The 72,089-nt window shown below is 32.1% G+C and overlaps 1 protein-coding gene across 1 annotated transcript; it reads left to right on the top strand.

Moving 5' to 3' along the window:
* The first annotated feature begins 14,210 nt into the window (after positions 1 to 14,210).
* On the top strand, positions 14,211 to 64,391 carry LOC133323603 (homeotic protein caudal). The gene is made up of 2 exons (XM_061532519.1): positions 14,211 to 14,961; positions 63,923 to 64,391. Exons 1-2 carry the CDS (start codon positions 14,214 to 14,216, stop codon positions 64,384 to 64,386), a joined length of 1,212 nt encoding a protein of 403 aa, XP_061388503.1. The 5' UTR covers positions 14,211 to 14,213; the 3' UTR covers positions 64,387 to 64,391.
* The last annotated feature ends 7,698 nt before the right edge of the window (positions 64,392 to 72,089 follow it).

The following is a 72,089-nucleotide window of genomic DNA, read 5'->3' as shown; positions in this document are numbered from 1 at the left end:
AAATTGTCTGCCAATTGGCCGAACTTTGGGTCTTTGGTGCACCCATTATTTTAAATCGGACGAATATATATATATGGGAGCTATATATAAATCTGAACCGATTCCCAAGAAAATATCTAAATCTGAACCTATTTCAACGAGACTTAGACTTGGTGCACAATTTACTTGATATCGGACGAAAAAGTATATAGGAAACTATATTAAAATCTGAACCGATTTAAACGAAACTTGACACACTTTATACTATAGTTACTTCAGAACGCTGTGCAAAATGTTGTCCCAATCGCCCTTACTTTTAATCTTTGATGCACCATTTACTTAAAATCGAACGAAACTATATATGGAAGCTATATCTAAATCTGAACCGATTTTTCCTAATTTCAATAGGGCCAAATAAATGAGCTTTGTCACTTTACTTTTTTTACCCGACGGTCATGCATAAAAGGACTCAGAAAGTGATTCAATGCATATTCGCAAAATTACAAATATATGCACAAAAACCAGTGAGCGGAGCAGTATAGTCGGACGGGGCCGACCATACGATACCCTACACAACTACCACGGAACTCAAATTTTCTGCGGATGTTTATTCCGAGCCTGGACAATATTTCGTGATATTTGCACCCTCTTGCCCGATTAGAGGTAAACAGCGCCTCTTCCTCAAACTGACATATTTTCCGAATATTACGAGTATTCAATACAGCTATTGTCCAGATTCCCTTCACCGTGGGTTGCATTGTGATGTTCGGCTTTCATTTGTGGTCTATAGATCGACTCGAAAATAACACAAAAAATTAAGTTTTCGGTCCACTTCATTCCAAAATTATTATCAGATCATCACCTTCATTGGGCAAAACCCATCCTACATGCAAAATTTCGTGAAGATTGGTCCATATCGTGTTTATCGGCTTGTATCGTGTTTACAAATTATAATGGATAGACGGACAGACGGACGGACACACATGTCTAGATAGACTCAGCTAGTCAAGATATGACGATCGGTATACTTAAAGGTGGGTCTAGGACCAATATTTCGCGGCGTTACAAACTCTTGGGGCTGCACAAAGCTGTATTATCCTGACAACATAGTTGTGTAGGGTATAAATACTTCGTATATTATATGAATAGTGTTCAGAAAGTGTTGCCAATGTCGGGATTTCGGCATTGTCGGGATTTCTGAACGATCTAAAACCAGTAAGGAAACATTAAAAGTCGAACGGGGCCGACTATATGATACCCTTCACCACTTAGGAAACATACAAGAGATGCTAATATATACAATATCCTGTAGATAGAACAGACATATAATATTTAGAGGACCATTGAATCGGGCGAAACTAAATTTGTGATCTACATAGATGTATGAACCAATAAAAAAAACCCATACACATATCATTATGAAATCTATGAGAATTGCATGAAATAGAGGCAAAATAATGCACGGCGTATAACATTTGATATGCTGCAGCACGGTGCGCGGTCCACAATTTTATCTCGTGTATATAGAACAGACATAGGCTTCTCGGTGTACCATTTACATAAAATCAGACAAAAATATATATGGGAGATATACTTAAATCTAAATCGATAAACGTAGGCTCTTCGGTGCACCTTTAACATAAAATCAGACGAAAACATATATGGGAGCTATATCTAAATCTGATCCAATTTCCTTGGGAGTTTGGTGCATCATTTAGATCGGACGAAGCTATATCTAAATCTGAACTGATTTCAACAAAACTTCACATATATCGAATCGGACTTAATTAAGTACGCTGTGCAAAATTGCGTCTCAATCGGAAGAATATATGGGGTTTGGTGCACCATTCCCATAAAATCGGGTAAAACTATATATGGGAGCTATATCTAATTCTGAACCGATTTCCACAAAACTTCGTATACATCAGTATGCCCTATTTCAGTACGCTGCGTAAATTTTTGTTTGAATCGAACAAAGAGTGGGTGAAAATATATCTAAATCTCAAGCGATTTCCACAAAACTTCAAACCCATCAAACTGGACCTAATTCAGTACGCTGTGCAAAATTTTGTATCGATTGGACAAATATTGGAAGTTTGGTGCTAAATTTACCAAAAATCCGACGAAACTATATATGGGAGCTATATCTAAATCTGAACTGATTTCGTATACATCGTTATGGTCCTATTTCAATACGCTGTGCAAAATTTTTTACCAATCGGACAATCCTTAGGAGTTTGGTGCACCATTGACATAAAATCGGGCGAGACTGTATATGGGAGCTATATCTAACTCTGAACCGATTTCAAAAGCACTTCACGGACATTAAACTGGACTTAAATCAGTACGCTGTGCAAAATTTAAGTTGAATCCGACCGTTGTGTGGCGGCTATTATTATCTTCTGAGATTCACTTTTTTAATTTTGAGAATTTGTTAGTTAGTCCGGTAGTCCTTATCTTCGTATTTAATGAAGGCTTGGTTAGAATATTATTATGTGCATAGCTTGGTTCAAATTCAAAATGTTTAAAATTTATCGAGGAGCTATCTGAAGCGACGGATCGCCAATTTTCAGACTTGAGCCAAGTTTTGTAAAAATATTATTTAAAATGTTTCAAAGTGTTGAAGAGAGTTACTGAAAAGTGTGGACCGGTATGGTCGATCTTTCGGTATGATATGAGCTTTAATAGAAGCTTATTTTTATAAAATTTTAACCCATTTTGTGTGGTTGGATTGGGCCGATATTCTCTATTATCGATACTTATTTAAGTTGGGATCAAATCGGTTACACGATGAGGCAGATGTTTGTCGCATCAAGAAAAAGTTATATATGAGAGTATAACATGTCTATATATTTCGAATTTATAAATACTTTCAGTAAACATTTGGTTTGAACAGTTGAGGTAAGGTCTTAAGAATACCTAAATTGAGTGGACCTATATATGGGTCATACGTCAAAATAAGAGTTATGTGACTATAAGTACTAACATTGTAAATCGGTTAGTTAAAACCTCCATATTTACGAACTCCATATTACAAACTCTTTGGTGCTGAAATGTCACACCCTCAATCTTAGAGCACAGAAGAACAATTTCCATTTATCAATTGTCCACCAATTTTGACTCCTCCCCTTTTACAATACTGAAACCACTCCCTTATAGTATACAAACTATCCTCCCCAGTTAATTTACAACCCCGTTAGAAACAAAATTCAATTTAAATAATTAATGAACAAAAAACGCAAACCCACTTGGTAAACGAATCAATATCGTATACAACATTCAGAAACTAAATAAACATAACCTAAAAACAAAAACTACAAAAAAACGAAACCTAAAAAACTTTCATTAATAAACTGCATAACACGCAAGTCCCTTGTGAAAATGGGGAAAATAACATGTTTGGGAAAACCACTAATTCCATTTAATTCCTTCATTAAACAAGAAAAATATAAACAATTCAAGATAATCTCGAATTTGTTTGGAATATGAAATTCAAATATTTTTTTTTTTTCGAACAAAAAAAGAGAGTCTCTTTCGTATTGTAGTCAATAAAATTCAAATGTCAATTATGAACTTATATACATATTTGGTTCCGTTAATTAGTATTATTTGGAGGGGTATTGTAATTTTAGTTTGTGTCAAATAATGATGACGCCATACCAGAGGCATAACTGACATCCAGTAAGCGTATAGCCTTTGGGGAAATTTCGATTCATTTTTAAGTGTTGCTAAATTGTTATCTTTTAATGAATTAAAAATCCACACTTATTGGGATTCTGGTTCTTCAAAAAATATTTTTTAAAAATTCACGCTTATTGGGATTCTGGTTCTTCAAAAAATATTTTTTAAAAATTCACGCTTATTGGGATTCTGGTTCTTCAAAAAATATTTTTTTTAAAATTCACGCTTATTGGGATTCTGGTTCTTCAAAAAATATTTTTTAAAAATTCACGCTTATTGGGATTCTGGTTCTTCAAAAAATATTTTTTAAAAATTCACGCTCATTGGGATTCTGGTTCTTCAAAAAATATTCTTTAAAAATCCACGCTTGTTGGCCTTAAGATCTATAGAAAAATATTCTTTAAAAATCCACGCTTGTTGGCCTTAAGATCTTGAAAAATATTCTTTAAAAATCCACGCTTGTTGGCCTGAGGATCTTGAAAAAATATTCTTTAAAAATCCACGCTTGTTGGTAGGACTTTGAAAAAATATTCCTTTAAAAATCCACGCTTGTTGCTGAAATATCTATAGAAAAATATTCTTTAAAAATCCACGCTTGTTGGCCTTAAGATCTATAGAAAAATATTCTTTAAAAATCCACGCTTGTTGGCCTTAAGATCTATAGAAAAATATTCTTTAAAAATCCACGCTTGTTGGCCTTAAGATCTATAGAAAAATATTCTTTAAAAATCCACGCTTGTTGGCCTTAAGATCTATAGAAAAATATTCTTTAAAAATCCACGCTTGTTGGCCTTAAGATCTATAGAAAAATATTCTTTAAAAATACACGCTTGTTGGCCTTAAGATCTATAGAAAAATATTCTTTAAAAATCCACGCTTATTGGTCTTCAGGTCCTTAGAAAAATATTCTTTAAAAATCCACGCTTATTGGTCTTCAGGTCCTTAGAAAAATATTCTTTAAAAATCCACGCTTATTGATCTTCAGGTCCTTAGAAAAATATTCTTTAAAAATCCACGCTTATTGGTCTTCAGGTCCTTAGAAAAATATTCTTTAAAAATCCACGCTTATTGGTCTTCAGGTCCTTAGAAAAATATTCTTTAAAAATCCACGCTTATTGGTCTTCAGGTCCTTAGAAAAATATTCTTTAAAAATCCACGCTTATTGGTCTTCAGGTCCTTAGAAAAATATTCTTTAAAAATCCACGCTTATTGGTCTTCAGGTCCTTAGAAAAATATTCTTTAAAAATCCACGCCTTATTGGTCTTCAGGTCCTTAGAAAAATATTCTTTAAAAATCCACGCTTATTGGTCTTCAGGTCCTTAGAAAAATATTCTTTAAAAATCCACGCTTATTGGTCTTCAGGTCCTTAGAAAAATATTCTTTAAAAATCCACGCTTATTGGTCTTCAGGTCCTTAGAAAAATATTCTTTAAAAATCCACGCTTATTGGTCTTCAGGTCCTTAGAAAAATATTCTTTAAAAATCCACGCTTATTGGTCTTCAGGTCCTTAGAAAAATATTCTTTAAAAATCCACGCTTATTGGTCTTCAGGTCCTTAGAAAAATATTCTTTAAAAATCCACGCTTATTGGTCTTCAGGTCCTTAGAAAAATATTCTTTAAAAATCCACGCTTATTGGTCTTCAGGTCCTTAGAAAAATATTCTTTAAAAATCCACGCTTATTGGTCTTCAGGTCCTTAGAAAAATATTCTTTAAAAATCCACGCTTATTGGTCTTCAGGTCCTTAGAAAAATATTCTTTAAAAATCCACGCTTATTGGTCTTCAGGTCCTTAGAAAAATATTCTTTAAAAATCCACGCTTATTGGTCTTCAGGTCCTTAGAAAAATATTCTTTAAAAATCCACGCTTATTGGTCTTCAGGTCCTTAGAAAAATATTCTTTAAAAATCCACGCTTATTGGTCTTCAGGTCCTTAGAAAAATATTCTTTAAAAATCCACGCTTATTGGTCTTCAGGTCCTTAGAAAAATATTCTTTAAAAATCCACGCTTATTGGTCTTCAGGTCCTTAGAAAAATATTCTTTAAAAATCCACGCTTATTGGTCTTCAGGTCCTTAGAAAAATATTCTTTAAAAATCCACGCTTATTGGTCTTCAGGTCCTTAGAAAAATATTCTTTAAAAATCCACGCTTATTGGTCTTCAGGTCCTTAGAAAAATATTCTTTAAAAATCCACGCTTATTGGTCTTCAGGTCCTTAGTAAAATATTCTGCAAAAATCCACGCTTAATGGCCTGCAGGTCCCCTAGTAAAATATTCTCTAAAAATCCACGCTTAATGGCCTGCAGGTCCCCAAGAAAATATTCTTTAAAAATCCACGCTTAATGGCCTTCAATTCCTTAGAAAAATATTTTTAAAAAATCCACGCTTATTGGCCTTCAGGTCCTTAGAAATATATTCTTTAAAAATCCACGCTTAATGGCTTTCAGGTCCTTCAAAAAATATTCTTTAAAAATCCACGCTTATTGGCCTTCAGGTCCTTAGAAAAATATTCTTTAAAAATCCACGCTTATTGGCCTTCAGGTCCTTCAAAAACTATTCTTTAAAAATCCACGCTTATTGGCCTTCAGGTCCTTCAAAAACTATTATTTAAAAATCCACACTTATTTGCCTTCATGTCCTTCAAAAGCTATTCTTTAAAAATTCACTCTTATTGGCCTTCAGGTCCTTAAAAAAATATTCTTTAAAAATACACTCTTATAGGCCTTTAGATCCTTAGAAAATTATTCTTTAAATATCGACGCTTATTGGCCTTCACCTTATTGATCTGCTAGTCCTATAGGGTATTTTATAACCAATTTTTTATTTTATTATTTTTGTTGTTAGTTTCTTTATCTCCAAATAACATTAGAAACCCATTAATAACCAACAACAAATTATAATTATTTTTTTCTTCTTTAAATATGTAAGCAACAATGAAAAAAATGAACACAACAATCAAATCCCATTATGGCATGTTTGACATCGGAAAGCATGAAAATAATGCGCTGTCATGCACACTTTTATGACCTTTAATTACATAATGCTGCAAAATAATTGCCGAGCAGCGACGGCGGCAACAACAACAACGATTGTAATAAAAGAATCGAAAAAACAACGGCACGCCATGGTAAAGTGCCTACAACAATTTAAACTAATAAAAGTTAATAATTGACAACGACAAGGAAACAACAGAAGAGAAAAAAATAACAAAAGTAGGAAAAGAACTTAAAAAATGAAGAAGAATAAACGAAAAATGCTGAAAAGTTCGGCAGAATTGAATTCGGCATACACTCCACTAAGCATTAAAAAAGTTGGGATCACTAAAATCCCAAAAAATTATAAAACCTTTTTGCAGGCAAAATGTTTTTTACGCTATATCTATATCTCAAATATATGTAGGAGTTATATCCATATTTAAAGCAAATTTAACACACGTTATTTCGGTACGCTGTGCAATCGAACAAATGTTGGGTATTAGTTGCATTATTTAATGAAATTGGAATAAAGAATAATGAATTTAAATGAAATGCAGTACAAGGCACTATAGAATCACTAAGCTATCCTGTGCAAAATGTCATTGCTATTGGACAATTTTTGGTTACATGGGACACCATTTAGAAGAAATCGAATGACAATGTTTATGGGGTCTCTATTATAATCTGAACCGATTTCAACCAAACGTTTAGGCACAATTCAATATACAATTCAGGGTAAATCGAAAAATATAGGCTCTTTGGTACACCAAACTAGATCGGACAAAGATTTAAATAAAATCGGACGAAAATATATTTGGGGTTATGTCTAAATCTGACCCGATTTGAAAAAAACTTCACAAATATCAAACTGGACTTAATTCAGTACGCTGTGCAAAATTGTGTCCCAATCGGACTATCATTGGGAGTTTGGAATACCATATACAAAATAAAACTTCACAGACACTCAACCTAATTTAGTACGCTGTGCAACATGTTGTCTGGATCGGACAAAAATCCGGTGTTTGGTGCACCATTTTCCTAAAATCGGACGAAAATATATATGGACGCTATAGCTAACTTGTACCAAATTTCATCCAAATCGGATCATAAATGCGACCTGTAGATGTTCACGAGAAATCAGAAATTGATTCTATGCATATTCTCAAAAGAAATCATGTCTCGTTTCCTTTGTCTGTTACAAACATATGTTTAACAAGTGAAAAAGCGTTAAGTTCGGCCGGGCCGAACTTTGGATACCCTTCACCATAGTTATACTGACAGATACATGCAATGAAAATATAGGGAACATACCAAAAAGTGGGCATATATCGATAATTGTACAAACCGATTTATGTAAACCATTATGTACGCCAAATACAAATTTCAGCAAGTTTAATGGGGATTTTTCCTAAAATCTCTAAGCTCCAAAAAGTGGACAGATACTGATAACGAATGGTAGAGTATAAAATCCTCAAACTACTGCAATTTAGATTACAAAGTTATATGAGGCTATGCCTAAAGGGGGACCAATTAATGCCTAATTAATGGCCGGTATATGCTTATTTTGAACACAAAATTTTAATAGATTACCTCAATTCTTTTCTTCAGGAGGTATCACAATATTTTGATGAGATGCCTAAATGTCTGCCTATATATTTCATTATTGTCATGTTTGAGTTTTTTTTATCACAATACCTTTAGAAGGCGGAATGCTTACAACAGATGCCTAAAACGTCTTTGTAGGGTAGAAATTGACTATTTCACGTAACGACTACCCAATCACAACACACGGAACAAATCAAATAACTGTTTTAATATAAAACCAGTAAGGAAAGTAGTAAAGTCGGACTGTGCCGACTATATGATACCCTTCACCACTTTGGGTATATTCTACAAAGTCACCTAAAAGACTTTTCGGAAGAGCATTGACATGGAGTTGAACGAAAGATATATAAGAACTTTGATGCACCATTTGCCTTAAATCGGACGAAAATATATATGGGAGCTATATCTAAATCTGAACCGATTTTAACGAAACTTCGCACACATCACTATAGACTCAATTTAGTACGCTATGCCAAATGTCGTACAAATCGAAAGATATTTAGGGACTTTGGTGCATCATTTACCTTAAATCGGGCGAAAATATATATGGGAGCTATATCTAAATCTGAACCGATTTTCACGAAACTTAGCACACATTATTATAGACTCCATTTAGTACGCTTTGCCAAATTTCGTGCAAATCGAAAGATATTTAGGGCCTTTGGGGAACCATTTACCTTAAATCGGACGAAAATATATATAGGATCTATACCTAAATCTGAACCGATGTTCACGAAACTTAGCACATATTATTATAGACTCAATTTAGTACGCTATGCAAAATTTCGGGCAAATCGAAAGATATTTAGGGACTTTGGCGCCCATTTTACCCCTAATCGGACGAAAATATATATGGGAGCTATATCTAAATCTGAACCGATTTTTCCCAATTTCAATAGGGTTCGTCCTTGGGCCAAATAAGTGACTTGTGCCAAATTTCATCGAAATTGGATGATAAATGCGACCTGTACTTTGTTTACAATTTAACATCAACAGACGGACGGACATACATAAATCGACTCAGAAAGTGATTCTATGCATATTCTCAAAAGGAACTATGTGTCTATCACGTTTCCTTTTGCCTGTTACAAATATATGCACAAAGACATAATACCCTGTACCACAGTGTGGTGAAGGGTATAAAAAGGGGGTTATATGGGGACTACCCATAAAAAGGGGTGAATATTAATAATTTTTGGTGGGGAGATTTGTTACCATATACGACTACAAAATACCAAATTTCAGCGAATTCGGTTGAAAAACGCGCTCAAGAACCTCAAAATATCGAAAATAGAGGGTACCCTTATATGGGGTCTATCCGAAAAAATTGACCTATATTTATATTTTTTTGTGGAGAGATTTGCTACCCAATAAGAGCTCAAATTACTAAATTACAGCCAATTCGGTGGAAAAAATTGGGCCCACCTTTTTGGAAAAAATGGGAATCTAAAAAATGTGTGGGAATTCAAAAACTCTCGGAACATGTCACATGGGCTATAAACCGAACTTTATGCTAATTCGTAACTCTGAAATCCTGATATCAGATCATGGTTATGACATAGCCCCCATATAAAGATTCCGCATCAATTTTCGATATTTTGAATTTTTGTGTCGGCATTTGTTAACCGAAGTTTTTTAATGGTGAAAATTGGTATTACTGAACATTTAACTTCAATCGAGTTTTCCAACCTGAGTGTCTGTGCGTATTTCATTTTCACAAATAAAAATAAATTAAATTAACGAGCATCGTATTGAAGACGTATAACTTTTCAAATATGTATGTATTTGATAAGGTGTCCATAGGTCCTCTTTTTTAGAGGACAATCATATATTTCATCGGGCTGTCCGCAATAAAATGTGTGTCCTCTATCTGCCACATATTTCAATAATCGTCATATATTGCACATTTTTTAATTTTGATCAAAATATTTTTTAAAACTTGATCAACATTTTTTTCAGTAAATTTAAACATAAAATAATTTTGTCAAATCGTATAAAGAATGTCTTGAAAAATGTTTGAGTAGGGGAGACTGAGGTAGTGTAGAGCCCTATAACTCAGAACTTACTCAACAGATATACACATTTTATGGCTGTTTATTCTCCTCTGATACTTAATTAAAAAATTAGTACTAAAAATATATAATAAATTAGTGTTAGTTAAAAATATTTACAGTTTAGTAAAAAAGTCAAATTCGGCGAATGTGTCCCTACCCGGCGTTGCTTCGACATTTGATGGGGCACATCCGACACCATAGTCATAGCCTGGTAATTATCACCGCTATCAGCCTGGTTGGAATTCAGATCGTCTAAAAGTTCTATTTTGTTTTAATATGCGACTCAGTGTTTAACTTTAAAGTGGGCCACACACCTCAAACATGTGCGTTCGATCGGTGTGAAGCTCCTAACCCACACACGTCAAACGGATCCATTAAACTTCATTTCATATTTATTTTTGAAGCGTGAAGATGGACCGCGATAGTGATGACGGAAAAAAGACGTAATATTTTTATTTAATATAAATGTATTAAATACTTTTATTTTATTCCGGGAAAAGCATTTTTATTTGCCACACAGTAGAATATGTGTAAAAACATCAAAAAATCATCCAAATACATATGTATTGCATTTATCCGCTGATCCGCACTCCACGAAATTTCTCAACAAATGAGAAAATATCCACACACCAGGCCACAGACGTCAAACATGTGCGCGTCGCACAACGAAAAATTAAAAATTTTTAATTTCTTTCGATCGGTGTGCGCACCGGCAAATCGGTGTGAACACCGTACCACACACGTCAAACATTGCTTCGATTCACACCGATCGAACGCACATGTTTGACGTGTGTGGGCCACTTAAGGCTATATTTTCTAGCGGCGGACGTTGACGTCCCAAGGCCACACGTGCCATCAGAAATAGCTTTTTTCTATCGCATTTTCGTTAATACAAGCAGGTTTGGTCTTATATTCGAACCATATTAAAGGATTATTTTTAAAGACAAACTCAAAAACATTTTAAGGAAATAGTATTGCACTGTTTGTATATGGCCGAATGTGCCCCACTTCAAAATGTAGAAACTGACCCGAAGGTACTTTTTAGAGTTTTTATAATTTTTTTCTAACAATCTTCTAAAAACATTATATTTTTAATTATTTTTATAAGAATGCACATTGTAATTAACTACTTTTTAATAATACTGCCTTAAAAATTGAAACATTTTATAAACGAAATACTTACGAAGTGGAATAGAAATATAACAAAAACATCTGTGAAAATACAAAAAACCGTGTAAATAAATAAATTTATTAGCTAGAGATTTCAAAGTTATTTATTTTTATATTCCATATCTATTTATCGAAGCTAGTGGTGTACAGTGAGAGCATCATATCGAAAAAGCGATTGACGAATGTGCCCCGATGCCCCGAGATTTTTGGAAATATCCTTATTTTCGACCACCAAGCAGGTTAAAAACTAAGGAATATCTTGACCGATAGCATTTAGTGGACCAATGGGTGCCTTCAACTTGATCTAGGCCTAGTAAAGGTAATAGGTTGTGCAAAGTTTGGTTCAAATCGGATAGACCATTCTATTATAAAATTAAATTTCCCCAAAATTTTGACCAATTTATGGGGGAGGTACCCATAACCTTAATGTAAGTTTGAAATAAACATTAAATGCGCAACGTTTGGATGAACTTGGTTATTCCATACGAGAATTATCGTTCGCACCAGTGCACATCGACTCCAAATTGTCTGAAACGGGTTTGGTCCTACGAGAAATTAATTGTCTCAGCATAATAGTTAGGGTCAAAATCATCCATGCAACTTATTGTCATTTCGGATTCACTTTTCTTCTTCATTTTTAGTGAAAATTTAATTTGTTTAAACTCTAAATTGAATGCAGATAACCAGAATTTTAATGTCATATTGAAATTGACTTATTCTGAATTGTGTACAACATATTGTTAGAATTCGAAACATCTTATTTATTTCATCCGGAGAAATCGTTCGAATGCAGCCTACAGCCTTAGACATACAAACGGTATGATTAACCTACTATATCGTCTACGTCGTATAACTAATGACGTCTAAAAAGTCAAAAGCCAACGGTTTGCTATTCCTCATTTCGGATAAATATTATTTCCAAAAAGAGGGCGGAAGGGAAATAAACGCCTCTATACATAGCTAATTTTTTGCTGCAGCTAAATTCTATTAACAAACGCCATGACGGCTAATAAGTCAAAAAAAAAAGGTAAGGTGGCTAACACAAAGGCTTACACTTCAAAAACCAACAAAAAAATATTCCCCTCTCCTCTAAAATGGGGGAGGAGTTTTATTTGTTTTTTAAGAATAGGAGTGAAAGTGATAAAAATAAGTAAGTGTAAGAAAGAGATAGAACAACGCCCCAAACTTAACAAAGGCCATCTTGATTTTTTTGTTGTTCACAAAGTCAGCGGAGGCGTGTTCAGGCAATAGCTCCCCACAACACAAATGACTGTGTATGTGTGCGAGGGAGAGAGAATGTGAGTTTGATTATTTTGTGTGGAGTAAAAGAGATGACGTTTTACCTGTCATTTGCTTGGTGGTTGAAAGCAACAAAACACGCTTTGTTTTCAAGAGCATTACTGTGTTGTTGCCACCGAGCTGCCATGGTTTACGACGAGTTTTTATCATCATCACCACCACACCACCATATCATCGTCATCATCAGTAAATGAAACGACGTAAAGGAACGAACAAACGACGACGACTACCACCATTGTTACTCTGTATGTGCGTGTGTGCGCGATTTTGTCTGTTAGTCTCTGTTTTGAACGTCAAAGGCAAGCAAGTTCGGCAGTTGTATGCTATTGCTTATCGTGCGTGTTATGTTTTGTTGTTGTTTGTTTGTTCTGTTGCCACCATATCACACAATCGAAACGAATGAGCAAGCGAGCGAGCTCTCTGTGATATTAACGTAGCCACAGTCTAGTTCGTGTGCTGCCACAAGCAATTCAGTATTTTATGATACGCAAACAAGTGAAGAGGCATACGACCGATACAAGAAGAACGACAACGACGACGGCAAAAAGTAGAAAGTTTTATTTCTTTAAAACCCAACACAGCTCATCAACGGCAACCAATTTTACGGCGGTTAAATTATAAAAAATATAAAACAATATTTAATAATACAATTAACCAAAAGAAAAAAGAGAAACTACAACAACTAAGTAGAAGATTTACAATATAATTAGCAATAAATTATTTGCAATTATTAATAAAAAAACCAACAACAATATCAAAACAAAACAATTTGAAAAAAATATCAGTTAAATAAAAAAATAATAATTGGATTATTAAAAGTGGATTATCTCATATATGGCAATATTTGCATAAATCAATCAATCAATTAATTACTCCCACATACCTATAAATCTCTCTCAAGCATAATTGTAGTGCTCATTAAGAGAAATCGTGTAACAAAGGAAAAGAGTAACTTCAAAGAGCTTAAAGCATATTAAACAAAAATTTAGTGAATTGTCATTGTTGTGACAGGTGACAAAACAGCAAAATAATAACAACAAATAATTGACACATAACGGACTTTCGTTTTGAATCCCCCCACCAAAGAGGATCATCCAAAAATAACAATAATAATAAGAAGAAGCATAGAAGAAGAAAAGAAAAAACATTTTGGATTAAACGAAACCAAGACAACAACGCGTGCAAGACAAGAAAAAAAAAGAAATGAACAACAATTGAGTGTTAAATGGAATAGAAAAAATTGAAAAAAAAATAAATGTATAAAAAAATGTAAAACGTTTGTAAATATATTAACAAAATAAATAAATACAACAACAACTACACGAAAAGCAAAAACACCAAGTGTCCCTTTGCCAACCAAGAAACAAATCAACCCAGTGACAAACTATTCCTAACCTCAATTTTGTTAATATTTGCAAAGGCCGCGTGAGCAATCCCCCAAAAAACAACCATCATGGTTTCCTCCTTCAACACCTTTCACTATCCCCAAAAACACAGCGCCAATTTAACCTATTCCGCCGGACAACCCTGGCAATGGGCCGCAAATTACCATCACACTCCACCCAATCATCAATATCTCAGCGATATGGATACAACACATGCCGCTGCTGTCCACCATCAAATGTATTATAATCCCCATGCCATGTATCATCAGGCCACAAATGCTGCAGCTGCTGCTGCCTCCGAGTGGCATTCCCCATCCTCAGCGGAAAATTTCACACAAAATCAACAATTGCTGGCCCATCAGCATCAACAGTTGCTTAACGGCACCATTGGTGCGGGCGGCGCAACACCATCATCATCGTCGGCTATTGCCAGTAGTACAACATCGGCAGGTCCAGCCTCTGGCAGTACGACACAATTAAATGAGACTGTTAGCAGTATTGGCGATTCGCAGCAACATCAACAACAGCAGCAGCAACAGCAGTCACAGCAACAGGCTCAACATCACATAACCGAGGGATTGCCATCGCCACCGATCACAGTGAGTGGCAGTGAAATATCGAGCCCCGGAGCTCCAGCCTCTTCATCATCGCCACATCATTTGATAATTAACAATAACAATAGTCCATCGACGGCTAATAATAACAACAATAATAATACAATAAATCACAACAACAACAATCGTTCATCGCCCATTAAATCACATCAATATTATGATTGGATGAAGAAGCCGACATATCCATCGCAGCCAGCACCTGGTAAGTGAAAAACAACCAATTTTGATTTATTTTGTTTTAATTTTCATTTAAAAATATTTAAGTTTTGGAAAAAAGTTTGAAGTAATTTCTTTAATTTTTAAGTAGAACAGATTTTGTTCCCCTATAGAGATATCCTCAATTTAAGAGAGACTTAAAGAGAAACACACATCAAACAATTGTTTTCTCTGCACTTAAAATAATCTCTAGGGATGAAAAATACGGCCAAACCTTAACTAGGCTAGTCCATTTTTTTTATTAGTTGTCCTCATTTGCGTTTTTCTAACTTCATTACTTTTTATTTTGGGATCGAATAATTTTTTTGCAATTTAAGAGGGACTTAAAAGAGCAACATATTGATATAACGTTGAAATTCAAAGGACCAAGAAAAGTTCTGCTCTGTTTTATACTATTGCTTATAATTTCCAAATCCCGGGTTCTTGTAATCGAATATTTTATAGGGTGTCCCTATTTTGTTGTCTTAGTTCACTTTCTTCGCCCGCAAAAGTGAGAACCGAATTGACAGCTGTTTTTTCTCAAATATGTAGACATTGTTTTCATTTTCACAATGGAAGTCAATTCAAAATAATGGATTTTGACAGCAAAATTGAGAGATATCCAGCTGGTCTGCCTGGATGACTTTATTAAAAGGTCTTGGACAGAATAATTATCTTCTATATCTTAGAGTTCATTTTTTGGGAAAAAGGAACTAGTTCCTTCGTTCCATATGCTTCCGACTTCGAGATAGTTCATTTGAATCTCTCTTAAGTCGATCCTTTTATTTTCGTTCACATAGTTCAGTGTTATCCTTTTCTCGAACTCTCAAGAAATGCGGAAGAATTTGTTCTAACGGAAACCTTGTTAGTTCTATGGCATTTGATCTGTCAAAAACATTTTTGGTCCATTTTATGCCTTAAATATGACATAATATGGACTACACCTGTAATTCGAATAAAATCGGATACAATTTAAAATATTTCATTTTTATGTGAGTATTGAAATTCTTATTATTTATATTACCCCAGTAATTCGAATAATATCGATCGAATGCAATTCGAAAGATTTAATTTTATTTGATAAACAAAATTCGTATTCCATAAATAATTTAAAGTTTTGCATTTAAAATACGAATTATTCGAAATAATTTTCTGATAAAATTAGAAAAAAAATTGAGATTTCCAATTCCAAATTACCTATTTTGAATTTCAGAATATTTAAATTTTGTGTGTTTTTGCATTTGAAACTAAAATTATTTCATTTGGTATTTGAATTATATTTAAATGACATTTGAAATGTTTTATTTGTAATTCGAAACATTTCATTTATAATTCAAACATTTCAATACAAATTTCCGCCATCTACACCATTTTAATAATATCCGATACAATTCGAAATACATCGCAGAAAATTTGTAAAACTTATTTTGAATTTCGAATTATTTCATTTATAATATATCAATTTGAAAATACCATTATTTGAAATTCGAATTTTGTTTAATACGAAATTCGAATAACTAGAGTACATATTCCAATTATATTAATTTGATTTTTTTGCAAATTAAATTACTCGAATTTCGAATTTTGAAATTTTCGGATTTTTTTTCATTTGAAATTCGAATTATTCCATTTGTGTATCGTATTTCAAATATTATACATTTTTATAATAAATGTATAGGAATTATTTTGTCAACAATGTTGAATGTTCAAATGATTTTTTATGATTCGAAATTTGAGAATATCAACTAAATATAGAAAAATGTCCATATATATATATTGATATTAATTTGATTTTTGCATTTGAAATCGGAATTTTTCTGTTTGAAATTCGATGTATTCCTTTTGGTATCCTTTCAATATGAAAATTGAGAATATCAATTGAAAATCTAAATACTCCATTTATTATTCGAATCATATTAATTTAAATGTTTGCATTTGTATTTATTTCATTTGAAATTCGAATTATTCCATTTGTGAATCGAATTTCAAATATTTTGAATTTGATTAAATAACTCTATTATCAATTTTAATTATAACTACAGATGTTGGAATTATTTGATCAACAATCTGAATTTTTATATTTGAAATTCGAATTATTCTATTTGATGTTCAAATGATGTTTTATGATTCGAAATAGTAGAGAATATCAACTGAATATCGAAATATTACGTTCATTATTCGAATAAAATTAAAAATAATCAAATTTAAAATGGTTTCAATTCGTAATACAAATAGAATATTTTGAGTTGCTAATCTGTGTTATTTTAAGTTAGAAAAAGTGAAAATTGGAAAATTATTCCACTTGTAATTTAAATTTCAAATTTTTTGAATTACAAATTGTATAATTCGATTATCAATTGTAATAAATCGAGTTTTTAATTAAAAAATTATAAATTACAAATGGACAAATTTGAAATTAAAAATGAAATAAATATAGAATTTTTAATTGCTATATCCCGAATGTTGTTCGAATTATAAATTTGAGAAAAATTCGAATTTGTACTGCAATTTTCAAATTCTAAGTGAAACATTTCGAATTTTAAATTTAAATTCAAATGAGTTTATTTGAATAAGAAAAAGTTTGAGTTATTAGAAAATACAGAAACTCGTCATGAGATGTTTGATGTTTTACGAAGAGGAATCGATACCCATTTGACCAACTAAATATAGTTCCAATAAACATACGAATTCTTACTCAAAACCTTTCCTTCGGTACATTCGATTTTATTCGTATTTCCAAATTAAATAAAAATACAAAACAGAAATAGAAATAGAAATTATTTCAATACATTTCGAACTGAGTCATTACGAAAGGAACTTGTGCAGAGGGACTAATCAGCAAAAGGAACGATCGGTAATAGGTCCGGCACTTTTGTCTATAAAGAAACTCCTCCCGTTCGCTAATAGTTCCATTTGTTCCAACTGTTCAATTATAAATAAATTCATTGGCCAATTTCTATGTCCTTTACCAATGAACAACTGAATTAAAACAAAATATGGAACTCAATGAATGACCTAGTTCCTTTAGTGGAGTGACCGGAAAAATATCAAACAGAAAAACACCAAACAAAATTTTTGACATTGTTTATGAAGGGATGTAGATAGTTCTTTCACCAAAGATTTAAATTAGTTTTCAATTAGAAGAAACTGTTCCGGAAAACGATCGATCTGTACTAGTTCTTGTTCTTTCATTGATCTAGTTCCTTTGCTCCAGATGTTCAATTTTACTCTCGTTCACCTAGTTTCTTTTGATGCAATCGTTCATCTAAAGCTGCTCGTTCATTGATTGACCTATATGACGTATACCAATGAACGATTGAACCAAAAAGGAATCATGAGCTCAATGAATGACCTAGTTCCTTTAGTCGAGTTAACTGAAGAATATTATAATATCAAACCGTCATCTGTATACTCGGACTATTTAGTTTATAAACGAAATCAAGCCTACGAGAGATATTTTAGAAATATTTGAACTAGTTCGTTCGTTGCGGAATTTCAATATTTTTGTCATTCATTTAAATATGTAAACACACAAATTGTCCTCTTAAATTAACCATGAACTAAATCATAAATTCTAGGATATTTATTGTTTATTTAGATTCTGTGCTGTGATTTATTCCCGTCTTGCTTGCACATTCTTTCATTCATTATATGAACAAATAATATTGACCACTTGGATTAAACATAATGCCAGGGCAATAAATGTTAATTGCAATCCCAAAGATTTTATGGACTTAATGGAATAACCACATAACAAACATTAACAAAAACACAAGGCACACATAAACATACGCACACACAGCAGAACATATATGTGTGTATGTTTGACAAACCAGGTAGATCGGTTGAGGTGACTAAGTTTACATTAAAAAAAAAATCGAACGAAAAAGGGGATCATAAATTGAAGTAACAATAGAGACAACTATAAACAACAACAAACAAATTTTTTGAAGATAAAAAAATACCAAAACAATAACAACAACCTCAATATAAACATTGACACAAGAAGAATACAAGAGAAGACATTTAGTGAACTGAATGGACAGAAATCTTAAGAAAAAAGGTGCCAAAAGATTCTCAAAAAAAAAATCATCAATTTGAAGTTTGATTTGCTGCAGAACCAAATTTGTCCGCTATTGACATTGTTGGTTAGCTGCTCCATTTCCCCTCCTTTTTTTTCCACCCAGGGACACCATAAATGATTTATTTATTATTCTCATTCCTCCGTTTCCAAAACCCCAAAAAAATTAGTGTTCTTTAATTTTTATAACACCAACAACAGTATTTTTTTCACGGAGTATTGATTTTGATTAAGTTTATGATCGTTAGATGAAGGGGGGATTTCATTGAGAAATCCACCAAAGAAACGTCCACAAAAAAAAAAAAAAAAAAAAAAATCAACTCAAACTGTTCATTTTTTTATAAATGTTTTGTATCATAAATCATTTTGAGTTATCACCAAAATTCATAGATATGACAAAATACCTTCGAACATAAATGTTTTGTGGTGGGCACACACACACACACAGCTCACATAAATCCCAAAAGGAAACGATTTTCGTAAAGCTTAAAGTGCGTTTAGGCACGAGTAAAAATCATTAAATTTTTACTGGTATATAAATAATCAAAGATTATGTGCCGTGATATTGGATTGATGGTTTGGTGGGATATAAATTATCCTTAGAAACATTTTAAGGATTCTTAGAAATAATGTTTGGGGGACATTTAATGTGAATTGTTTGAAAAATATTTGAGATTCTTGACTGGTTTTTTAGATTCGAATGACTAAAGTAAATAATTTATTTTAATAAAGGTAAGGAACATATCTGATTTGGATCATAGATCCCCGTGACTCTTACAACTTCTATTTCATAATTTATTTAACAAAAATTAGAATTGTGTCGATCCGCAACGAATCAGTTCAAAGAAACAATTCTGAAAGGAATGATCGGTACTAGATGCAGCATTTTCGTTAATTTAGTTACTTTTGCCCCATTTGAACTGTTCCTACTCGCTTAACTAGTTCCTTTTGTGGTTTGGATGTCACCACTTATTCTCATGTGTTCCACAAGGTAGTAGTTCGAAAAAAATATTCCGCAAAAGGAACGATAGGAACTATACCCAGTTTTTTCGTTCATCTAGTTAATTTTGCCCCATTCGAACTGTCTCATCCAGTTCAAGTAGTTAAATTTGTTTCAACCGTTCGTTTACATCATCTTGCTCCTTTAGATCCAGCTCTTTTAAAGGTGATAGCTTTTCAAATCTATAAAGGGCAAATTGAAAAAAAAGCGATTAATTGAATATATTTTCAGGTTCTGTTTTTAAATTATAAAATCTGTTATTAAATGGAATGTTGGTTTTACCTATACACAAATGCGTTTGGTCGCCGGAACCGGTACTGCTTGAATATTATTTTCAATATTTAATATATAAAAAATGTTTTCCTCTTAGTTTTTAATGAATTTGAAAGGAAAGTGCGAATGAACGAATGAAAGCTGCGTTCCAATAAACGATTGAACTTGAAGCAACTATTGAACTAAATAAATGACATAGTTCCATTTGCGATGCGAACCGAAAAGCATCGAAAATCTTCAGGAACTAAATTGCCCAACCCAATCTTTCGTTATTTTAAAATATTTAGGCTTATTTTTTCTTAAATTTTCTATCGACAAAATCATGAAATTTAGTTTATCAAGGGATAAAGATAGCTCTTTTCGATTTCACCACAATTTTAATCAGTTCCCTTAATTCTTTATTAGAAGGAACTATTCCGCAAAAGGAACGATCTGCACTAGTTCTGGTTCTTTTATTCATCTAGTTCCCTTTGCTTCGGTTGTTCAATTTTGATCTCGTCCAACTAGTTTCTTTTGACGCAATAGTTCGTCCGATAAAAGATTGAACAAAAAGTAACTATGGAACTCAATGAATGGCCTAGTTCCTTTAGCGGAGCGAGTGAAAAATATCAAACAAGGATTTCATTTGGATTTCACCACAGATTTAAATCAATTTTCTTAGTTTTTTATTATAAAAGGAACTATTCTGCAAAGGGAACGACCTGTACTAGTTCTAGTTCTTTCATTCATCTAGTTCCCTTTGCTCCATTTGTTAAATTTTGCTCTGGTTTCCTAATTTCTTTTGATGCTATCGTTCATCTAAATCTGCTCATTCATTGGCCGACCTCTATGACGTGTTCCAATTAACAATTGAATTAAAACGAAATATGAAACTCAATGAATGACCTAGTTCCTTTAGTGAAGTGAACGGAAAAAATCAAACAGAAAAACATCGAAATGCTGCAGGAACTAGATTACCCAACTCAGTCTTTCGTTAATTCTAAATTGTTAGGCATATTTTTTTAAATATTTTAGTTACAAAATTATGGTATTCTTTATCAACGGATAAAGATGTTCAATTTTCTTTCCTCCACCTAGTTTTACTTTGATGCAATCGTTCATCTCGTCCATTGACCGACCTCTATGACGTGTATCAATGAACGATTGAACAAAAAGGACTATGGAACTCAATGAATGTCCTTCCTTTAGAGGAGCGACGGGAAAACCCGAAAGGCTTAAGGAACAATATTGCCTTAGTCTAGTCACCTGTATATTCGGACTAATTAGTTTATAAACGAAACTAAGCCTCCACAAAAAGGTATAGTCTACAAGTATTTGTAAATCAGAATTGGTTAGTTAACGTTTAAAAATCGATGTCAGCTTCAATTATATTTAAATTTATGAAATTTTCTTCGGCTATGTTTTTGTTAAGCGCGCATAATTTTGTTAAAATATGTTTTAATGCTCATTGGCTTTTGATATCTATAATGATCCGTTGAAGATAACCTCTTTATAAATTGATGTTCGGGCTAATTATCATTTCGCAAAAGTTGCGATGTTCCTTTTAGTTCCATTGATCATTCGAACACGTCAGTTAATTCGGTCAATGATAGGAATGATTCAGATGAACTATGTGAATGAAAGAAAAAAGGGAAAAACAAGAGCAAAAGGAACTAAATATGCGAAGAAACTTGACCTAGTACCGATCGTTCCTTTTGCAGAATAATTCCTATGAACATTATATTCTTAAATACTAGATTCTCAAGTTCATTTTTTAATCTGCTATTAAGCTTCGCAATATACGAAAAGCCGTAAACAACGAATTTTTCTGAATTTCTTATAGTTCGACAATCTCGTTTCTGAAGTTTCGATTCACTCAGTAGAGCCAAATGAACTAGATTAAGGAAAGAACTCAGAATTCGACAATGTCGTTTCTGAAGTGGCCCGTTATTTTTCAATTCGCTCAGTAACTAGGTGAACAAGAGCCAAAAGAACTAGATTAACGAAAGAACTTAGAATTGGGCAATTTAATTTCTGAAATGGCTCGTTCTTTTTCGATTCGCTCTGTAACTAAGTGAACTAGAGCCAAAAGAACTAGATGAACAAAATAACCCAGACATTGTACCAACCGTTCCTTTTATAGAATAATTTCGTTGAAATAGTTCGTTTAGGAACAACCCAACTTTAGAGAATTGGATACTATCTACCTTGACATTCATGACATTCATTAAATTAAAACTTTCTTATGAAATTCCAATTTCGAACGATACCATCTCCTTTTTTTGATAATTTTTCCAGCCTACAAAATTTAGTGACCATCCCTCTCCCTTCTTAAATAAACTCCAAAAAGTAAAAATAATAATTAATAACCCATAATTGATGAAAAGATTTTCGGTTTATAACCCATTCTTCAACTCTCAAAACTGTATTTGTTTCATTGCAACCCACTCCCCACCTCCCCTCTCTCGATATAACCCATTAAATGGCGATTGGGGGATTGAAATCAATTGAAGCGACACAACCAGACCAGGCGCAAAAGTGAACGAATGTCGCTAGTTTAGCTTTTATTGGATGAACAAAATAAATTGGAAATTTTATTGGCCAATAAACAAAGTACTTGAAAAAATGTTCTGTATCAAAAAATTGAAAAAAACAGAGTATCAAAAAGTATGTAGACGTTTTTATCATTGATATGAACGTTTTTTTTTTTTTTTTTTTGGAACGAACGAATCATTGTGGAGCGTAGATAACACCATCACCACCATCAACCCTGTCAAATAATCGATATTTCCTTTTTTGTGTGGACAAAGTCAGTCAGTGGAACGTAGTACTATGTGTTTCAAGATATCAAATGGGGTTTTTGTTGTTAGAATTTCTTTCTTATACGTTTCATTATTTTTGATGATATGACTTAGCTGTTGGTGTTATTGGTTTCAAGTTCTCCATAATCTAATCGCTAGCGCGCAAAAAAAAGAATGAAAATAAAATGTTTTATGATCTCATCTATGGTTAATCGGATTGTTATCGAAAGTAAATTGAAAAAAAACAGACTGAAACCAATAACATATGAAGTACTTCTATTCAGAAAGAACTTCCCACCATTTTGAAAATTTCAATTAGGGGACTTTGGAGTTTCAGTTTGAATAAAAGGGGCGTGAGCCTTCAAAATCATTATTCGATCAAGAGAAACGTTTTGTGGAGGCACAAATCGAATAGCAAAGTTAATATCAAAGAGCTGTCAATTTTATAAACGAGTCTTTTGAATGTTAGGTTCTAAATAAAAACCCATATGCATTTTATAGATTTGAGAAATCTTGTTCCTGAAGCGGTTCGATATGTTTTCGCTCAGCAAAAGGAACTAGGGCATTCAGTTAGTTCAATCATTCATTTGCAAATGCCATTTTATTCGGTCAATGAACTAGAAGATCTAGATGAACGATAGAATCAAAAAGATCTGGTGGAAGGAGAGCAAAATTAAGCGACTGGAACAAACATTGGAACAGGATGAACGAAAGAACCGGACCTAGTTCCGATGGTTCCTTTCGCAGAATACTTGCTTTGAACTTGTTTGACCGGGAACGACACAACTCTAGTATTTAGTAGTTCCATCTATTTGTCAGTTTGGAAACCTTTCATTCGTCCTGCTAGTTTTCTGTGACAAAGAAATTCTTTATTCCGTTCATATTTAATATTTGGAAAATTCTTTCGTTAGGGGTCTTGTAGTGTAAATATGTATGTTTGTATGTATTTTATTGTTGTTGTTATTATTATATAGCACCCAAATAACCTGTTTATCTAACCTTTTCGTTTAACACCATTTTACAATACACAAATAATAAATATTATTAAATAATTAACCTGCAATATCTACAGAGCTTAACAGTTATCTAGCAGCATAGCTAGGCTGCTGGCCAGAAAGCAGTTAGCTAGCTCGAAAGTAAGCACAGCATTCTCACCTGACTTTTTCTACTAATTCACCTTCCCTATCTCCACCATCATCATCATCATCATCATAACTATACAAACAATGTATTTTGCGGTCGAACGATAAGCTACGAACTATAACAACAACAACTTGGATATTTAGAATGTCCGTTTTTTAAGGTACACATGTATATCTGTAGCACTTTATTTTAAAGTAAGCCACCAGAAAAAAAAATAGAAAACACCTACACGCATTTCTTTGGTATACAATGCGAGAATATTTTACACCTTTTTTACGATGGCATAAATTGTTCATGAAACGTTCTGTATCTGTATGATGATAAAGTGTGTAGAGTTTATCTTTTAGGTTAAACGCATTATCCATAAAAAATTTAAACAACAAAATCTGAAACTGTTAGAAAACAAATTTTTATATGACCACTTTTATTTTATGATTACTTATTGTCATTTTTCATCATACAGACTTGTCGAGAAACGACCTTAACAAAAATTATCAGCCAAAAAAAGGGGATTTTTAAAAACACTCACAATTACAATAATTACCCAAAAGAAAATGCCGGGAAATATTGATAAGAAATTTATTTCATATTTGAGAAAGAGATGACCGTATCATTTTGTAAACGATTATATTTTTAATACCGTACGCGCCTGTTGTTCCGAAACGAACTAGTTCAAAGGAACAATTCATCAAAAGGAACGATCGGTACCATGGCACAATTACAGAAGGTAGTGTCATTTGAGAATTTTATGACGACAACCCTTTTTAATTTGGAACTCATCTATCAATTTTACATAATATGAAAAAATAAATTCCATAAAATGTTATGTATGTCGATTGGCATATTTTCAATAAATTAAACAATATATATTTTTTAAAACTGAACATTGCTCTCAAGATTTAACCATGGCTGTTACATCTTATACTTATATGTTTTAGAGGCATCGAACTTCAAAATATTTATAACATATATTTATTTAATTTTGCCACTGAACACATGATATGCCTACATTTCGATGGAAGATATTTTCATTTAAATTTTGAAGGCTGAATACTGTCAAAGACTAATTTATAAAAAAAAGTGGGAAACATATGACTGCATGAGGCTACCTTGTATAATTTTGCCAGAAAATGTCGTTCTTATAAACTTCTGCCGTTCTGGAATGAACGACATAGTTTAAAGGAACTATTCCGCAAAAGGTACCAGGGATAATGGAACAAACTAGTTAATTGAAACTATTCAGGAAAAGGAACGATCGGTACTAGGTCCAGTTCTTTCGTTCAATTAGTTTATTTTGTCTCATCTATTCATTTCTGCCCTCTCCCGTGTGTGGTCATAGTCTAAAAATATTTGTAAGTCAGTTTTGCTTGATTTATGTTATTAACATCGATTTCTGTTTCAATTAGGTGATCAAATTATATTTTATTCTACTGAGGCTTGGTAGATTTCGACATCTTCTTCTGCGAAGGAACCATATAATTTAGTTAAAATATTTGTTGTTGATCCCCTATTATTAGACTAATTTCGTTCCAGAGGGAACTATTTCTAATGGACTAATCCGCACAAGGAACGATTGGTACTAATTCTGTTTTTTCGTTCATCTAGATATTTAGTCTCCAGTAATTGATTTTTACTCTCTTTCAACTAGTTCCAATCGTTCGTCGATATCTTACAGTTTGAGCAATTTGCGGAGCGAATGGAAAACAATAGAACGGTTTCAGGATCGAGATTATCCAACTCTATATGGCGCTAATAAATCTTAGAGTTGCGTCTTTCCACAACAAAGTAGTTTAAAGTAGCAGAAATGATCGGTAAATGGTTCGGTTTTTCGTTTTTTGGTCCAGTTGTCTTCGTCTCACAATTTCCAATCGTTCATAGATATCTTACAGTGTGTCAATGAACAATGGAACTAAATGAACGACTTATTCCTTTTGCTAATGGAAATGAAAACTATACCATAAATCGTATGATCGGTGCTAGGTATGGTTCTATCGTTCATCTAGATCATTTTACCCCAGTTATTAATTATGGATTTCTTTCACTTAGTTCCTTTTGATCCTAGATCTCTGAACAATTGAACTAAATGCAACTATGGAACTAAATTAATAATCTAGTTTTTTTTTGCCGAAGCGAACAGAAAAATATCGAACAGCTTCATAAATGAGACTGCCCAAATCTTATTTACCACGTCCATAGTTCACTACCTTGTTCGTTGATCGATTATAGGCAGTGACGCGTTCGTTTTCACATGCTTGTTCATCCCATTTCTGCTCATCTAATCCGTGAAGTAAATATTCGCTCTGTTTATAAACTGAACTAAAATGAACTGATCTAGTGTTTACGGCTTCTAAGGGAAATTGTTCAAGTGACCTAGTTCATAAGCTCTTCTCAGTGAATCGTTGAAGTGAACTAGTTCCTTTGTGAACTAAACATTTCTTATTAAATAAAATCAAATCATTAAATTAAATAATGTCAAACAGGTTCGACGATTTTCCTGTGATGTTAAAGTTTCCAATTTCGGTTTTTAATCGACTATTTGAAATTCTAGAGATTGATAGTCATTTAGCAAATGAATTAAAAAATGTAATTGGGATTACTCACATATTTTGGCGCAATTTTAATATTTTTTGTTGCGGAAAAAATTAAATACAAGAATGTAAGAAAAATATAGCTATTCTAGGGTGTATATATCATATATCATTTCTAAAAAAAATATGGCGCCCAACAGTATCATTATTTATTGGTAATTTTCACTTAATTACTTGCACACAAATTTCAGTTGACCCTTAAAAAAGTCATTGACCTCCATAACTTTAAAATAAACACCTAATAATTAAAGCAATTTATACTCACTTAAAAGAGAATCCAACCTCCAATAAAAATAATAATAAAATTTCATATAAAATCATTCTAAAATTTGATTTGTTTTTTTTTTCAAATCGATTTTGATTTCTTCTACCAAATTGTATTTGTAATTTATTGTTTATTATTTGTATTATTACTGCCGCGGCTACTTTATTGTATTATTAAACGATTAAATATTATGATTTTATTATTGACAAAAACAAATCATTTCCAAACATTTTTGTTTTGGGTGAAAATCATAAATGCATCATAAATTTTAATATTTATTAGTGGTAAACAAAGAATAAAAAAATAATATTTAAAATATTTATTTTTTTTCAAAACGTGTATACACTTTGTGAATCACGTTCGGGCCATCACTTCCACGTGTAATGCAAATTTTCCATATAAATTTCTTCTTCGTCATAATATTTATAATAACAATAATAAAATAAAAACAAAAAATATCAAATGATTGACATTTGGGCTTAATGATGGCTTTGCTGTCATCAGCAACAATTTTTGTGTGAAAGTGGGAAAACGAAAAAAAAATCGAAAACAAAATAAATACTATTTAACCATTAAAAATGGTTTTTGTGATACCAGAGAAGTAGCATTAAGTGCTGATAACATAACAGAGGACGGAGAAAAGGGTGTTGCTATATTTTGGCGTTTCCGTGGAAAAGTGACATAAATCAAAAAATTTTAGTAGAGACTAAAATAAAAATATATTGGGCGCCATTTGATAATCACTATGAAAATAAACTAAAATAAAATAAATTAATTGCAATAAGAAAATAAAATAAATTAATACTAATCGCCAGGTTTTAAAACTTCAAAAAGTTTAAAAATTTCGAAATGATTTTTGGGACATGTAACCTTTAAATTCTTTAACCCATTATAATATTTCTCAGTTGTTTTATTTGTTTTTCTTCATAAATTTGTTTTACATTTTTTAACGTGACTTAGTCCCTTTTTGCTTTATTTCATACCTTTTAGTTTATCACTTCACTTGTATTGATTATAGGGAAGTTTGTTTGGGAAAAACCCAAAATTGTTTTTCAACTAATCAACGATTTCCAATCATTGCCTTAGTTTAAATTCTCTTGATTGGCAACCATTTTTTTCATGGCAAACGAATTAAAAATTCATTTCATTTGAATTTACGCACCAGTTTGTGGAATTTTATCAATAGAACATGCTTGGCGCCCAATAGTTGTGTATTCATATTTTATTTCGAAAAGAATATGAAGTACAAGTGTACTAATATTTTTTTGATTGGGAGTATATTAAATTAAAGTAAAATATTTAAACCTGATTAGAAATATTAATACTATAGAAATATGGCCCCCAATAGTTTTTAACATTATTGATTGATATATCACATTTTCTTGGCAAACAAATTAAAAGTTTATTTAATTTTATGCACGATATTGTTGGATTTTATAAAAAAATAAACTAAATGATTGGCGGCCAACAGTTATTTTGCGCCAAAAAAACCCAAAATTTTATGAAAATTTGATTTTTGAAGGGGTTATTTCCCTTACTATCTTCCTAAAGAAATGTGGCGCCCAACCGTTTTTAACGTTATATTTTAAATTTTTGTTCTTGGTTAACTAATTAAAAGTTTCTTATTAATAAGATTTGAAATTAAAAAAAAAAAAACAGCAAGGAAAGTAGTAAAAAAAATAAATTAAATGATTGGCGCCCAACAGTTGTTTGGTTAAAAATATCTTTTCGGCGCCAAAAAACCCAAAATTTAATGAAAATTTGATTTTTGAAGGGGTTATTTCCCCCACTGTCTTCCTAAAGAAATGTGGCGCCCAACGGTTTTTAGCGTTATTTTTTAAATTTTTTCTTGGTTAACTAATTTAAAATTTCTAATAAGATCTGAAAATTTTATCAAAAAAAAAAAAAAAAAAAAAAACAGCAAGGAAAGTAGTAAAGTCGGACGGGGCCGACTATATGATATCCTGCACCACTTTGGGTATATTCAACAGATGAATCCTAACAGACGTCGCATTTTTAAAGGACCAGTAAAATGAAATTGGATCCATACACATGTCATTCTGCAACCGATACTAGATTTTTCATTTGGTCAGATATAGAAGCTATATCTAAATCTGAACCGATTTTCACGAAATTTAACACACAGCATTCTAGGCCTAATTTATTACGCTGCGCCAAATTTCGTGGAAATCAAAAGATATATAGGGACTTTGGTACACCATTTACATCAAATCGGACGAAAAGATATATGGGAGCTATATCTAAGTCTGGACCGATTTTCAGGAAACTTGGCACACATAAATCTAGGCCTAAATCATTACGCTGTGCCAAATTTCGTGGAAACCGAAAAATATATAGGGACTTTGGTGCATCATGTACATTAAATCGGACGAAAATATATATGGGAGCTATATCTAAATCTGAACCGATTTTCACGAAACATAACACACATCATTCTAGGCCTAATTCATTACGATGTGCCAAATTTCGTGGAAATCGAAAAATATATAGGGATATTGGTGCATTATTTACCTAAAATCGGGCGAAAATATATATGGCAGTTATATCTAAATCTGACCGATTTTCATGAAAATTAGCACACATCGTTCTAGACTTAATTCAGTACGCTTTGCCAAATTTCGTGCAAATCGATGGATATATAGGGACTTTGGTGCACTATTTACATAAAATCGGACGAAAATATATATGGGAGCTATATCTAAATCTGAATCGATTTTCATGAAATTTAACACACATCATTCCATACCTAATTCATTACGCTGTGACAAATTTCGTCCAAATCAAAAGATATATAGGGACTTTGGTGCACCATTTACATTCAATCGGACGAAAATATATATGGGAGCTATATCTAAATCCGAACCGATTTTTCCCAATTTCAATAGGGTTCATCCTTGGGCCAAATAAGTGACCTATACCAAATCGGATCATAAATGCGACTTGTACTTTGTTCACAAAAATACATGGACGGACGGACGTACTGACGGTCATGCGTAAATCGACTCAGAAAGTGATTCAATGCATATTCCCAAAAGGAACCATGTGTCTATCTTGTTTCCTTTTGCCTGTTACAAACATATGCACAAAGACATCATACCCTGTACCACAGTGTGGTGTTGGGTATAAAATAATATTTTGGCGCCTCAGTTATTTAAATTTTTTTCTTCCTAAAGAAATATAGATTCCAACAGTTTGTAACTTAATTTTCCCCATTTTTTCTTGGTTAACGATTAAAAAAACTCTTTTAAATATGCGCACAAGATATCTGATAAATAAGAAAAAATTGGCGTCCAACATGTGTTTATTTTTTTTTAAGTTGTAACTTCAGGATTTTATGTCAACTCATATGCCTGTTCTGCCACGTTTGAAGTACTATATTAGAAAAAATCTAGTAAGATGTAATGTATTTCTTCAATCTAATCACACTATCCGATAAACCTAAACGTCTTATTTCATGTGAAGAATTTTTCTTATGGCGCCCAACAGTTATTTTTTATTAGGGTAGATGTGCTACTTCTATTTGTTTACGCTTTTTTTTATAATGACATCTCAGGCTCCTCGATGTACCTAAAGACTTTTTAATACCAATAAATTTTCTTTAATATTAAACAAGTGAAAAAGCGTTAAGTTCGGCCGGGCCGAACTTTGGATACCCTCCACCATAGATATACTGACAGGTACTAGAAATGAAAATAATGGGAACATACCAAAAAGTGGACCTATACCGACATTTCTAAACAGGGATTATGTAAACCATAATAAAGAATTCAGTAATTTTTAACGGATAATTATACACTGTGGCTAATTGAAATATCGATTCTAGACCCCATGTATCTTTGGACCAAATGCGCTTCAAAAAATTTAGATTTCATCCAAACTTTGTCCTTCTTATTATTTCTTCCAATCTTAGTTCAAATTCGAAGATGGGGAATATCGGTCCACTTTGTCTGGAACCTCCATACAGGGACTAGGTCTTAATGCGGGTTATAGTTCATTATTAGAGATGGGCAGTGGGTAAATACCCAAAGGGTAAATACCCGGTAAATTGGGTAAATACCCATTTGTGGGTATTTATTTGGCTATTTACTATATTGAATCGGTAATACAACATCTTACACACTATTTCCTGGTTTCTGTTATCAAATCGATTAAGAATGGATAGTTTTACGATACTTTAAAGACGTTGGTAAATACTTGGGTAAATACCCGAGTTTTTACCAAAAATTGGGTATAAACTCTTTAACTGCCGAACCACTTGACATAGGCGCCCAAAATTTTGCACACATTTTTCTAATGTCAAAGCAAATATAGAAATCCAACATGGGGTCCCTGGGTCCAAGTTTTGATATAACCCGCGTAACAAGCCAGATAACTATTAAAACGCGTAACAAATCAGATAACTATTTTAATATAAAAAAGGGGGTTAATGGGGACTACCCCAAAAAGGGGGCGAATATTAATAATTTTTGGTAGGGAGATTTGTTACCATATACGACTACAAAATACCAAATTGCAGCAAATTCCGGTGAAAAACGCAAGAACCCCAAAATACCGAAAATTGAGGGGTACCGTTATATGTACCGTTGACCTATATTTATAATTTTTAGTAGGTTTATTTGGTACCCAATAAGAACTCAAAGTACCAAATTTCAGCGAATTCTGTTGAAAAACACGCTCAAGAACCTCAAAATACCGAAATTTTGGGGTTACCCTTACATGGGGGCTGTCCGAAAAAATGGACCTATATTTATAATTTTTAGTGGGGATATTTGCTACCCAATAAGAACTCAAAGTACCAAATTTCACCGAATTCGGTTGAAAAACACGCTCAAGAACCTCAAAATACCGAAAATTGGGGGGTATCCTTATATGGGAGCTATGCCTAAACGTGGACCGATATAGCCCATCTTCGAACTTGACCTGCCTGCAGACAAAAGACGACTCTATGCGAAATTTTGGGGCTCTATCTCAATTCGTTTAGACGCTAGAGTGATTACAACAGACAGACGGACAGACGGACAGACGGACAGACGGACAGACGGACAGACGGACATGCATAAATCGTCTTAGAATTTTACGCTGATCAAGAATATATATACTTTATAGGGTCGGAAATGAGTATTTCGATGCGTTACAAACGGAAAAACAAAACTAATATACCCTCCATACTATGGTGGAGGGTATAAAAAAGGTTACAAAAGCAACCAATAGTATGTTTTCCTTGTATAATGGCGCCCAACATTAAATTATGAGAATTAGTATATATAGGAAACGACTTATTTTATTATTTCATTATTAAATTATTTCAGTGGTTTCCTTTCGAAGCTAATCTTGTTCATAAAAGGATTCTTGAATTGGCTTAGTGGTCCTAAAACTTCATAGACTCTGAAGGAGCCATATTCCATTACAATGTTTTAATTGCCTTCATCAAAACATTTTCTTGACAAACTGTAACTAATCACTACTGCAACGAGACCTACCGAACATAATCCTTGAACTAACATTATCAAGCGAAAACAAAAACCTTTAATAATCCATAAAATGACAACAGAAAGAGAAGTGTCTTTAACACACGTTCAACAAAATCCACAACAACTTTGTACACATCACATATAGGTGAGCGAATGTGTGCCCAGGGGTGTCACAATGTCTGGCCGTGGTATTGTTGGTGTAAAAAAAAACACCAAATTCCGATAACAATCAATATTCGATATATTCTCCATTTCCAATAGTATTGTATGTGTGTGTGTTTTCGTAGTGTTTGTATTGTCCATCAAATATTCAAAAATCAAATATGAGGAGCATTTGATGAACATTTGAGGCCACATTGTAATGTGTGTCAGTGTGTGAGTATACGTTATCATATCAACTGCACAAACACAGATGGACAGACAGCCAACCAGCCATTCAATGAGAAATGTCCATCAAATATTGTGGGCTATTCAATTCTTGGTAACCATTACAATGAAAAAGAGAAAACAAAACAAAATATTATCAATAATAAGTATGGAGTTTTTGAAAGGGTGATAGGGTTGCCAAGGTATTGACATTTAAAAATGTCAACCAATAACTCTTTGATACAGAAGATTTTCCAGCTATAGAAGGACTCGCCATTCTATTCATGAATAAAATTTCCTTTAGAGTTCTTCTGCAACTGAAAATGGCGCCCAACGTAAAAATGTGTGTAGAATATTATTAAGGAATGACCTTCTAAATATTAAAAAGGATTTCTGGCACTAAAAAAAGTATTTTAGCTATAGGAAACATATCATGGATGAGGCCGTCCAACGTCAGAAATTTATTTTATCTTTATAGGTTCAATGGAAGATTGTCTAACCAAAAGTCGAATTTCGTCTGGATGAATCATTGTCCATAGAAGGCAATTTTTAGACAAGGCGGAGGTTCTGATAATATTCAACGTTTCACATGTCTTCTATACAGAGAATATTAGTTTTAAAGTTTTACTATAACTAAAATGGCGTGTTTAATAGATTATGTCTTCTAAATCCGAAAGAGGTTGTCTCATTAGAAAAAAGATCTCTTAGACATAAAATACATTTTCTACCCACCACAAATATACACTTTGTTCTCAGCGCTTAGAACCTATAGGAGACCTATGCAAATATTGACTTTGTGCTCCAAAAAGTTTTAAATTAAAATTTATCAGATTTCAATAATTGGAACCGGGAAAATTTTCTAGGACTGGAATATATTTCAAAGATAAAGAAGTTTCTATAGCTGTGTCTACACTACGTGCAGATTTTCAAAAATAGAAATCCTCTATTGATGAAAAATCGTTGGCAGGCCTACTACTGCAACATTATACAGCAAAATCTATACTTTTTCATTATTCATAGTTATAATGGCGCCCAACGATAAAAATTCATGGATTTTGTTTAGGCTTTGAAGATATTATCAACATTAAAACAGAGTTTAAAATTCCCCATTTTTTTTTAAAGAAGTCTAAATTTGAGTATTAGTGAAGTGGCGCCCAACGTTAAATTTTTGTAAATGTTGTAATATATATTTCTCTGTCGTATCCGAATTCAGCAGGCCTGCTTCAGCTAAAAAAGGATTCTCCGCGCTTCTATCAAAATCAAATCTATTACGGATATTTTCTTAATGATACCTAAAATGGCGCCCAACGTTAACAAGCGTAATAATTCTTAAATTTTGTTTCGAGTTTGATGAGCACCCAAAAATTTGAAATCACTTTTTCATTTTTGAAAGCGGGTCAAGGCTTAGGTATTAGTGTATGTGCTGTCCGTTTTTTCTGGACTTTATTCGAAAGAATGTCTATTACCGATATATTTCTTCAGGTTTGAAGAAGGAAAGTGGCAACCAACGTTAGATAATTCTGAAAATTTTTTAAAAATATATTTTTTGTAGCGTACCTGCATTATGTTTTATAAGTGGTGTTTCGGATTGGAGATGAGTCGGAACTAGGAAATACGGAAACGTATTTGAGTTTTTTTGTTCCGACTGGTTAAGAGATTTCTCAGATTTTTGTCAATAATTAAAATGAGTCTCAGCGAAAGCTTGTTGATTTTGGATGTTAGGAAAAGTGGCGTTAAATCCGGTACGGAATATAAGACATTTCATTCATTTTGTTTTCAGGAGAACTCCTCCCAACACCAAAAATTGCGCCTAACTAAAAGTATATCATCTCTGTTATGAGCACATGTTAAATTTTTGTTTCGATCTAGCAACTCCTTCATATAGAAACAGGTGTTTCTTTGAAGAGAATCCCAACTTTAAAAAGCATAACAAAACATAATAATTAGTGTTATTTTGAAAGGCTCGTCGGAAAATATTTTAATTTCTATATTAGTGCGATTGGCGCCCAACGTTAATATATATGAAAGACACATTGAGATCGAAAATTGATGTTAAATGGTCATCGATTTGGATACTGGAACCCTGATGTTAGCACTGGTATTGTAATATTACTCACATTTCAATATATTAATATATGAGTGGCGCCCAACGTAAAATCAGATAAAGTCGTTACTTTGACAAGTGGCGTCCATAACTTATGTTTTTTTAAAGAAATTTCTTATATTTTTGATTTTGAAGCGGATTCCGATATGGAAAATGAAAAATATGGTCCCATTGGTAAATAATTTTATTTTTGCTCCAAGATCCTTCACAATTATAAATACTCTTATTTATTATTTTTTCCCAACTATGTAGCAACCCTATGAATAAATTCATTGTCCACAAAATCTCGCCATTTGATTGACACTTGGATTTATTGAAGAAATTGTTGCTTAGAAAAAAATATATATTAATTGCAGTACACACTTCATTTACAAAGAACCCTGTAATGACTAAAATAAAGTTATTATTTATGACAGCTAGAGATTCATTCCCCAGTCCAGACATTTTTCTGGTTAACCATCGATTTTTTGCTTGGGGAACCCAAATCAAATAATCGTTTATTTTTCCATATGGTATTGGTATATGGCCTCATATAATTTTTTTCTATATTTAAATTGACACATTAAATCGCTATGTGTCATTAAAATTGACATGCGGGATTATGGAGTTAGTTTTTATGCTCTCCATATAGAAAATAAAAGTTGGAGAAGAAGAGGAAGAACTGCTAGTATTTCTAGGTTGTCTTATCAGATAATATGAGTTAAAAACCTGTCAAAAGGCTAACTATTTTTTGGCAGCAACATTTTCGTCATTGTTTTGGGTTTCAGTGAGAGGAACACAGAGAAGAGGAGAGAGTGGAAGAGATTTGATAGTTTTGATTAGTGGAAAAAAGAGGGTTTTAGCTAAATTATCAATTGATTGTTGTGACAAGTAAAGCTCACATTTCAATGCTCTATGATTTGTAAACTAATATCAATATTTCGTTTGTTACTTTTTTCGGGGAGGGGGAAGCATATCACAGCATAGATAGCCAGCTAAGAGAATAGAGGCTTGCCACACAAATATTTGATATATGTCATGTAATGCTTAAATGTTATCTTCAGGTGAGGATTAACATTTTAGGCTCGAACTATTTCGGTTTTGGTATGCCACATATTTTAGGGGAGGGGGTTTGTGGTGGTGGTGTTCGAAAGATATATGAGTTATACCCATATTGAAAAGCAATGCTTTGATTATTTGAGTATTTATTTAATGAATAGACAGAAACTTGATTGTAAATTTAATTTCCATTTTTTTCGGTTGTTTTGGAGTTCCAGAAAAAGTCTATTCGAAATCTATGTAAATAAGTATTAGAATTTATTCTTAATTGATGAACTTAATGACCTAGTATTATTAATAGTTTATAAATAGGTAAAAAAATTGATTGTCAATTTAATTTCCAGTTTTTTTTGCAGTTCGGGAATCATAGAAAAAAATTATTCTAAATCTCTGTAAATAATTATTAAAATAAATGGATTGGTGACCTTGATAACATAATATAGATAATTTTTGTTACCTTGTCAATGTTTTAAATTTTTTCATATTTCTTTTTTGTTTCCTTATTGCTTTTTTTGTTCGCCTTTTGAAATTTTCACTGCCTTTCATACACTCTATTGATTAATGTCTAAAATTTTCACTTATCATTATCAGGAAACTGCACAGATGCTGAACATTATATGGCACCAATTTTAGATGATTTCAACGATATATTGGATACAAACGGTATGAGGGTTTTTCCTATACTATTACACCTTTTGCCTTTGTATGCATGACATTTTCGATTTTCTTTTTTTAAAGTTTTGATTTTTTGCTTATATGGAATTTGTTGAAGCATGACTTAAAAATTTCCACCATGTTTTCGTTGGTACCATTACACAGCATGGTACGTGATTCGAATAAAAAAATATTTTTTTTCTTTCATACATTTTGATATTCCAAACATAGATACTGAAAATGGCATTGATATTGACAATGGCGCCCAACGTCAAATCATTTTTCTTTGATATTATAGAATGATCTATAGAAGCCAACGAAGCATTATAAATGTTCGATAATTCGGGAAAGAAATAGGACCACACGAAAAAATCGAACAAATAAAAACGTTGTCAAGTTCGGTCGGCTCGAATTTTTATACTCTCCACCATGGAATGGACATTCAAAATGCCAAAAATCATTCGGGACTTTTATATGGGGGCTCAATGAAAACTTAAAATATCAAATAATAACCAATCCGGTTAAAAAAAAACCGTGCTCAAATCCATCAAAATACGAAACATAGGGAAGTACACTTATTTGGAATCTACCCTGAAAATTGAACCGATATTGATAAATATTGCTGTGGGGATTTTCTGCCCAAGGAGAATCCATAATACAAAATTATTGCTAGAAAGATTTGCTATCCAACTAAGTACCGTTATATTGGGACTACCCAAAAAGTGATAAATTTTTTCTGGGGATTAAAAATACCTAAAATCATTCGAGACTTTTATACAGGCCTAATGAAAACCTAAAATATCAGATTATAGTCAATTATATTGAAAACCATTCTCAGAACCTCCAAAATACTGAATAAAGAGAGGTACCTTTATTTGTTAAGGGTAAGACGATTTTCCACCCAATCAGAATCCATGTCGAAACCCCTGCTAAGATTACCGAATTATGAGTTGCACAGTTATATAGGGTCTACCCTGAAACTTTGGACCAAAATGGATAATTTTTGGTAGGAATATTTGCTACCTAATGAGAATTCAAAATACTAGAGTAGTAGCAAAGTTTGTGCCAAATTTGAAATCTCCTTCTTTAATATTGAGAGCTATTTTTATTTAATGGTGGACACCATGCGAAGTTCGGTGCAATTTGTACCAACTTTTAAATTGATACTGCTATATGGGGACTACCCTAAAATGTAAATATTTTCCTAACATTAAAAACCCTAAAATCATTCGCGTCTCTTATATTGGCACAAAGAAAACTTAAATTTTAAGATTTTAGCCAATTCTATTGAAACCCATTCTCAAAACCCCCACAATTCCGAATAAAGAGAGGTGTCCTTTTTTGGGATCTACCCTGAAACTTGAATCGATATTGATAATTTGTAAGGGTAAGGATATTTTCCCCAAAGTCAGAACCAAAAATACCGAAGTACAGACAATTCGGTTTAAAAACCTGCCAATAACCCTAAAATTACTGAATAATTAGATGCACAGAGGATAGAGTCTACCCTGAATCTTTGGACCAATATGGATAATTTTTGCTAGGGATATTTGCTACCTAATACGAATTCAAAATACTAGAGTAGTGGCAAAGATTTTGTCGAATTTCAAACCCCTTTTCTTAAGTATTAAGATCTATGTTTATTTAATGTTGGGCGCCATTTTTTTTATTGTGCGAAGTTGGATGCACTTTTTACCAAGTTTCCGCTTTAACAGAATTACATCTTCTTAAAAATAAAAACATTTGTTCTGTTGCACAATAAAGTTACTTCGGGTTGGTCCAGCCCTCTTTGCGTACGTCTCTGCTGATTATCGAAAATATTTGTTTCAAAATGGCAAAAATTGATAAATGGCGCCCAACGTCAAGATTTTCAAATAGTTTTTAATAAGTTTATATGAGGAGTTAGTTCTTGATTGAGGAAATCCACGTTTTTCTTGAAAAATATTTTTAGGGAATCAAGGTTGTAGCTCTAACAGTCCTTAAAAAGTACACTCAATTGCTTTTTACTACTCAAAAAAAAAAAAAAAAAAAAAAAAAAAGTTAAAAACCGTTAATTTCGGCCGGCCCTTTAACAGATATGCATCTCCTTAAAACAATATATGACAAAAAAACAAAAAAAAAAAAAAAATAGTTTACAATGTTCTTATTCCAAATAACGTTGGGCGCCATTTCTGTCCCTTGAAATCAATATAAAGACGGACATGCTTAAATTGACATATAATTTTATTTGAATATTACTATTGAATGTATCTCCCGAAAATATTTCGAGGTGTTACAGACGGAATGAGAAATTTAATATACACTGCATTTTATTGTGGGAGCTATAAAAATGGGATGTATCCAAAATATAGTTTGGGGTTTAACATGGCGCCCAACTTTCGTTTCAATAGAAAATATTTTTAATTATTATTCGCTTTCTTAAGGGTTAATCATTTTAAAGTAAAACTCTGTTAAAAATTTCAACCAATAGTTATAGCACAATGAATAACAAATGGCGCCCAACATGAAATTCGCTTACATCTTTATTTGGGAAAATATTTTAAGCCAGGTGTTAAATAGAAAGGAGTTCGTGCATTATCATTGAAAACTGGACCCATATTTTCACATATTTAAATATATGTGCATGTGGCGCCCAACGTCAAGCATGACTTTAAATTTCCAACAATTTTTTCTTGCTTCATTTTTTTTTGGGTTGAATGAAATATATACATTTTCCGTGGTATCATGCCGTGGCACGTTACGTGATTCGAATAAATATTAGAAATGTTTTTCTTTTTTGTAAATGTTGTTATTCTAGGTATTTTTTCATTTGTAGCCATTTTGATTTGTAGATAAATCTTGCATTGAATTCGTGCTTCATTTTTTCTATGCCTTTGTTTTTTTCTATTCATGGCCAGCCCCATTATATAGAAACAGAGGCTAAACACGCCATTCGCATTCATCGTCGTCGTCGATTATGATGATGCCGATAGCATCAAACATGCAACATTGCCACATTTATATGGCTTGAAAAAAAGAGCCTTAAAAATATTTTTTGTTGTGACTCCCAACGAACTGCAACAAAAAACCGGTCTAAAGTTTCATGTACAACCTTCCATTATGAGGAGCAGCGAAACAAAAAAGGGGAGCTTTAACCAACAACCACCACAACAACCAATCAACCACACAGCCAATCGCCATTATTTGCTGCCACATTAAGGTTTTAATGGGGAGTATCCATGGCTACAAAAAAAAGAAACAAAACAAAAATTTTGTTGAAAGCAGTTTTAGTATTTTTTGGGGTTTGAAATACCAATTTTTGTCACGCAATCGAAGAGGGCTTTTCGTGTTTTTATGTTAGCAAAACCCCTTCCAATTTTTGTTTATTTATGATTCCATGGAATTTTATTATGTTTTCGATACCATCATTGGCTCCATTAAGCGTATATTCAAGTCACGAATAAAATTCACGCCATTTTGGTTTTGACCGCAATTTGTTGGGAACAACGAAATAATTGTGGATCTTAACTCAAATTCGAAATAAACAAAAAATATTTGGGTATTTCGGATGTTTAAAAAAATCTTCCTATATAAGTTGTTGGAATAACTTCCACGTATATCGTTTTTTAATGGTTCATAATACCTTAAATTCAGTTACAAACAAAGGGATCCCTCTATATAAAGCCCTCTGAGAAAATGGCGCCCAACTGATGGTGAAATGTTCCTTGATATATTTTGGCATCAAAGCAATATATTTGCTAGACAGATCCTTGCAATTATGTACCAGGGGAAATATGTCCAACATTCATTATATTGCCGATATTGATAATGGCGCCCAATATTAAATTTCGAATCTAGGCAACATAACATAGAAAAATGCATACTTCTATCGATACAAAATATAGTTTGCTTCAAAATTGTAGGTGAACCTTAACAACACAGAGTTTAGACAAATATAGAAAAATAGCACCCAAAGCTGTGGCGCCCAACTTAAAAAAATTCCATATATTTTTTTTTGTTTAAAAAAAATATATTGATCTTAGATTTTCGAAAATTAAAGAAGGACCGTACTTTTCCACAGTAATATTCTCTTTACAATAAGATTATTTCGGATTGGTCCGATCTCCCTTGAATTTTCGAAAATCAAAGATCTTCTTTTTGGATTCTTCAAAAAATTATCTTTAAGAACCTCTGATTTAAAAAAAAATCGTTTAAAAATTGGTCATATGTTGGTAATTTGGAACTTTATTTCTTTAATCGTCTTTTAATATTGTATTATACAATGGCGCCCAACGCTCAATGTTTTTTTTTTTAACATTATATCGAATGGTTTTTTTATGATTCATTTTTTTTATTTTACCAATTTTCTATTCCATATCTTTAGATATTATCAAGGCATCAAATATTTATCCATTTATTGTCAGTGATTGCTAAAAATAATAATTTATAACCCTAATGTTTTCAGTTAAAATTATTTTCAATGATATCGATACAATTTTTATCGTTAACAATCATTAGAAACATAACAACAAAATATTTTTTTTATCGAAATATTTTCTTTGATTTGTTATCAAAATAAAGGATAAAAAAATCTACACAGTAAAAAATGCCCACACATTCAAACCTTTTCTAACCCCACACACCAACACAAAAAAAAATCCCCAAAAATGGCCAACAACAAAAACACGAAAAAAACAAAAATAAACGTCAAATCGAATCAAATGATTTTATGATGTAATTTGCTGCAAATATTTACGATATCAACTCAACTGATAGCATCTTAAGGATACAATCAAAATGCCAAATAATGTTATGGTTATATTGTCGCTATGGTGACGCTCAATCGAGACCGAGGCAACTCAAATCCAACATTTATGTTGAAGAGAAGAAGAAGAACAACACCGAAAAACACAAAACTTTTATAACTTTCACACAAACACTCACACACACATGTGTATGAGAATGTGGGATGTGTCCTGTTTGCCATATGCAACACTTGAGATATTTACGATATGTCCCATTGCTATTAAACCTTTAGAGATGCTGGGGAAGGAGGAGATGATAACTTAAAGATTTTCTTGTAGTTTGGAATCACATACACACACACACACCAAAAAACTACTAACTTTAAGTTGAAAATTTTTTGGTTCGTTTGAAATCAAAGTTAGATTACTATTTAACTTGCGATTGGAATTTAAATGCAGTAAAGAGGGTTTGATTAAAAATTTGGGGAGAATTTTAAGATAAATGTTCTTCGGAGAACCTGTGATAGGAAACATCTTATTGGAATCGGAAGTTTTTTCGCGTTTTTCGATCATAGAAATGATATTTATAAAAATATTTAGTTATCACGACTATTAAAAAATATTCTCTGGAAAATATTAAAAAATGTCGCCTTAAAATTTTTTTAATAATATCCTCAATAGAAAATAATTTAATAAATATTTTCAAAAAAATATGTGGAGTATGTAGCTTGAAAAAAATAGTACAATAATAAGTAGTACTTTGATAATCCTTTGAAAAGTAGTTTTAAAAAATCTAAGCCTTTGATAGTCATTGAAAAATAATTTTAAAAAAATCTAAGCCTTTGATAGTCCTTGAAAAATATTCTTTTAAAAAATTTACGCTTTTGGCAGTCCTTGAAAAATATTCCATTAAAAAATCTGTGTCTTTAACAGTCTTTGATAGTCCTTGAAAAATCTTCTTTTAAAATATCTACGCTTTTAATAGTCCTTGAAAAATATTCTTTAAAAAAATCTACGCCTCAGATAGTCATGGAAAAATATTATTTAAATAATCTACACCTTTGATAGGCCTTCAAAAATATTCTGACAGTCTTTGAAAAATGTTCTTTAAAAAATCTACTTCTGTACAGTCCTTGAAAAATAATCTTTAAAAAAATGTACGCATCAGTTGGATACTTAAAAAATATTTTTTAAAATATCTATACCTCTGATAGTCCTTGAAAAATATTTTTTAAAATATCTATACCTCTGATAGTCCTTGAAAATATCCTTTAAAATATCTACGCATCTGACAGTCCTTAAAAAATATTTTTTATAAAATCTACGCCTCTAATAGTTCTTAAAAAATATTTTTTTCAAAAATCTACACCTTGGTAGTCCATGAAAAAATATGTTCTTTTAAATATACGTGTCTAATAGTTCTTGAAAAAATATTATTTAAAATATACACCTTAGTAGTTCTTGAAAAAATATCCCTTAAAAATATACGCCTTGACAAATATTCTATATAAGATATTCTTTATAAGATCTACGCCTCTGTTAGTCCTCGGAAAAATTTACGCCTTAAAAAATATTCTTTACGCCTCTGTTAGTCCTTGAAAAATTTACGTCTTGAAAAATATTCTTTATAAGACCTACGCCTCGGAAAAATTTACGCTTTGAAAAATATTCTTTACACCTCTGTTAGTCCTCGGAAAAAATTACGCCTTTAAAAATATTCATTACGCCTCTGTTAGTCCTTGAAAAATTTATGTCTTGAAAAATATTCTTTATAAGACCTACGCCTCTGTTAGTCCTTGGAAGGTAGGTTTTTATTAGACCTACGCATTTGTTAGTCTATCAAAAATATTATTTAAAAAAATCTACGTACCCTATAACCCTTCGGAAATATTCTTTAAAAAATCTACGTACCCTATTATCCTTCAGAAATATTCGTTAAAAAATCTTCGAATGCTTCAAAAATATTCTTAAAAAAAATTACGCATGTTTTAAACCTAAGTCCTTGAAAATATTCCTTTAAAAAATCTACAAGTTGGTAGTTCTTGAGAAAAAGATTCTTTAAAATATCTACACCTTGGTAGTTCTTAACGCCTCTGTTAGTCCTCGGAACAATTTACGCCTTGAAAAATATTCTTTACGCCTCTGTTAGTCCTTGAAAAAATTTACGCCTTGAATAATATTCATTACGCCACTGTTAGTCCTTGAAAAATTTTTGTCTTGAAAAATATTCTTTATAAGACCTACGCCTCTGTTAGTCCTTGGAAGGTAGGTCTTTATTAGACCTACGCATCTGTTACTCTTTCAAAAATATTATTTTAAAAATCTACGTACCCTATAATCCTTCGGAAATATTCTTTAAAAAATCTACGAATGCTTCAAAAATGTTCTTTAAAAAATTACGCATTTTTTAAACCTCTGTAAGTGCTTGAAAATATTCCTTTTAAAAATCTACAAGTTGGTAGTTCTTGAGAAAAAGATTCTTTAAAATATCTACACCTTGGTAGTTCTTAAATAAAAATTCCTTTCAAAAAATTTCTTTAAAAACCTAAGGCTCTGTTAGTCCTTCTAAAATATTGTTTAACAATTCTACGCCTGTAATAGTCATTGAAAAATATTCTGATAAATTCTCAAAAAAATTGAAAAATATTCTTCCTCAAATTCTACGCCCTTGATAGTCCTTGAAATTATTCTTCTTCAAATTTTTCTTAAAAAAACTACACCTCTGATAGTCCTGAAAAAATATTCTTCCTCAAATTTTACGCCTCTGATAGTCATTGAAAATATTTTTCTTAAATAAAACTACATCTCTGATAGCCTCTGAAAAAATATACTTTAAAAAAAATATACGCCTCTGATAGACCTTAATTTGTTTTTAATCTATGACTCTGATAGTTTTTTGAAAAATATTGTTAACAAATTAATTATTTCCCGATTTTTTTACCTATCCCTCGTATGCATTTTCTTTTACCTCTATTTATTCAACTAAAATTAAAGCATTTCTTCTACAGATATTTTGTTTTTGTTTCATATTTTTTTCTTCTATTCCAAAGAGATTGTCCAACAGTTATGTTTTTCGTTCCGTCCTAGAGCTGGACCACTTTGTAGATTGTTAACATAAGTTCTAACAAACAAACGGAATATTTCAACAGTTATAACAACAACAAAAGTCGATTTTCCCAAGAGAGCCATAAAAGAAATTACAACTTCAGGCATCACACACACACCCAGACAAACATACAATCACACTTGGCCAACCTCTCAGTAGCTACACTTGGAAGTGAAAAGAAAAAAATTAAATCAAGTTAAACTTTAACCTTAGCATGGCTACCGATTTTTGTATCAACCTCAACCTAACATAGCAGACAAATGTTTCCCAAGACATTTGAAATATGTATGGCTAGCACGTCGACCACGACTACAATCAACAACCTACTCACATTGCGACAATCACATCCACATACACACACACTGAGATTCTGCCTTCAAAATAGACATTTAAATGCAAACACATCCTTTAAATATACGACAAAACATTTATATAGGGTGATAATTGTCCTGCTATTGTTTGTTGTTGTCAGCTTAAGGAAGGTCTGGAAGGACCTTTGTGTTTCATAACTTATTGTCCGTTGAGTGTTAACAGCTCAGTAGAGGGCTGCTGTTGCTGCGGATTACTGTTGACAATTATTGTCACCACAAATGTTTTTACGCCACTGGCACTTAAGTGAGAGGGCGGCATACAATTGGCAATTATCTACCTTTGGAATGGGCACGGATGTTCACTTTGTCTATTAAAATCCTCATTGCAGGATGTTGATGGTGGTAGTTATTGTTTTTTGCTAAGGAGACCACTGCCACAAACTTGTTGTGCATATAAATGAGCCTTTCGAAAAATCTTAGATGTGTTTTACATTTACATTGAAATGTCCTGTGGGATATATATCTACCTCGTTATCCTGGACAGTTATAAATGTTATGTGGCTTTGTAATTAATTATGTTATAATTTTTCTCGTTTCCCGTTTCTCTTGAGCATCTTAATAACATCTGGCCAAGGTTTATGACGATACTATGAACTTCCTGACATAATAACCTCCTCCACGGCCTTATCTATTCCAGAAATGATTCAGAAATGTCATCATCCGCTTGGAATATCTTGACTTTTCGCTGTTGTTTTTGTTGTTTTTTCGTCAAACATTTCTTTTTCAGTATTTCGAACGAATATTTAAAATATGATGACTTACCGCTCGCATAGTTAAGTTGATTGGCGTCTGGATGGGGCGTTGTCGCTATTTATGTTGACTTAAGCGGAAGAGATAAACTGCGCCACAAGTCAATCAAAAATTATAAATAATGTTTTCATTTTTGCAAAGCAAAACAGTAATGTGGAGAATATTAAATATTAACTTTTGGAGCAGATAGGGCAGAAGGTAGCGAAAAAGGAAACACCCTACATTACCACGCATAGATTTTTTAAATAATATATATTTTAGTCTATCGGAGGTGTTACATTTTTAAAGAATATTTTTTGAAGCATTCAACTTAGGCGTAGATTTTTTAAAGAATATTTTGCAAGAACTACAAAGTTGAAACTTTTTTTAAAGTATATTTTTTCAAGGACTATCTAAGGCGTAGATTTTGTAAAGGAATATTTTTTCAAGGACTACCAAGGCATAGATTTTTTAAAGGAATATTTTTTCAAGGACTACCGAGGAGTAGATTTTTTTTTAATAATATTTTTTTAAAGGACAACCAAGGCGTAGATTTTTAAAAGGAATATTTTTTCTGCGACTACCAACGCATAAATTTTTTAAAGAATATTTTTTCTACGACTACTAACGTATAGATTTTTTTAAGGACTATCAGAGGCGTAGATTTTTTAAAAGAATGGTTTTTCAAGGACAACCAAGGACTCGATTTTTTAAAAGAATATTTTTTCAAGGGCTACCAAGGCGTAGATTTTTTGAAGGAATATTTTTTAAAGGACTACCAAGGAGTAGATTTTTTGAAGAATATTTTTTCAAGCACTTCCAATGCGTTGATTTTTTTTGAGAAATATTTTTTTAAATACTTCGAAGACGTTGATTTTTTGAGGAATATTTTTTCAAGGACTACCAAGGCGTAGATTTTTTGAAGAATATTTTTTCAAGCACTTCCAAGGAGAAGATTATTTTGAGAAATATTTTTTCAAAGACTTCGAACATTTTTATGAGGACTTCGAACATTTTTACAAGGACTACCAAGGCTTAGATTGTTTAAAGGAATATTTTTTCAAGGCTTAGATTTTTTATGCGAATATTTTTTCAAGGCTTAGATTTTTTCAACGACTATCAAGGCGAAAATTTTTAAAGAAATATTTTATCAAGGCTTAGATTTTTTAAGGATTTTTTTTCAATGCTTAGATTTGTTAAAGGAATATTTTTTCAAGGCTTAGATTTTTTTAAAGAATATTTTGTCATGGCAACAAGGCTTCGATTTTTATAAGAATATTTTTTCAAGGACTCTCAACGGCGCAGATTTTTTAAAGAGTATTTTTCAAGGACAATTAGTGGTGTAGATATCTTAATAAATATTTTGCATGTGCTATTTGAGGCGTAGATTTCTTCAGGAATATTTTTAAAGGACTATCAGATGAGTAGATATCTTAAGGAATATTTCTTAAGGACTATCTGAGCATAGATTTCATAAGAAATATTTTCGACGACTATTTGTGGGGAGGACTATGTGTGGATTAGCAGAGCTATAGGTGTGGATTTTTAAATAACCCGCCAAACACTACTGAATATTTTTTAAAGGATCAGCAGAGCAATAGGCGTGTATTTTTAAAGGAACAGCAGAGATATAGGCCTGGATTTTTAAAGGATCGGCAGAGCTATAGGCGTCGAATTTTAAAGAATATTTTTTAAAGGATCGGCAGAGCTATAGGCGTGGATTTTTAAAGAATATTTTTTAAAGGATCGGCAGAGCTATAGGTTTGGATTTTTAAAGAATATTTTTTAAAGGATCGGCAGAACTATAGGCGTGGATTTTTAAAGAATATTTTTTAAAGGATCGGCAGAGCGTGGATTTTTAAAGAATATTTTTTAAAGGATCGGCAGAGCGTGGATTTTTAAAGAATATTTTTTAAAGGATCGGCAGAGCTATAGGCGTGGATTTTTAAAGAATATTTTTTAAAGTATCAGCCGAGCTATAGGCGTGGATTTTTAAAGAATATTTTTTAAAGTATCAGCCGAGCTATAGGCGTGGATTTTTAAAGAATATTTTTTAAAGTATCAGCCGAGCTATAGGCGTGGATTTTTAAAGAATATTTTTTAAAGTATCAGCCGAGCTATAGGCGTGGATTTTTAAAGAATATTTTTTAAAGTATCAGCCGAGCTATACGCGTGGATTTTTAAAGAATATTTTTTAAAGTATCAGCCGAGCTATAGGCGTGGATTTTTAAAGAATATTTTTTAAAGTATCAGCCGAGCTATAGGCGTGGATTTTTAAAGAATATTTTTTAAAGTATCAGCCGAGCTATAGGCGTGGATTTTTAAAGAATATTTTTTAAAGTATCAGCCGAGCTATAGGCGTGGATTTTTAAAGAATATTTTTTAAAGTATCAGCCGAGCTATAGGCGTGGATTTTTAAAGAATATTTTTTAAAGTTTGGATTTTTAACAAATATTGTTTATAGGTCCGGATTTTTTTTTAAATGTTTTGATGGATCGCATTTATTTTATTAACTTTAAATTTTAGAACATCGATGGAGTTTCAGATCCATAAGCGTAGTCTGTAGGGTATTTGCAAATATATGATATATTATCATATGTTTCAGCAAAAAAGCATGCACTACAGGCATACCTGACATTTACTGTCATCACTAGCTGCTGCAGACGTAAGAAGTCAGAAGACATTTCAAAACGAAAGATGTTCACTCGAGCTGTCATCCGGCTCGATGCTTGTCGACCGGCATACTTGACAATTTTTTCTTCTTGTTGTTTCAGAGCGGTTGCTGGCTGTCGTTTTTTTTTTGTGGGTTATAAATATGCAAACACTTTGCTGTTGTCTCTGGTGCTGGAGAAGTTTGTTTTTCAATTTGCTGTTGTTGTTCGTCTTTCGGTTTAAATAGATAGATAGCTGTACGCTAGGTGGTTCGGTGCTCTAATTTAAATTTAAGGCTGTATAGGTGTGCATGATTTTTCAAATGCTATTATGTATATTTGTAAAAATATGTGTATTGTGAGTATTTGAATACGACACACAATTAAACAAAAATAATAGAAAAAATAAATAAATAAATATTTTCCCAAGCATTATGAGGAATAGGAACAGCAGAACAACACGAACAAAACGATAGATAATCATGGTATAAGGCAGCAACAATCTGGGTAGATATTGCTCCAATTGCGACAACAATAACAACCACGGAGTAATTTTCTATTAGAAAGAAACTAGCAATGAAATCCAGTAAAGCATTAAGGCATACGTGCTCTATTCGGTTCAACGCCACGGCTGGCTGGCTGGTTAAAGAGCTTATCTAAGGTCTTGTTCACACTATTTGTTTTTACACTTTTGTTTAGATAAAAAACACACACACACACAACCACACGAAAAGATACAATAAGAATAAATGTTCCTATTCAGACGCAACGACCATGCCATTCACAAGACTTAGTTTTAGAAACAGACAGACAGATAGAAGAAAAAAATGAATTTATTAGAGCAATGTTTTTTTTCTTGGACGGACACACCTGTATGACCGAGAAGATGCGTGTATGTAGAAGATTTGGAAACCAAAATAGGAAACACTCAAGGTGTTATTGGAACAATGACCAATTGTTGATCAACTATTGGTCACTGTTTCAACAATTGTGCATTTCGTCTCTATATTGGGCGCCATTTACTTAATTAGTAGTGCACATGCATTTTTTGTTATTTGTGGAGATGAGGAAAAATTGCCATAATTTGTCTAGACAATGTCAGATGTTACATTATCTTTATTTCCAATTGCACTGGGCTATGCATCCAGATGAGATTAAAGAGCAATAATTATGTCCGTATATTTGTTATTCGATATTAGACTGGAGGGGGTCTTAAGGAAAATAAGAGCGGGAAACGTGAATTCTGTAAATAATAGTTTTTGAGGAATTTTTCAAGGAATATTTTTAAGGGTTATTGTGGCAGGGATCGAGGATTTTTAAGGCATGCAGAGTTATAAGGTTGGAATAAAAAAAATATATATATATATATTTTGAGGTCTATCAGAGGTATAAATTTGGATTATTTTCAATTTATGTTTTAATAATATTTTTCACGAACTTTTTTTGAATATTTTCCAAGGACTATCAGATGCGTAGATATTGTAAAGAGAGTTATATATTCTCAGAACTATAGGCGTGGCTGCATTTTTAAAGATTTTTTATAGGGTCAGCAGAGCTATAGGCATGGAGTTTTAAAGGGTCAGCAGAGTTATAGTAGTGGATTTTTAAAGAATACTTTTAAAATATGAGCAGAACTATAGGCGTGAATTCACGCTATAGGCGTGAATTTTTAAAGAATATTTTTTAATGGATCAGCAGAGCTATTGGCGCGGAATTTTAAATAATATTATTTAAAAGATCAGTAGAGATATAGGCGTGGATTTTTAAAGAAATTTGTTTAGAGGATCAGCAGAGCTAAAGGCGTGGATTTTTAAAGAAAATTGTTTAGAGGATCAGCTGAGCTATAGGCGTGGATTCTTACGAATATTTTTTAAAGGATCAGCAGATCTATAGGGGTGGATTCTTAAGAATATTTTTTTAAAGGATCAGCAGAGCTGTAGGCGTGGATTTTTAAATAATAGGTTTTAAAGGATCAGCAGAGCTGTAGGCGTGGATTTTTAAAGAATAGGTTTTAAAGGATCAGCTGATGTGTATGTGCGAATTTTTAAAGAACGCTTTGCGAAGGATCGGCATCGGAATAATACTATTCTTTAAGAGATCCGCGGAGTTATGAGGGTGCAGTTTTTAAATAATATTTTGTGAAGGTCTAGTTATTTTTAAGAATAGTTTTGAAAGATCCAAAGAAAATATATTTTGGAAGTTAGGAAAATACCTTAGTCAGTCCTTATTTTTTTAATATAGTTGAATTTTTATAGCGAGTTTTTTAAGAACATTTTTCAAGCGTGTAGAACATTTTAGGCGTGTATTTTTTAAAATATTTTTGAAGCGATTTCCGAATTTAAAGCATGTATTTTTAAAGATATTTGTTGAAGGACTCTATTCACAATCACGAATTTTTACAAATATTTTATAAAGACTCTAAGAATCACATGCAAGGGCTTCCAGGTGTGGATTTCTAAAATTATGTTTAAGGTTTTCCAGGCCTATAAGCGTGGAGGGCTTCCAGGCGTGTATTTAAAAAAATATTGTTTTAAGGACATCCAGGCTTTTAAGGGTGGTTTGCTTCCAGGCGTGGATTTAAAAAAAAATATTTTTTTAAGGACTTCCAGGCCTTTAATGGTGGTGGGCTTCCAGGCGTGGATTTGAAAAAATATTTTTTCAAGGACTTCTAGGACTTTTGGGATGGTGGGCTTCCAGACGAGGATTTTTAAAATAATTTTTTTAAGGACTTCTAGAGCTATAAGCGTCAATATCTTCCTGGCGTGGATTTTTTAAAAAATAATTTTTTTTAAGATTTTCCGAATCACAATCGAGGATATTTTTTAACATATATTTAAAGGACTTCCAAGTCTATAGTCGTGGAGGGCTTCAGGGCGTGAATTTTTAAAATTATTTTTTTTTGAAGGACTTCCAAGGGTACATTCGTGGAGGGCTTTCAGGTTTAGATTTTTAAAAAATATGTTTTTTTAATAGAGAGGGCTACAAGCTTGGAAGTGGTTTTTTAAAAATATTTTTTAAATGAATTTCAGAATAATAATTGAGGATTTTTACAAAATTTTTTTTTAAAAGCGCTGATTTTTCAAGGGCTATCGGAGTTATAGTCATGTATTTTTATTATGGGTTTTCAGGGATTATCAGAGCTATAGTCATATAATTTTATTGTTATTTTATTTTTCAAAATGTGCATTTTTAAGGTATATATTTTTTCAAGGACTACCAGGGCAATATTTGGATTTTTATCAACATTTTTCAGGGACTACCGTAGCAATAAACATGGATTTTTTAAGGGCAGCTTTTATTTATGACCTCTGGTAGTTCCATTTCTTTCAAGGTCGTCCATTGCTAAGATATATTTTTTAGCTTTATTTTTGAAAGAACTACTACTAGTCAGAATTTATAATAGAATATTCTTGGATGGTCTTTCAGAGCTACAAGGATAAAAAATTTTAGAATTTTTAGAGGGTCTTTCAGAGGTACAAGTGTGAATTTTTGAAAGTAAATTTTTTGAAGGTTTTTTTGAAGTCTTCTTCAGGGACTAACTGGCTAAAATTCGTGGATTTCTAGACAATATTTTTGAAAGGACTAAGCAAGCACTTTGAAAAGAAAAATGTTAAAGAGTATATTTTTTCAAGAACTATCAGGGATCTAAGCGTAATTTTTTAAGGTATATTTTTGGAAGGACTTTCAGAGCTACAAGTAAGTAATTTTAATAGAATATTCGTCAAAGGAAATTAAAAGCTACAAGGGGAAGAACTTTTTGAACGCACATCGTTTTTATACAAAACAAGTTATTTATTTTTCTATACTCACGTGAATTTCACCAAGTACTTTCAAAGTTAAATTTATCTTATTGTGGAAATTTCCAAATCTTAGAAACAAAAAAAGAAAAAAAACAATTATAAGAACAAATCTCCCCCTTCTTAAGATATCAGGTGTCAAATCTATTTGTCATTTTGCTAAGAGCAAAACAAAACTTGCAAAATCATTTTAACAAATATACAACACATATCTAATATTTATTTAACTATTAAGATTTTGCGAGTATGTTTGTATATGTTTTATTTCACCATATTTTACAATATGTGATCTGAAATTGCATGAAAATGGAATAAATTTTTTTGTCTACATTTTTTTCCATTATTTGCATTTCTTAGTTGTTTTGTTTTTTTGTTAAGCAAATGTCGACAATAAATTAAGATTTTCAAAAAAAAAAAAAAATCCCTCGGTACAATGGAAAATTGTGTTATCTCACACGCTCTCTGTGAGACACCTAACCCTAATATAAATAAATCTAAGCAAATAATAGAAATCATGAAAAGAAATAAAAAATAAATAATGAAATGTAACAATGAAATTTAAATATTATTTGAATGTATAGCTATGTGTGTGTGTGGCAATGAAAGATATAATTTTGTGGGCTTTTTATAAACATCCATTTCGTTTAATTTTAAATAAATAAAAAATATGTTTTTTTTTTGTTATAATTTATTAAGATTTAAAAGTTGTCATTGTTTTAAAAATAATATATATATATATATATATATATATATTATCAAGATTTGAAATTTGCCATTGTGTAGTTGTGGGCAGTCACTGAACTGTAGCCACCATGCAAGGACATAAAAGGCGAAACCATTTTTTTAGGACTCTCAAAAAAAAAAAATTTAAGAGTAGAATTAGAAATTCTCATTCGACATACCATCTAAATCACTAAATCTTGACCCCTTGCTGTATCTTTATTGTTTGATTGGTCTTTGATTTCAATGCATCCATCATTTCGTAACCAATGACCTTTATTCCTTGAGAGTTACCAAAGTCTCTTTCTGATTTCGAAATATTTCGATATAGGCACTTTTAATACCAATATCAAAATTCATTATTTTACCCCCCTTCCCTTTTGCTACTAAATATTTATTCCGTAACCCTATAATTAAAAATATTGATTATTTTCTCCTCACCCATATACCATAATAATAAATACCCAATTGCAATTATTTTCTTTTTTTTTAATCCAAATAAATGCTAATTTATTTATTTAATGAACTAATTAATACCAGCTCCCTGGTAGTAACCATTGATATACATTTAACAAACCATCCATCATTTTATATAGCAACATATAAATTTAATTGGAATATATTTTTTTATTAATAATAATAGCAAGTGGGGTACAACAACTAAAATAATCGACTACCAGACAATAATAACCAGAAGAAGAATAGTAATAATAACAATAATGAAATTCCGTATAACAATAATAAAATAATGTCATAAATTCATAAATAATAATAACAACCAATTGTTGTTAAACTAAAGAAGTGAGAACAAAAAATAAAATTAGTTAATAACTTCAATAATAATTATTATTTATTATTTTTTTACGTGGAAAAGATACAAGTGATAGGACAAAATTGATAGGGGAGAAGGAAGGGGGAGATTTAATAAAGAGGCTCCTAGAAGAGACCGTCGCTAAAACCCTTTAAAGTTGGTAATATTTGAAGGCACAGAGCAAGAGAGAGGGAGAATGGATAAGAGCGAGGATTGTAGTGACGTCATAGGAATCAGAAGTATTAGAAAATTCATGGAATTGGTAAAAGGATTATATGCCATGATAAAAGGAGAATTTAAAATAATATAGAAAATCGACAGATGTAACAGAGTCATCACCAGTTCCCCACCCTTGACTTTGTATTGAAAATAATTAAAAAACAAAATTAATACTGATTTACAACAATCAATTTTCCCCTTCAATACACTACCAATAACCATTATTGTAAGACCTTTAAGCTTTAATAATACATACATACATATATATGTATATACCTTTATATTAATATAAATAAAGTGTGATCTTTTATTTACACATTTCTTGTGTTGCGGTTGTGTGTGGATTCCTTTGTCGGCATATTTTTGTTTCAGGTGGGCTGCGACCGTTGATGATGATGACGACGACGGCGGCGGCAACTAAATATTAATTGCTCTATGATAAGTTCAACAGCAACAACAACAACAACTAAATAAATTAAACTAAACGTACGACTCACTAAAAATCGGTCGGTCGATCATCGTCAAAATAATCATTTATTAGCAACATTTTTTTCTGACTTTTGATGACATACCGCCATTATTTGCTTTAGCTCTCTGAGGGGTTTGATTAAAATAAATATTGCAAAAGTTGTAGAAATTTGAAAAAATAATGGATCCAATGAATTACTCATTATTTAATTAGTATTTATTAAATAAGTCAATTAAATAAATATTATTCATATTTAATTAGTAATAATTAATAAAATAGGTCTTTAACATTTTGATGTAAATGTAATTGAATTTGAGGTAAATTTTTATGAAATTTTAAATAAATTAATATGAGTGATTTATTGCCAGCCCTCTGTTTCTGCACACACCTCGGCTTCAATTGGAAAGTGTATGAAATAATTTTCGATTATTCAAACTTCACAAAAGGATACCCTAGCTCAAAGATATTCATGTTTGGTGGAGCATACTTCACCATACCTACAAATATTTATCGGAAACATCTTCATTAAAATAGAATATATATTTATACCCTTCACCACACTGTGGTACAGGGTATTATGTCTTTGTGCATATGTTTGTAACAGGCAAAAGGAAACGAGATAGACACATGGTTCCTTTTGAGAATATGCATAGAATCACTTTCTAATTCGATTTATGCATGTCCGTCCGTCCGTCTGTCTGTCCATGTTAAATTGTAAACAAAGTACAGGTCGCATTTATGATACGAATTGGATGAAATTTGGCACAGCTAGTATATTTGGCCCAAGGACGAACCCTATTGAAATTGGGAAAAATCGGTTCAGATTTAGAAATAGCCCCCATATATATTTTCGTCCGATTTCATGTAAATGGTGTACAAAAGTCCCTATATATCTTCCGAATTGCACGAAATTTGGCATAGCGTACTGAATTGAGTCTTGAAAATCGGTTCAGATTTAGATATAGGTTCCATATATATTTTCGTCCGATTTCATGTAAATGGTGTACGAAAGTCCCTATATATTTTAATTCCTACTTAAAATCGGGTGAACATATATTTGAGAGCTATATCTAAATCTGAACCGATTTTCAAGAAATTTTACACACATCATTCTAGACTCAATTCAGTACGCTATGCCAAATTTCGTGAAAATCTAAATATATATAGGAAATTTGGTACACCATTAACAATAAATCGGTCGAACACATATATGGGAGTTATATCTAAATCGGAACCAATTTGCACGAAATTTGCCATAGCGTACTGACTTGGGTCCAGAATGATGTGTGCAAAATTTCGTGAAAATTGGTTCCGATTTAGATATAACTCCCATATATGTGTTCGACCGATTTATTGTTAATGGTGTACCAAATTTCCTATATATATTTAGATTTTCACGAAATTTGGCATAGCGTACTGAATTGAGTCTAGAATGATGTGTGTAAAATTTCTTGAAAATCGGTTCAGATTTAGATATAGCTCTCAAATATATGTTCACCCGATTTTAAGTAGGAATTAAAATATGGGCATTAGGAACAAAAGCAGCCGAAATTAGTATATGATCTAAATCGATTCACATTTAGATAAAGGTCACATATTTTAGTTCATCCAATTTCATGTTAATGGCCCTTCAGTTAGGATGCATCTTTTTAATACTATGGGTGTATTAAAAAGATGCATCCTAACTGAAGGGCCATTAACATGAAATTGGATGAACTATGGTGACGGGTATCATATAGTCGGCCCCGTCGGACTTTACTACTTTCCTTACTGGTTTTTGTTATAATTTATTAAGATTTGAAATTCGTCATTGTGAATTTGTGTGCAGTCATAAAATCGTATCTAACATTCAAGGACATATCAGGCCTCAAATATGACATATCCACCTACTTATTTTGGTCTTGACTCATGTATCTGCTACTGTATAATTGAGCTTTGTTGTTCATGCATCCAGCTTCTGAAACTCCTTGAGAGATACAAAAATTACTTACTGACTTCTATACACTCCGATGTAGGTACTTTAAATACCACAATAAAAATTAATTATTTTATTCCCCTATATTGATTAAGCCCCCCTATATTGATCATGCATATCGACCCTCGTATTTGTAATGTCTCCAGCGGAATATTTGGCATACAAACCATATTAAGTCCTCTCCCCTTTTTTAATATTTCTAAGACCTTCGAAATTTTCAACATTAAAAGCCTTGTAGAATTTCTTGAGCCTGTTAGAATTGTAGAGGTCTTCTATATATACACGACTTGTTGAGGATTTTATAAACATAGGCGACTTCTGAAGGTCCTCAATCTCATTGAGAACATTCTTAGGCTACCATTGGATCTGAAGGGACTTTCATAATATGGTTTTAATGATTATTCTAAATATACAACATTTATAATGATTCTTCTTAGCATAACATTAGTATTGAGGAACTTTTATGTCTAAATTAAATTTTAAGGGAATTTTGTGTATTGAAGACATCTGGAGAGTCTTCTTAGCGTATTCGGTTCTAAAATGTCTTAAACATGTAAATTATGTAAGTTTAGGTACATTTTGGATGGTCTACTTTATATTAAAGTTCTATAAGGAGGACATTTATAGGTTATTTAACCGGAGAATGCATCTTGGAGGACCTTATATGCATAGAATCCAATGCGAGTCTTTTTTATACCGAAGGTTTCCAAAAGGACTTTTAAGATAAAATTGTTATTTTGACATTTATTGCGGCATGGAATTGACCCCAACAGTACTATTATCCATAAACAATGTTTTAGGGATATATGCAGGATAAAATACATTAGGAGGATATCTAACAGTAGAAGACACTTGGTGGGTATTATAGGTATACAGTAGATATCGGATATAAGCACATCTCATATAAGAAAAAATCGCATATAAGAATGATTATAAAAAACACCGAGCTTATACTTTCTTATATCCGATAATTCCATATAAGAAATAAAACGCATATTAGAAAGAAATGTCCGGTTTTTTTTGAGTTTCTTATATCCGATATCCACTGTATACGATATCTGGAGGACATTTAAAAATGTATTAAAATATTTTATTTGTTTTGTAGGCTATATATTGAGGACTTCTTTAGCCTAGAAATTCTTTTGAAAACATTGTTCGATTTCTTGAGGGAATACAAAATTTTAAAGTCCTCGAAAGTGTATTATATTACATATAATATATTACATATAGAAGATATCTGGAGGGTATATTAAGATAATTATTTTATTCTACCCTTGAATGGTATCTTCAGGAGATTTTATATATAAAATATATCTGCAGTTTTGTTCTGCTATGTACAATTGTCCCCAAACCCCAAATGAAGGTTTTAGAATTCTAAATGGGTTTAAAAACATTGAAAATATCAGAATAATATTCTAAAGGTCGAAGTTCTTAATTTGCGTTTGTGGACTTCTAAGTATTGGAAACATCGGAGGTATTCCAAGTATAAATTACTTTCAAAGCTTTTTAAAAAAAATATGCTAAATATTGATAAATATGAAATAGGACAGAGACATTATTTTGCTTAGTTTCCAAATTTCCTAACATATTTAAAGTTCTGAAGTCCTGACAATCTCGATTTAGAAACAGTTTGTAATTTTCGTTTCCTTCTTTACAACTTCGTTAACAATTTTTTTGAAGTTTCTAATTGTCTGAAAAATGCATATCCGCAGAGGACATGTATATATATATATATATAATAACTTATTTTACATAAAAAATTCGGATCGATTCTATCTTAGTTTAAAGATGATGATCTTAAAATATTGGGCGCCAATTTTCCTTTTTTTCTAATTTTGAGAAAGGAATTTTGCAGTCAAAAATATAATTGTTTATGTCCGCCTTTAGAATAACCCATAGTTTAACCTCCATACAACGATTCTCCTCACTCTTTAAACGTGTTAAATAGAATACTGAAAATGTTCATAAGGCCTACAAGATGAAATAAATTTCAAATCTATGTGGTGTGAGGTAAATTCGTATTTTGAGAATATACCTCAACAGTAAATATATAAAAATTATTGTACGTTCAGCACTAGTATAATATGAACAATTTTTTAAATTTTATTTAAGTACAACATAATTTTATTTTTATTTTACGTTGGGCGCCAAATTTATCTTATTTCATTACTACGCTGAAAAAATATATGTTACATTAAACCCATAGATTGCCTATTATGTTTTTCATTAGGTTTTTGGGTCCCTAATTCCTCGCAGGATTTAACCATTGTATCTATTTGGCGGATATATGAAGGTTATCCACGAAATGATAACTTCGTTCCCCTTATTATATTGCATTCAAATATAATAACAAATATCTCCCCCTCTCCACATTTCCATTTCCGTTTCTATTCATATCCGTTCCATTTACATTTATTTTCCCCCAATACAAAAGAGAAGTTCTTCATCAGACAGAATGACTCCAATATGGCATACATGTGAACGGGTGAAAAAAATAGAATTGAAAATTGGATTACCGCCATTGATGTCAATTAAATAGAGATATACGCACTTTCACACACACAAACCCAATGATATCTACAATACTTACATAGGCCATAGTTAATGTTGATAATTCCATTATTTGTTTACAATAAATACATGTTTCTATTTTTGTTTGTAAATATTTTCTATCATTTAACCCTTATATCAATAACAACAACAAAAAGACACACATACAAAACATGCAGCAGCTATAGAAAATAAATCGATGTGCAACAAAATATGTTGTCTTCATTCCATACGCCATCATGGATGGTTGAATGGTTTGATGTAGTTGTTGCTTGAATTCCATTTCTGTCCATGAATGCCTAACCCACATGTTGCCTATTGTCAATAGACATTCTTGTATTACCAATATTGTTGTTGTTGCTGCATGCATTGTCATTTTTTGTTATTGCTGGTTTTATAGCTCTCTAGCTTATATGGGCTTTGCATGCAACATTTGTATAACAGTTTGGGATTTTACATCAAAGACTGCCGCACCATTGACTGTTGGTTAGCTAATACCACGCAAAGTTTTGAAGGACTATTATATTGGGTTATCTGTTAATGTGGATTGGGTTGTTGAGCTTGGGATCGCAAAGGTATATATTAAATTGCAACAATTATGAATTAAAAAAATCCAAGGTAACTACTAGGAGGTATCTATCAAAGCAAAGATCGAACATACAAAAAAATGTAAATTCCGAAGATATATGAGGACTTCTACAAATTCTAAAGTAAAGTCATAACAAAATAGTATTGGCGCCCAACGTAAATACGTCTTTAGGCCACAAATAACTGAAAATCTCTTAACTAACAGAGGATTTCATTCTTACATTCTTCGAAATATATCAAATGCAAAGAAATGAAATAACGCCCAACTTAAACGTATTAGCCATTCACAACGATCCGAAAATCAGCATATTTCAAGGACATTATCCTATACTCTCAACAATTTACTAAAATATGTTTCTTAAAAAAAACTTGTGTGCCATTATTTATCTCCTCGTGTCGATTTGGTGTCAAGGTATTCATCACCTGCTTATTTCCCCAAGAATTATAAATTATTCATCTTTTTTTCTACATTATTTACCATTGTAAATTTTGTAAATAATACACTTTTTATTATATTTAAAAAAGGTTGCTATGTGAAAAATTTGCTGCCGCTCTCTCTCTCTCTCTCTCTCTCTCTCTCTTTCTCTCTCTCCCACCTTCCCAATGGGTGTAATAATAAATGATATGTAAATATTTTTTTACACCCAAATCAAAAAAAAAAAAAAAAGAGTTCACATCTTAATTATTTTACAATCGTTTTATTTTTTTCTTCTTCATCTCTTGTTTAGACAGAACTAGACAAGTAAATTAAATAAATAAATGAACTTAGCTATAACGGTATCAGCGGATATCACACATACCTACACATAGCTATTTTAAATAATGAAAAATCTCTCTAATACCCTCGTTTATTATTTCAAGATCTGTTTTCAGTGTGCCTTTTGAACATCAACACTAGTTTTTTTTTTTTTTTGGATGTCATTCTTCAGAGTTAGAGCAAAGCAAAGATAAGATAGATCAGGTGAATTCATATCATCTAGAAATAGATGTCTAGATTTTTTAGATACATACGACGATACGCACGATCGTCATTCATTCCACATACAAACATATTACGACAAGCGTCAGATGATTTTGCAATATCAGGCAGTTTTATGCTTTATTTCACACAATCTATGTTGGAATGTAAATTTTGTTATCGCATTTTTTTTTTGGTTTGAGAAGTTTTTAGGGTTGTCGAAAGTGGATTTTTTCGGCGCCCAACATGGAGCAGATATTGGCGGCCAATGTAAATTAGGAGATTGGGATGCATATATTAGCGTGACGAGGAACATTAAAAATTTTTAATTTATAGAATATTTTTAATTGCAGTTTTGCAATACAAGGTATTGGCGCCCAACGTGAACTCAGTCAGTTGATCACAATATATTTTAGCAAATATAGTCCATGATGATTTCTTCAATATTCTTCATTTTTGAAATATTTAATGACACCAGAAAGGATGTTATATTAGATATAGGATGGAATTGGCGCCCAATGGTAATATCGAAGCTAGAAAATATATCTTAATTATCAATTAAAAATATTCTAAGAAGGCAGCACAATTTTAACTTCTTCAAAATTCGATTGTTGTGCAATGCTTCTATAACAGTAATCTAATAAAATTGGTGCCGAACGGGCAAATGTCCTAAGTTTATAGTTTCGGAGAAAGTCGCCCATTTAATTTCAATATTTTATAACAGCTCTAATGGAATTTTGCTTTCCGGCAGTTTTATATCGAAGCGAAATAAAATATATCTGTGTTAGCTTAAAAGGCCGCACAATTTCGGATACCTAAAAAATCTATTGTTAAGAAAAATTTCTATAAGAGTAAATAAATTGAATTGGCGACGAACGGGAAAATGTTTATAGTTTCCAGGACATTTGTATGGAAGCTAAAACATATTTGATGAGTACCACATACGCCCATTTAATTTCAATCTTTTATAACAGTTCCACGATATTTGTAGTATTCCGATTGGATCTAGAGAATAATACTAACTCTATCTCAGTAGTAAATTTTCCAAGTGTAAAATGTCCTAAGTTTATAGTTTCCAGGACATTTGTATGGAAGCAAAAACATATTTGATGAATACCACATACGCCCATTTAATTTCAATCTTTTATAACAGTTCTAATGGAATTTTTGTCTCATTTTCACAACACAAATAAATGGCGCCCAACGTATCATAATTTGCTTATTACAACTAATAATGATCTGTGTTGATTATTGCAAGCTTCAGTATTTCATCTGATTTGATATTCATGATATTCCTTTCTAGATTTGTGGCATTTGGACGTTTTTTCATTATATAAAAAAATTAAATTGGCGCCCAACGTAAATTGAATTTAATTATACAGTTTTTCAACATTTGGTTTGTTATTAAAACATATTAATATCAAATACACGATTTGAATGCCTAAAATACAATTCTCAAGGAGTTTTGTTTTCAACTTCACAGTAACAATAATTGGCGCCCAATGTAAATATTTTTCTTCTAGAGGCTAATAAAATATGTGTTGACTCAATGCTTTTTTCAAATTCTCCAAAAAAAAATTGTCAAAGTTACTAATATTTCATTTCGAATTTGATTTTTACATCTCTATACAAAAAATTAAATTGGCGCCCAACGTAAATTTATGTAGAAGTTATATGATTCTACCTATATTTTATTGAAGTTTGAGCTTACAAATCCTTCAAAACGAAATTCTCATTGAATCCTGGTCTTAGAATCACAATCGAAAAATAATTAGCGTAATACGAAACATTGGCGCCCAACGTAAATATAAATTGATTTAATTGAAGATGATATGTATGAGTTCTGAGATATTCTCCAAAACGTTTTGAAATATGATACTCCCATTTCAGACGGGACCTTTTTTTCAAACTCTATCACAATAAAAATATCTTCAATGTCATCCCATTTTTTGGCCAAAACCCGAAAAAATCTACACAATTTTTTTTTGGTTAAGATATAAATAAAGCTAAAAATTTTGTGTTTTAACTTATCTACGAATTTGTAGGGTTTGGTGTTCTTTTCATATTGTTTGAATATTTGTTGTTGTTGAAAAAACAACCCAAATATAATAAAATGGGTTTTTTTTTTGTTGGTACCGTAGGTTTTATGGTGGGTGGCTGGTAAGGCCTGGTGTTAATTTTTTCTTTCTTTGCGTATGTGTATGAAGGCAATAAAAGTTCATGTTTAATTGTATTTCATTTCTTTGCTGACTGACTGAAGTTGTTGTTGTTGCTTTTTTATTTATGTTTACGTTAAACAAAAGCAACAACAACAACAAAAACAAAAAAAGTAAAGACGAATGCAAGAAATTAAGGTGTGAACACATTTTTATTATTGTGTCACTCAGTCAAGTTTAATTTTAATTTAATTGTCGTTCTTATTTTTTTGTTAAGATATTTCTGGTTCGTATTTTTTTTTTGTGGTGTCATGAAGGTTATTTGTGAATCATATAGAAATGTCTTAAACAATTTTAATTGTCAATTAAATTATTTAAAATATTCTAAAATTAAATTAATTTATTAAAAGGCAAAAAAAATAATGGCGCCCAACGTATTTTTTCATTTAAATTCATTACAAATAAAGTATTTACATCAGGAGTAGCTGTGGAATATGTCTTGTTAGTTTCGAACTTTAATTAAAGAACTAAAGAAAAAATGGCGCCCAACGTACATCACATTTTTTTATGAATTTCTTTGGCGCCAATTATTTGTGATCATGTGATGTTTTTTATGAACAAATAATTGGCGACAAAGAAATCTACATTTAAAAATATATGGCGCACAACAAAAACCCAGAGTGAATGGCGCCCAAATGAAACCATATAATCATGTATTATTGTTGAAAATAAGAATTTCCTATATTTATACCCTTCACCACACTGTGGTACAGGGTATTATTTTAAGATAGACTGGGTCCAACATTTCCCTAAAAACATCGAAATAAATGGAGCCCAACAGAAAACTCACAATATATTTAGGCCTTCTGAAAATGTGTCAATGCCATCTTCACATCTTTCAATAATGATTGGGCCTATAGAATACTACAGACATAGTCTTGATTGACCTCCTTGTGTTGAAATAGCACCCAACCAAAATTTGGAATAAATGGCGCCCAACAGAATAATTTTAATATTAATGATCTTATTGAAAATGTGGCTATACATCCAAATTAATATTGGGTCAATTTCAATTTTTAAATTTCAAAGACAAAATGGCGCCCAACGGATATTCAGTATCATTCGATATAATTTCTAAAGGAAGCTGAATTGTTATTTGATAAACTGGATCATTTTCATTATTCTGAAGATTTCAAACTGTAGTTATATCAGTTAATTCAAATAAATTGCAGTAGATGGCGCCCAACAGCATTTGTTGAGCGCAAGTGAATTATTTTTAATTCTTTAGTTACTGATTCTCCATTTTTTATGTCCAATAATCAGAATTTTACTAATTCCCCCTCTCTCTTCTCCATTGCAGGTAAAACCCGTACCAAGGATAAATATCGCGTGGTCTACACCGATTTCCAGCGCCTAGAATTGGAGAAAGAATATTGTACATCACGTTACATCACCATACGACGCAAAACCGAATTGGCACAAACCCTATCGCTGTCGGAACGTCAAGTGAAAATATGGTTTCAAAATCGTCGCGCTAAAGAGCGTAAACAAAATAAAAAAGTCAGCGAACCGACTATTGGTGGAGTGCAACATCCCGACTATGCTAATTTAATGGATACCAAACCGAAATTGGAACCCGGTCTACATTTACAACATTCCCTGCATTCGATGAGTTCAATGGCTGCCATGGGTATGCCAACAATGCGTCTGCATCCACATTTACATGGCCATCATGCGCTGGCTGTGAGCGCCGCCCATTCTCATCAGTTGCATCAACCGTCACATGCTCAGATATCGGCTGCGGTGGGTAGTTTATCGATGTGACAACCTTATGCTGAATTAGATGCGGGCAGCAGCAACATAGGTTGCCTAGCAAATAGCAATAATCAACATAATATTATTAATAATAGTAATAGCAACAACAACAACAATAGCAGCAGCGGCAGCAACCACAATCACAACATCCAGCATGCTGATGAGGACCAAAGTATTTTGCATGATCTGGCAGCAGTGGCGTTGGGCGCCGATGATGTTGAAAATGCATTAGCCGTGGTGGCGGCGGCAGCTGCGGCCGCTACTGTTTCTGTCGCCGACGGCAATGACAATGTTAATGGTGACAGTACCGTCGGCGACAGTGACGGTGTTAGCGGCAATCTGACAGCATCATGTCTGGCATGCAATAACCCAACATGTCCTAGTGAATTATTACCACTTGGCCCATCGCACTGCCACACAGCTTAAATATATTAAGCTCTCGCACACCACACACACACGCGCACAGAGCTACCCACACAAATGCACTTTGAACCACAGTGACGATTGGTCAATATCCGAACAGGGTTATACAATATTTTCTATGTCTAGTTATTTTTTCTTTTCTAATTTTATTTAATTTTTTCTTTCTGTTAGTTTTAAGTTTACAACGGAGGAGGTGTCGTTGTCAAATAACACATTTTTTCAGGCCGATAACGTGTTGTTGTACATGTGTGAATGTAATCATAATGTCTGTATGTGTAAATAGTTGTTATTTTAGTATGTCAACTGCAGTTGAATATTGCACGTGTTGTCTTTTGTGATTGTATATTCCAACTGTTGTTGAGACGTACTAATTTATCGTCCCGCCCCTTGCCCCCCTCTATGGTTACATTCGGTACACACAAGGTTTATGGTTTTGATATTGTTGTGTTGTGTTGATTATGTCACCAATTCTCAATCCAAAACCCCCCAATCCCCACCTTATCCCCCATCCCCCTTTAGTCTTAGTAAAAACCATTTTTATGTGTTTTTTTATTTTATTATTGTTTTCTTTTTGTTTTGAGTTTTTTATTTTTATTTTTTTAATTTTATTATTTTTGAGTTATTTTTATTTAATTTTTCAGAATTTTTTCATTTTCATAGGTTAAGTTTTGAAAATATTATAACAAAAACAAAACTATGTTTAGTTATAAGTTTAAGCTACTAGGCCTTGTAACGCACACACACACACCCATTTAAATATTCCGTGAGAGAATGAGAAAAAAATCAACAACATTTGTAACCGTCCTTAGAACAAAAAAAAAAAAAAAAAAAAAGATCACAAAAACCACAACTCGTAAGATTAAGTTAATAAAACAAACAAAAAATATACATATATAATTAATTAAGGCTTTTAAGGTTAGAATGAACAATAATTAATAACAAAAAAATAATAATTTCCAAAACAAAGTATTGACAATTTAAATTGTTTGATTTTGACAATTGTCTGAAAAAAATTTACAACGAACAAAATTTTATTTGCAATTCCCTCAAGAACGTTGTTCATTAACCTCAAACGCCTGTCCCCACACACAAAATTTCTATTTATAAGAGAGTAAAAAAAAACAAATTATCTTTACAAAAAAAAAAAAAAAAACATTAACGAATTTTTTTGTTTGTTCATTAATAATAAACTGTGCAATTTATGTATCCCCCACCTTCTTAACCTTACTTATCTTATGTAAATATCTATGTATGTTTCCCCCACTCCCCCTTTCTGAACATTGAACCACACACACATACACCCAAAATGAATTTCTAGTTTCTATTTATGTGGTCTTTTTTTTCTAAATATATTTAATTAACGTTTATTACTTATTAAATAATAAGAAAAAAATTAGCAACAACAACATCTACAAAAAAATTTTTCTCTAATTTAGTTAAAATTAAATAAATTAATAATAATAATAATTAAAATTATAATTAAAAAAGCTTAAAGACAAAATAAATCTACTACTTAAAAAAACGAACGGTGTATTGCATTCTTTGGAAGGGTGGACAATATTTGTTCGGAGGTGGTAAGTAGTCTAGGAGACAATAAATTATACATTTAATTGTAAAAATTGAGACCCAAGTATTTTTGCATGAACTTTGTTTCAGGAAGGATGGAATTGAGCTAAGAAGATCTAACTTATTCTAATATCGAGGCAATTCAATGGTCTGGTAAATGATCACAACGGATTTTTTGGCTTTTAAATTTGTATACATCGCTTTGAGGACTTAAGGCTCGTGCATATGTTAAAAAAAATCCAACCTTGTTACAGAAATACGCAAAGTCCTTATGTATGACACACCATATTTTCTATAATAACTTATACTCTCCACCATGAGTTGGGTATTCCAAATCCCTAAAATGGTTCGGGACATTTATATGTCATAACTTTTATCCTCTGAGAAAACGAAATAACAAGCCACAGATATTTCTGTTGTGAAATCGATTTGGAACATCAAACAAGATGAAATTTGTCCTGCAAATATTCTACAAAAATTTCTTCCATAAGATTTTAGTTAGATTTTAGTTAGAAACGCTATGATTCCCTTCGCTGAAGAAAATATACCGCTTGTTTGGGGATTTTTAAGGGCCACCACAATCATCAGATCTTTACCCTATAGGAAAAACATTGGAACATCATAGCAAAATCAAAAAAAAAAAAAAAAAAAAAAAAAGTAGTAAAGTCGGACGGGGCCGACTATATGATACCCTTCACCACTTTGGGTATATTCAACAGACTTCGAATTTTTGAAGGAACATTAACACGAAAAAGGATCCATAAACATGTCATTCTGCAACCTACACTAAATTTTTCATTTGGACAGATATAGGGTTATATATATATATATATCGAAATCTAAACCGATTTCAAAACTTTCCACACGCTAGGTTATATTAACTTCAGTACGTTGTGCAAAATTTTGTGTCAATCGGTCTACCTTTGGGTCTTTGGTGAACCATTTACTTAAAATCAGGGTGCTATATCTAAATCTGAACCGATTCTTATTATACTTAGCACACGGTACGCTATACTAAATTCAGTACATTGTGCAAAAGTTTGTAGCAAACGGCCCAACTTTTGGGTCTTTGGTGCACCTTTTAAAGTAAAATCTGACGAAACAATATATAGGAGCTATATCTAAATCTAAACCGATTTCAGCTAAACTTGCCACAAGAAATGTTATAGTAACTTCAGTACATAGTGCAAAATTTTGTGCCGATTGGACCCACCTTGACGAAGCATTTATATCCAACTTAAAGGTTATACTAACTTCAGTACGTTGTGCAAAATTTGTGTCAATGAGGTGTAAAATCGGACGAAAGTATACTTGAACAAGCTATATCAAAATCTGAACCGATTTCAATGAGACTTGTCAGAGATTAACTTATATTAACTACAGTTCATTGTACAAAATTGTGTGGCAATCAGACAAACTTTGGGTCTTTAGTGCACAATTTATATACACTCGCAAGAAAAAATATAGAGGAGCTATATCTAAATCTGAACCAATTTTCACGAAATTTAACACACACAATTCTAGACCTAATTCATTACGCTATACCAAATTTCGTGCAAATCGAATATATATAGGGACTTTAGTGCAATATTTACATTAAATCGGACGAAATTATATATGGGAGCTATATCTAAATCTGCACCAATTTTCAGGAAACTTAACACAAATAATTCTAGACCTTATTCAGTACACTATACCAAATTTCACACAAATCGAAAGATATAGGGTATTTGGTGGGCCATTTACATTAAAACAGGCGAAAATATATATGGGAGCTATATCTAAAGCTGGACCGATATTCAGGAAACTTAAGACACATCATTCTAGACCTAATTCAGTACACTATACCAAATTTCGTACAAATCGAAAGATATATAGGGACTTTGGTGCAACATTCACATTAAATCGGACGAAATTATATATGGGAGCTATATCTAAATCTGGACCGATTTTCAGGAAACTTAACACAAATCATTCTAGACCTAATTTATTACGATATGCCAAATTTCGTGCAAATCGAAAGATATATAGGGATTTTGGTACACCATTTACATTAAATCGGACGAAAATATATGGGAGCTATATCTAAATCTGAACCGATTTTCTCGAAAAGTGGCACACATCATTCTGGAACTAATTCAGTACGCTATGCCAAATTCGGTGCAAATCGAAAGATATATAGGGACTTTGATGCACCATTTACATAAAATCGAACGAAAATATATATGGGAGCTATATCTAAATCTAAACCGATTTTCTCGAAAATTGGCACACATCATTCTGGAACTAATTCAGTACGCTATGTCAATTTCCGTGCAAATCGAAACATATATATAGAGACTTTGATGTCCCATTTACCTTAAATGGGATGAAAATATATATGGGAGCTATATCTAAATCTGAACCGATGTTTCCCAATTTCAATAGGGTTCGCCCTTGGGCCAAATAAGTGGGCTGTGCCAAAGTTCTGCAGTCCAATGTAGTGATACCATCCGATATTGATCACATATTAATATATTGATCACATATTATCATCGATATATCCTGATTTTTTTTAATACCTTGCTCACGTATTACATACCATACCATCACTATTCAAATTTTAATCTCAATCAGACACCTGTTAATTATGGAATATATGGAAGCTATTTCATCAAAAAGCAAAAACGTCATTCTAGTCTCAATTTGGTACGTTATGCCAATATTCGTGTCAATGGGACAAGTATTAGGAGTTTGGTGCGATATTTACCTAAAATTGGACGAAAATATATATTGAAGCTATATGTAAATCTCGAAACTATTCAGAGATTAATTTATCTTAACTTCAGTACGTTTTGCAAAAATCGGTCTAGCTTTGGATGTTTAGTGCATCATTTACCTAAAATCGACGAAAACATATATGGGAGCTATATATATCTGAATCGATTCCAACAAAATTTGAAATCGTGCAAATCGGCCAAACTTTGGATCAATAGTGAACAATTTACATAAAATCGGTCGAAAATATATGTGGGAGCTATATCTAAATATAAACTACTTTTCAACAATATCAGCACACATTATCTAAACAAATCGAAAGGAATATAGGGGCTTTGGTGCACCATTTACATAAAATCGGGCGAAAATATATATGGGTGCTAAATCACAACCGCTAAATCACAAATGGGTCAAATTTGTACCAAATTTCATCCAAATCGGATTATAAATACTATCTTTACTTTGTTTACAATTTAACATCAACAGACGGATGGACATGCATAATCGACTGTTCAAGTTTTGAAATAAATCAGGTACGCTATTTGAGAGTGTGTCCCATCCAACAAAATAACGGTCTATGAAGACCAATTGTTTTTATAAAGAATTGTGGTCTCTATAATGACAAATTGGTCATTATAACCCCCTATGTTCTTAAAGCAGACCAAGGGTCTCTCAACCAAAACTGTAGTTTCCATACATACCTGTGGTCTCCCTGCAGACCTGTGGTCTCAACACACATTGAAACCAATTTGTCTTTATAAAGACCTGTCGTCCCAATGCAGACAAATTGTTCTTAATAATTCCAATTGTAAATGGAAGTGATTTTATATATCTAATTGAAAGTGCATGGGCTATAATGAAAAGGTGGTTAAGAAATGAAGTTCAAATAACTGTAGGAAAAAATAGTGAAATATGGAATTCTATCACAGCAAAATTAGTGCAATTGTGTTAATAATTTAGTAAGAACCTTTTAAGGTCAAAAATAAAAACACATTTACTTTGAAACATTTATTTCGATTTAACGACTTCGGGATATAATGATTTAGCTATTCCATTAATTTAAGTAGCTTAAAAAACGATGGACACCATTGTATTCTTTGTTCGGAGATAAACACAAAGATATGAAATAAAATCCGTGAAAATTCCAGCTTTCTTGTTTTGGTGAATTTATTTCAATCAATTTGGCATAGGCCACTTATTCGGTCCAATCCGAACCATACGGTTCAGATTTAGATATAGCTCCCATATACATTTTCGTCCGATTTTCAGCAAATAGTACACCAAAGAGTCAAATTTAGGCCGAATGATACGAAAGTTTGCCCAACGTACGGAAGTTAGGACAATTTAAGGTGTGCCAAGTTTTTTTTGAAATCGGTTCAGATCTAGATATAGGTCCCATATATATTTTCGTCCGAGTTTTAGTGAATTGTGCACCAAAGAGTCAAAATTAGGCCGAATGGCACGAAATTTTGTACAAAGTACTGAAGTTGGAATAGTCTAACGTGTGCCAATTTTTATTGAAATCGGTTCAGATTTAAATATAGCTCCCATATATATTTTAGTCCCATTTTTAGTGAATTGTGTCAAATTTAGGCCGAATGACACGACATTTTTCACAACATACCGAAGTTAGGATAGCCTAACGTGTGACAAGTTTTATTGAAATCGGTTCAGATTTAGATATACCTCCCATATATATTTTCGTCCGATTTTTAGAAAATGTTGGACCAAAGTGCCAAATTTAGACCTGAAATTGGGATAGCCTAAGGTGTGCCAAGTTTCATTGAAATCGGTTCAGATTTAGATATAGCTCCCAATAAATTTTTTTCTGATTTTACGTGAATCGTGCACCAAGCTCTTCATGCTTCTTCGATTGACACAAAATTGTACACTACGTTCTTAAGATAGTATAACCTAATACGAGTTAAGTTAAGGTATTAAATTGAGCTTAGAATATTACGTTTTGTACAAATTGGTTCAGAGGCAAATATTGCTCCTATATATATTTTCGACTGACTTCTGTTAATTGTCCTCCAAATAGCGAACTAGTGTCCATTTGAGCCTTTGTTTTGTACCATAATGGATAGTTTGATTTAAGGGGACACCCCATTTCAAAAATTTTGTTCATATAATTCGAATCTACACTAATTATAGAATGTGCCTAGAAAATTTCAAATGAAAATCTCAAGAACTATTGAAGATATAGCCGATTTATTGTGTCAGCATCAAGTGACGGCTAAAGGGCTTCTCAAACTTTAAACGCGTTTTTCTCTAAACATTTTTTGCGAATGGCGGGCACGATAACACAAAAACTAATAACCCAACCGATTTCAAATTTTTACACGTTTCTCTGTGAGTGTATAGCTATCGTATGAACTAGGATAAAGCCAATCGGTGAAGATCTTCCTTATTTTTTATCTTGGTTTTTGGCAAAAAATCGGCGATTTTCCAAAAATATTTTTTCAAAGGTCCACCATTTTGGTAATTTTAGAGCGATGTCAATAATCCTAGTTCATACGAGAGCCAGACATGTACTCTTTCTAATACAGTTGGAATTTTCGGATTCCGATGTTCCAGTGAGGAGTTATCGTACCCGCCATCAAAAATAAGGACTTTTCTTTAATTACAAAAAACAACAACAAAACAACAATAAATTTTTTTTGTAAATTATTTTTCTTCTATTTTAAATCTTCAAATATATATGTGCAAAGTTACAAACCTTAACAAGCATTGGTATTGATTTACCAGCCCATTGAAAATCTTGAAAAATTAAAATCGAGAATGGGGGGGGGGGGGTTCCCTTAAATCAGTTTACATAATGTTGTCCCTTTTGCGCTGATCGATAATATATATGCTTTAAAGGGTCGGAAATGACTATTTCGATGAGTTATAAACGGAAACACAAACTTTATATACCCTCTTTACTATGGCGGAGGGTATAAAAAGGTACAAATGTACCCGGTTAT

This window comes from Musca vetustissima, unplaced genomic scaffold, assembly GCF_032173495.1.
Source record: "Musca vetustissima isolate MV318-11 ecotype Yass unplaced genomic scaffold, APGP_CSIRO_Mvet_v1 utg797, whole genome shotgun sequence".
In the NCBI taxonomy this organism is placed as follows: domain Eukaryota; kingdom Metazoa; phylum Arthropoda; class Insecta; order Diptera; family Muscidae; genus Musca; species Musca vetustissima.
Note: the sequence above shows the minus strand (reverse complement) of the source record. Positions and strands in the feature narration are given on the sequence as shown.

What these genes read in the sequence shown, in the direction of transcription:
- LOC133323603 (XM_061532519.1), top strand. Translation starts at nt 14,214, where the DNA reads ATGGTTTCCTCCTTCAACACCTTTCACTATCCCCAAAAACACAGCGCC. An exon ending in TCCATCGCAGCCAGCACCTG is followed by an intron (nt 14,962 to 63,922) that starts GTAAGTGAAAAA and finishes TCTCCATTGCAG; the next exon opens with GTAAAACCCGTACCAAGGAT.